This window comes from Eubalaena glacialis, chromosome 12 (assembly GCF_028564815.1).
Source record: "Eubalaena glacialis isolate mEubGla1 chromosome 12, mEubGla1.1.hap2.+ XY, whole genome shotgun sequence".
In the NCBI taxonomy this organism is placed as follows: Eukaryota; Metazoa; Chordata; class Mammalia; order Artiodactyla; family Balaenidae; genus Eubalaena; species Eubalaena glacialis.
Genome location: NC_083727.1, coordinates 29,209,151 through 29,281,239, shown reverse-complemented (window position 1 = coordinate 29,281,239; position 72,089 = coordinate 29,209,151). Strand labels below are relative to the sequence as shown.

The window sequence follows — 72,089 nt, the reverse complement described above, 5'->3', positions numbered from 1 at the left end:
CTTACAAAGCTCAGCTTGTGCACAAGTTGGGAAGAAGAAGGAGGCCGGGAGGATTATTCCCTTACCACCCCACTCAGTCCCTTCTCTATCTCCCCAAAGGTCCACCCATGCCATTCTATTTACATCAATAGCAAAGACACAAGAGTCATCTTCCACTCTTTCACTGCAAATGAAGAAGTGACCTCTGACACCCACAAGTGTGACTGGCACTTAAATACTGATATATTCTACAATATACCAGGCTCTCAAAGTCTAGTCCACATTCCAAATTACTGTTGATGGCTTGAATTGGGGTGGGGGGTGTCCTCCCCTGCTGGCCTTTCTTAGATGCTGTTCTTTGGCTTGAGTGTTCCCCCTTTCGAAATACGTGCAGTGGTTGCCACCTCTATTAAGATTCCTGCCGTTGTTGGCAAATTCCGGAAAGCGGCAAAGCATCAAAAATAAACCTTCATTAAAATTATTCCCTTCTTATATTAGATAGCTTATAATTAGACTAACCAGATTTCCAAAACAGGGATGGAGAGGAAGAGAGGGCCAGAAGGAGGAGGGAGAGAGGGTGTTAGAAGGAAAGGATATTGGTAAAAAACAATACAAACAAGGATTACACTCCCCTCCCCCAAAGAAGCTTTCTTGTCATCTTGGAAAGATTATATAAAACCTATAAGTTATAATCAAAATAAATAAATAACTTAATTTAGTTAATACGAACACGTGCAGCCTTCATGTGATTACTGAGTGTAATCGCCGGTCACTGCAGTAGGAACTGGAGATACAGAGAGAGAACTGATCTCCTTTAGTTGTAGGCTCACGGGGCAAAATGAAAGTACTCACTGTTTCTGCCCATGTTTGCAAAAAGGGGACAAGTTATGGTCCCCAAAGAAACTGAAACAATATAGAATTTTTCTTTTTTACGTGAGAATGCTATAACGAGCTGATCATCTTACTGGTTATTTCACTTAAACATATCTACCTCTTAAGGTTACAATTCTAAACTCAAAATCAGGAGGCTTGCTTACTACTGCCAACTTTGCCATTGATCTTGTAAGATCTTGTCATTTCTGTCCTTCATATTTTTGCTTTCTTATCAGGCCAAAAATCTGCTGTCTAATTTGTAATATAAAACTTAGAAATCTCTTTCAATCCTTCTGGAGGAAGTCTGTGCTGAATCATAAAATGCTCTTTTATTTTAGTGTGCCAATAGAGAATTAATAAAGGGTAGTGATTAATGCTCCCAAAATATTCAGGGAGTTGGTCTTGTCTATTTATTTCACCATGCCTGAGCAGGATCATGATTAAGAGCTGGCCAAGAGAAGAAAAAATAGAGAAGGAGCCTGGGTAGATGGGGTATAGAATCAAGTTAGCAGGGTCACAGAGGACACTGACACTGCAAAAGGCTGAAAGGCTCTGAAATTTCATGAAGGATTGTCTCAGGTTTGGCAGATATGAAATTGTTAAATGTTATCAGAGGAAAATGTGGAAAGGTAGACTAAGGCCTATCCAAATTACTCTGGACTTAACATGGCTCAAGATGTTTTGAAAATCACATTAAATCTATCAGTTTAAACCTATTTCATGTAATGCTTGATACTAAACTAAGTACATGAAATTATGGGCATTCAGAAGACTTTTAAAGAATTTACTGGTTTTATTCTGGAGCAGTAATGGTTCAGTGAGGCATTGTAGGACAAAGATTGGAAGAGGAGAGAAGCTAGAGAATATAGCCTGGTATTTGGAGGCCACTTTGCTCCTTGAAATGACTGCCAATTTCAATAACAGATAAGCCCTCATAGAGACTGAACCTCATCTTTGAATCATCCTAATCCATATTGGATTTATATTATTTTCAGTTAGCAAATACCTCAAGCCTAGCTACTTGCTAGATGCAAGAGTAAATGATCCTTAGAGAAAGATAATATTATTAAGAGCTTGAAATTACTTCTAAATTTCTTCATATATAATGTCCTGCACCCATTCAAAAATAACCAAGCCTAAAAGGAGACCATATGACCCAAAACCAAAGTAAACAACAGTTCATAGAAATAGACCTAGATGGATCTGGACGATGAACCTATCAGACATTTATTTTTAAATGCTATACTTCATATGTTTAAGGAATTAAAAGGCAGGACTAAAAATTTTGGCAAAGAGCTGTAGAAGAGAACCAAAGGAAATTTTAGAACTGAAAACCACAATATCTGAAATTAAAACCAGTGGATACATACAAAAGATCTTTCCAGGTTTGACTGGGGAAAAACTTACAGACTGGTCCCAACATTTCAACATAATTATGGCTCCAACTGTGTTGAAAGCAATTCAGGAAAAATATACATAGAGATATATTTGGCTTTGGTTTTTCTATAGCTGAGTGAATAAATGATACACGCATTTAACTATATAATTCAACAAAAAAATTTAGGTATTTCAAGGTAGATACAGAAGTCACCTACTGTGACATGTACCTCTCACTAATGCATCATTCCAAGTCAATGAATAATTCACATTATTTTTATCCTACTTAACTCTGGCTTAATATAACTTTCCTTTCCCTGAGCCCAAAGCTTTGGAATCCTCAAAACTTGGATTTATTTCTTTCCTATCGGGCCAAATGCACCAAAGAAAATATTTGATTAGGATTTAGAAACCTGGGCTTTATGCTTATCTTTGCCACTATCTCTGACTGACATTTCCTTTTTCGGCTCTCATCTCTTCCTTTGTAACTTGAAAGATGGCACAGTCTCTTTCAGGTATAAAAGTCAAGATGATGATGGTAATAATAATAATACTAAAGGAATGGAAGGTGTATGTTTTCAAAAAAAAATAAAAAAGAAAGAAAGAGAGAGGAAGAAGGAAAGAAAAGCAAAGGGATTTCAGGAATAAAGGGTAAAATATAACCTTACCATGGAAGGAAGTTACAGCTCACTCAGATTAACTGTGGGGAAATAAAACCCAGATACTGACCAATTTTTAATGTTTTCTAGAAGGAGAGAATACCATATTTTCACACTATGAGCTTCTTAAAAGTTGACCCTGGAAATTTCTGTGTGTAAAGACCTATATATAATAATAATTGTTTCACCTTACATCTGTGTGGTGCTTTGAGCTCACAAATTCTCGGTACATTTCATCTTTTTTCATCTTCATAACAAACCTATTAGGTACAAATTGAACCCTACAAATGTATGAGGCTGACGAAAACCTTCTGCCCTTTTGTTCAGGACCTCAAGATTGTGTTTCACTTTGAGGATGGATTTCTGTTGAACTTATACTCTCTCACTTATCTCTCTAGTGATCAAAATATTTAAGAATTTGTTATTGTCGGGAATGCATAATGGGGACAATATTTACCTTATTAGAGACAACTGGATTACATTATAAACCAGCTGGATTATTCCATCTTGGATTAAATATTAGATCATAGCTCAAAATATTTCTTAGCATAGTGCTGATGTTCAAAAAAGTATAAGGTTATTTTATATTCCCTGTTAATGCTTGTTGTTGTATCTGCAATGCCTTGCTCAGGACCTTGCATATAGTAGGTGCTCAATAAATATTCATTGAAATAGACTCTTTTTTTTAAACTTATATATTTTTTTAATTTTTATTTATTTTTTGGCTGCATGGCATTCGGGATCTTAGTTCCCTGACCAGGGATGGAACCCACACCCCCTGCAGTGGCAGCATGGAGTCTTAATCACTGGACAACCAGGGAAGTCCCAAAATAGACTCGAATTAAACTGGCATGCTGTGGACATTAAAATAAACCTCTTACTAGGTAAGTTGAAGACAAACCTTCAAAGAATCTGTAATTTAATCTATAGATATCCCTAAATAAAGAAATTTGGACTCATTCGTATTAAGTTTTGCTTAAAAGTTTTTGTATAGATAAGGTCACTTCATAATTGTCTTCTGCTTCTAAACCTATTCGCTTGGTTTTGCTAAATGTAGTTTAAGCAGAATTTCTCTGAATTTTCTTTGGCTTTTGGCTTGTTGCAGTGAACTACAGGGATTGATAACAGAAGAAAAGCAATCGAACTTACAGCAGGTGTTTCTGATTCTATGTAGCACTTATCAAATACATGTAATGGGAAAGAATTCCATTTCTTTTTTTTTTCCCCTGAGAATGATAGCATTTAGGAGGAAGATAGGGAGAATGCTTTTTTTCTTTTACAAATTTATTTATTTATTTATTTATTTATTTATTTATTTATTTATGGCTGCATTTTGGGTCTTCGTTGCTGCACGCGGGCTTTCTCTAGTTGCGGCGAGCGGGGGCTACTCTTCATTGCGGTGCATGGGCTTCTCATTACAGTGGCTTCTCTTGTTGCAGAGCATGGGCTCTAGGCACATGGGCTTCAGTAGTTTTGGCACGTTGTCTCAGTAGTTGTGGCGCACGGGCGGCATGTGGGATCTTCCTGGATCAGGGCTCGAACCCGTGTCCCCTGCCTTGGCAGGCAGATTCTTAACCACTGCGCCACCAGGGAAGTCTGGATAATTTTTTTTTTTTAATTGGTGAAAGGAATTTCTATTTGAGAGAGAGAATAGGTGAGAATGGAAATGTAAGAGAAAAAAAAAAAACAAGGCTATTTTTGATAGAAATATTTACGATATCTGAGCTTCATGGTGAAAGTCCATATTTGTTATTCTTTTTCTTGCACTTATTTTCATTGTTCATTAATTACATGGGAAAATAATACTTCTATGAAAATTGTATTTTTAATGAATAAGAATAATAATGTTATATCTGCACTATTTTGTATGGCTTAGGTCTAAACAATGTAAACTTTTTGGTATATGGACCCTTCCTTATTGGTCAGTCCAATTCCAATGGTACCTGCTCTGCATAACTGTGTGTAGTCTCTATCTGTATAAACTGCTTAATACAATAAATCTCTTTTAATAGAGAGCCTTCATTTAAAAAAATAACATAAATTACCTGGTGGCCAGGGACCAATGAGGTGCAGTCACCCCTGCACTGGTCCAGGGAACTGTCTTGCCTTCTCTAGTGAGACTCCTAGCAGAAGTGGTTTATATTAGGAAAAAGAAAAAAACATTACAATGAAAATAAAACCTGTGCTGCAAGAACCTAGCTGAATGTCTTGAACACAGAAGGCACCCAGTCAATACTGAAGCCTTGAATTAAAAATTCAAGTTTTGCCATTTGCAGTAACATGGATGGACCTAGAGATTATCATACTAAATGAAGTAAGTCAGAAAGAGGAAGGTAAATACCATATTATATCACTTATATGTTGAATCTAAAATATGACAAATGAACTAACCTACAAAACAGAAGGAGACATAGAGAACAGACTTGTAGCTGCCAAGGGGGAAGAGGGTGGAAGAGAGATGGAGTGGGACTTTGGGATTAGCTGATGCAAACTATTATATATAGAATGGACAAACAACAAGGTCCTACTGTATAGCACAGGGAACTATATTCAATATCCTGTGATAAACCATAATGGAAAAGAATACAAAAAAGAAAGTATATGTATGTATAACTGAATCAATTTGCTGTACAGCAGAAATTAACATAACGTTGTAAATCAACTATACTTCAAAAAATAAATTAAAAAAATTAATCCAGTTTTTGGTTCTATTTCGACTAAATGAAAGCATCCATCTATATACTTGTCCACTTTTGGGTTAGTCAGTTCATTTTTGTTTGCTTGTTTGTTTTCAGTCTCTAAATGTTTTAGCTCTTTTATAAGCTGATACTTTCCCCATGATCTTCTGCTTTTCTCGGAATTAGCTTTCCTAAGGCATTTTCATTGTTAACACATAATCAATACATTTTACCAGTTACATCGGAGGTTGACTTGCCTAAAAAACAATAGAGTTATTTCGGGAGTTCCCTGGTGGCCTAGTGGTTAGGATTCTGGGCTTTCACTGCCATGGCCTGGGTTCAATCCCTGAATCCCTGGGTGGGGAACTGAGATCCCACAAGGTGCGTGGCATGGCCAAAACAAAACAGAATAAAAAAACCAACAGTGTTATTTCTTCTCCTGCCCTTAGCCAGGTACCAGCTCCTGGCAGCCTGGCAGGAACCACAGCTGCTGTCCTGGCCTGTGGCCTCAGCTCCTCCGGGTCAGACAAGAGCTGGAGGAGAGAAAGGTTGGAGCTGGCTCCCGCTAGGTCATGAGAGCTGGTTGTGTGCATCTTTATCCAACTCCATGTTCAGAAACATCAGGTGGGCATTGTCAATGAAAATAATCAATAAACAATCAATAATAAGAATAGAAAAGAGTTTTATCTGAGCCAAACTGAGGACTAGCCCAGAAGCCAGATTTTTTTTTTTTATGTTTCTTCTACATGTCTTTTTTTATTCTTTTTTTTAAATTAATTAATTAATTTATTTATTTTTGGCTGTGTTGGGTCTTCGTTTCTGTGCAAGGGCTTTCTCTAGTTGCGGTGAGCGGGGGCCGCTCTTCATCGCGGTGCGCGGGCCTCTCACTGTCGCGGCTTCTCCCATTGCGGAGCACAGGCTCCAGACGCGCAGGCTCAGTAGTTGTGGCTCACGGGCCTAGTTGCTCTGTGGCATGTGGGATCTTCCCGGACCGGGGCACGAACCTGTGTCCCCTGCATTGGCAGGCGGATTCCTAACCACTGTACCACCAGGGAAGCCCCAGAAGCCAGATTACTCTGAGAAACTGCTCCAGAGAAACAGGGTTTTCAGCACAGTTTTATATCTTGTCAGAACAAAGAACATTAAACAAGTCAGGGACACATTTCTTCAAGGTAAAACACACACACACACACACACACACACACACACAGATCAGCTTGTACACAGCAAGTCAGCACGGCCTTGGCACCTGGGAAGGGAGTCTTATCATCAAAGGAGTACAAGCATTGGCGTCCCAGGAAGAGAGGCATTTAATCTTTATTTTTAACATGGACATTCTTTACTTCTGGTCAATGTGCCCTTTTCTCTGATAATTAAAGCAGATGTACAATGTATGTTTGATAGGCCACAAACATGCCATTTTAGTTAGCATAAAATTCAAGTTAACTCAGGTATAAACCAGAATGACTCCCCTACATCTCAATATGTGAAAATTTCGCTCATCAGTATCTTCCAAGTGGCCATGCTAGGATTCTATGCCATGGAAATTAGTAAATGTTGCAAATCAGGGCTTCCCTCTCTCCTCTCTCTATCCAGAGAGCCAGTAGTTAAACATTTACCAGCATGCCACTGGCCGGATATGAGGTGGAAATAGAAGTTGAAGATAGGTGAAGAATGGGATCACAAGCTACTTAAAGCTTCCATAACAAGGGAGTGAACCAAAGTGGCTTCATGTTCTCCAGCCCTCACCAACAGCAGCCGGTCTCACGGAGGGATCGCTCTTTTCTGGAATCGGTGGAATAGCGGAGAGGAGTGCTGGCCTGGGGCCTAAAGGAGCTGCGTTCTGGCCCTCGTGCTGCCACTCCATGCCTGTGCGACCGGGACAACTCATTTCACCTCGCTCAGTCTCGGCTGTCACGCCTAGGGTGCAAAAGATGGGCTGTGGCTTGCATCCTCTTCACTCACAGTGTGGTTCTCGGACCATCAGCAGGGGCATCTCCTGGGAGCTTGTTAGAGAAGCAGAATCTCAGGCCACCTGGAGATCTACTGAAACAGAAACTGTATTTTAACCCAATCCCTAGCTGTGTGGTGTGCACATTTGGAGAAGCACTCAACTAGATTAGTGCTTCCCAAGCCTGGCTGAGTATTTGGAGACTTGTTTTGTTTTTTTAAGGTATTTCTGGCCTTCATTCCTGATCCATTGGATCAGGATTTCTGGGGATGAATCTCAGAAATTTTATTTTTAAAAAGATGATTTTGAAGATCAACCAGTGATGGGATCCATTAGTCCTTATGGTCCCTTCCAGTTTTTATAGTCCGTGGAAAGTTGATGCTTTCAAGATAACGCTATCCTTTATCCCTGCCCGATCACTGCTGACAGTTACTAAAATTGGTGAAAAAGTAACTCTTGAAGGGTTTAGAGACTATGCATTCTTTTAAAATTTTATTTATTTATTTATTTATTTTTGGCTGTGTTGGGTCTTCGTTTCTGTGCGAGGGCTTTCTCTAGTTGCGGCGAGCGGGGGCCACTCTTCATCGCGGTGCGCAGACCTCTCACTATCACAGCCTCTCTTGTTGGGGAGCATAGGCTCCAGACGCGCAGGCTCAGTAGTTGTGGCTCACGGGCCTAGTTGCTCCGCGGCATGTGGGATCTTCCCAGACCACGGCTCGAACCCGTGTCCCCTGCATTGGCAGGCAGATTCTCAACCACTGTGCCACCAGGGAAGCCCCGAGACTATGCATTCTTAAGCCACTTTTATTTCATGAAATATGAGAAGGCCCTGTAAAAAGATTAGATTTTGGAGTGGATACAACAATCTTCTAAATATGAAAAAAAAAAATGCCAGCATACACATTACTTTGTGGACTTGGAAGAGAAACTAAAGGAAAATAAATGACACTGTAAAAGGACCTGTCCCTTGAAATCCCAGCTGATATTAAATTCATGGCCACACAGAGGGGTTTAGATGTGCTCATCTGAGTTAGTGAGGCTTAATGGATTAAATGTGGCTAAAAGCTCAGGAAATCTGCTTTTAGCTACAATTATGAAATGGTTATATAGAGAGAATTATTTAAGTGTTATTCTTCAAGTGAAAAAACTTGTAAGCTCTAAAACCATCACTTTCTTATGAAATAAACCTATGATCATGTGCATTTTAATTTTAAAATTAGTTTTACCCAATACAACTAAAATCTGGGTAATGTCTTCCTGACCAAAAAACCACCTAAGAATATCTATTAGGAATATGCTAGGCTACAAATAATAGAAAATGTGACATATCCAAGAGGGGTTATTTTTTCCACGATATAGAGCAGCCAGAGGTGTGGAGTCCAGCCTCTCGTGTTTCTCTGGCTTTTTCTTCACGTTGGAGAAGGACTGCAGCTTCACACATCACACCTGTTGTATCTTTCCAGGCAGGAACGAGAGGGAAGAAGGTTGGAGCTGGCTGTGTCTGCCTCTTTGCATCGAGATAAGCAAGTGCTTCTCACTCAGGTACCTAGCAGATTTCGGTTAACTTTCTGGCCAGAACTAGGTCACGTGGCCACCTTTAAGTAGAAGGGACTTGTGGAATAGATGAGGTTTACATTTCAAGCTACATTGCTAGGACTTTTGGCTTTCTATTCTTTTACAGTCACTCTTCCTCCACAGCTCAGAAGGCGTTCTCTCTCTACTTTGCCAAACTCAAAATCTTATCATTCCTACAATGGTCGGCTGAATAATTAACTCTGTAATGAAGTCTGCTCAGATTATTTCCACCGAATGAATTCCTCGTTTTCTAAGCATTTGTATACACATTTTATACCACCACAGCACATACTTGTGATTCTATTGTTCTATCACAGGCTTATTTTTTTTCTTAGTTGCTTTCCTGTGCTTTTCGAGAACGAGCGATTTTTGCAAGCCCCTCTGTGCCTAGGACGGGGCTGTACCTAGTAATGCTGTCTAAGCTGAACTGAGGGAAATACAGGCTGTGCAACTCTTTTTCTCCACTACACAGGGTAACACGCGCAGTGCTCTTCAGGCAGCAAAAATCCTCAATGTTTTTGGTGCTTTGTGTATGCAGTGAACTCTTTCTGACACTCTGGAAGCTTAGGGTTAATACAAATCACAAGGACCACAAATACAAATCGTAATGGTAGACCTGTAAATTTCAGTTATCCCTAGTGAAAGATTAGATTTGAGTGGTTTGTACAGCATCCAAGAGATTTTCCCAAGGAACCTTATGATTAGAATGAGGCTACAACATTCCTTCTCTTAGAAGAGTTGCCAGGAAAGGAACAGGCTGGATGCATGAATTACCACTGACAAGCATGAACCCGAGAGTTAGTGGCCTGGAACTTCACTGGTGGATGCTAAAAATGCAGGCACTAGACAAACCCATAGCAGGCAGTGACATGTGGGTTAGTTTATGAGGGGAAAAAAATCAACAAACTACTTATTATGTACATTTCCTCTCCTTCCCACTCCTCAGCCTTCTGTTTCAAGTTATTTTTGTACTCATCTCACACTTTCTGTATTTTTTCAGACATGCATTAACAAATTAGAGAGACAATTTTTACTGGCACTTGTAATTTTCTCCTGATGGATATATCCCTGGAATGTATGAGTGAAACACATTAGTTTGAAAACAATCGCAAGTGGCGGAATGGTGATTCAGGAATTATGGGGTCAGAAATGAAGAAAACAAGAAAGGAACAGGGAGAGAACATTGAAAAACCTATAGGGAAAAAGCCATGATGACACACATGGAAAGTAAGAAATGCAAATTGTAACTGTCTACTTGAAAAGTCAAAAATACAGCCTGCCTCTTTTTTCATGGCATAATTCATCAGTGTAGCACATTTCTGAGCACACATTCTGTTCTTCAAATTGTGGCTATGTCTACAAACAAAATAAATTTGAGGGGGGAAAACTACCAAAAATAACACTGGGTTATCATTTTTAAATGACCTGATGCTAAATAGCCCATGTGACTAAATTTTTCATTTTCAACTAGTTGGGGTATAGTCAAGTCAGCTGTCTACAAGGATAAAAAAATATGATGCATATCTTATTAACCAATATTATGGTTTGTATATTTCCCCATTCTTGATCCTTATTCAGAAGGGGTGAAGGATCCTTTCGGGAAAAAAGCATTCACCCACACTTGCTACCTTGCTATGCTCATCTTCCAAGATTTTGGTCTTCATGGCCCTATGGTTCTAAGAGGAGAGTCATAAAGAGCCAAAGCAGAGCACGTTACCATGTTTCTGCTTTGAATCTTTTAGATGTTACTAGGTTTTGGTACGTTTAATTTATTTTTTATTTTTTAATTTTTATGTATTTATTTTTTGGCTGTGTTGGGTCTTCGTTTCTGTGCGAGGGCTTTCTCTAGTTGCGGTGAGCGGGGGCCACTCCTCATCGCGGTGCGTGGGCCTGTCACTATCGTGACCTCTCTCGTTGGGAGCACAGGCTCCAGACGCGCAGGCTCAGTAGTTGTGGCTCACGGGCTTAGTTGCTCCGCGGCATGTGGGATCTTCCCAGACCAGGGCTCGAACCTGTGTCCCCTGCATTGGCAGGCAGATTCTCAACCACTGCACCACCAGGGAAGCCCTTTGGTACATTTTAGAAGGAAGGATTCTTAAGTACACATTTTATTTTAGAGAAGTCCTTCATAGTGAGCAAGCTGGGCGAAGCACCACAGTTAATTTGATATGCTGGTTATATGACTTTGTGCGTGTACTAAAAACTCCTGAATTTTACACTTTAAAATGGTGAATTTTATGGCATGTGAATTATATCGCCATAAAAAATAATAAAAGATATACTTTTGACATCAAATGTCTTTTAACCTGCAAGTCACATTACCACATAGCTGACTTTGAGATGTATCTCCCAAATGCTGCACAAGAAGAATAGGCCCACACAAGTTCTAGAAGCAGGCTGGGACATTTAGAAAGGAAGTTTCGGGGTTCGAGGTATCCAAAGCACGGACTAGAAAAAAGTATATTGGCTCCATGTGGGCATGTCCCCCTGGCTTCAGGGCCTGCTTTCCTCTTAAATGAAAGCATGGGCCTCACGCTTGGGCCTTGTCTGCCTGGGTCTAAGGGTGGAAGTGCTTGGAGATCCCATCCCTCCCAATCTTCTGGACTTACCCAGCCACATAGATACATGCATCTACCTCTGTCAGGAAGCTGAGCTTAGTCGTCAACCACTTCTTACCTACACCCTTTTCTCCATAACACAGGACATACAAGCATGCAAATAAGTAAGAAGATCCTGGCTCATTCTTTTGCTAGAGTAAGCGAAGAAGTCCATGTGACTTGAAGTAAACTAGGCCAAGGTCTAGGTCTTAAAAAGACCTCCTTAAACAAGCACACTCCTTCTTCTGCATGTAATGACTAAGTTCTTGTTCTCTCTCATCGGGACACTCAGCAGGACTTAGGAGTTTAATGGAATTCTCTCACTTTATTGAGCAGCTAAAGTGGTTTTGAACTCTGTGGGGTAACTTAGAAATTGTTGTGAAATGTAATTGATTTTTATAAATATGCACATATTTTGCACTAATAAGCATTTGCATTGCAATTTGTTTGTGCAGGTGTGACCTTAACTTTCCAGAATGCTAACAAACTAACTGTGATCGCATGCTTTCAAAAAAGCACAATTTTTACTTTTTAAAAATGAACTTCTGAAAAGGAGGACAATAGAAAGTTGCTGGAAAGATCATTTCTAGGAAGAAAGGTGAACTCAATTCATTTTTATGATTGTGGTTTTTTCCTCCCGACATTGTTTAGCAAAAGCCTAAGAACTTGTCTGTTAGACTCCCAATACTTTCTCTAATTAGTCCTGGATATATGTTTTTAGAGAGAGAGAGAGAGGTTGAGAGAGAGAAAGAGTATTTAGAATGATTGTTTGTACGGCATGTAATTAAGCAAGGCTGATTCTGGTCTACAATCACTAGAGACTCCCTTCAGAGAAAATACTCTTCTTATTTAACCGTGATTTGTTCTACAGTGTGATGCTTTCAAGGGAAACTCCCTTCCTGGGTAGATTAGCTTTCTCAGACAGATGAGAAATACTCATCAAGGGAGGATCTTCTTTCAGTGAGTCCTCCCCTTTTATTTATTAGTATGTGTCCCTTGGTTCCTCCCATCCCTATAAGTTCTCATCAGGACCAACTCCCTAATTTCCAAGGTCCAGGACAAAACCCCCACAGGGTTTCTTGTTCAAAAAGCCTGAAAAAAAGCTTTCCTTCCTTTTCCTGTCTCTTTCTTGACCTGTCATAGTGTTTTCTCTTTGCTGTGTAACATTGTGCCCCCTGGAGCATGGGGATACTTACAGGGTGAGTGCAGACCCTCCCAGGTGTCCTGAGCCCTGCCCTGCAACATGGTACGTGAGGCACGCACAGCCGACTTCGGATCTCCCTGCACCTTCATCCAGGCACCTGTCTGCCTCATTGGCTGTGGTCCCTGGATGGGGTTGGAGGAGCAGGAGGCCGATAACCTGTGAGGGTGAGCAGGCAATAGGGGGTGATGAACAAGTTCGTCCCCACCCCCTATGCTCCATTGTCGCTTTGGACTTCACTTTGGAAAACATTAATTCAAAGATCAAATTTTTAAGAATTTCACGAGGTGACCACAGAGCATTCAGTTCCAAGCGTGTGGCCCCTTCTGAGCCTGGGGCTGCACTGGTAGTCCTCACTTTTTACCTCCTTAATATTTTCTCTGGGGCCCAGCTTGGTGGTGGGCCTGGGATAGACAGTTAATACACACTTGCTGAAAGTAGTTCTTTTCTTTTTTTTTTTTAACTTTTGGGTTTTTAAATTAATTAATTTATTTATTTATGGCTGTGTTGGGTCTTCGTTTCTGTGCGAGGGCTTTCTCTAGTTGGAGCAAGTGGGGGCCACTCTTCATCGCGGTGCGCGGGCCTCTCACTATCGCGGCCTCTCTTGTTGCGGAGCACAGGCTCCAGACGCACAGGCTCAGCAATTGTGGCTCACGGGCCTAGTTGCTCCGCAGCATGTGGGATCCTCCCAGACCAGGGCTCGAACCCGTGTCCCCTGCATTGGCAGGCAGATTCTCAACCACTGCGCCACCAGGGAAGCCCTGAAAGTAGTTCTTTAACTGCCAGTTGCTCTGATCAGTTGGGGGTAGAGGAGCATTTTCCATGAGACTGTCTTCTGCAGGCACTCCTATCACTTATCTGCCAGTGCCCGCCATAGGGGACATCAGGGGTCTGGCAAAGACATTCAGCTGTAATTTACGCCTTTGCTCTGACTTCAGAAAGTATCACACCTACGTCACCCCTGAAAGATGGGCTACCCTCCTATTATAAAAAAAACTCCATGAAGGCTCCACAAATTCTGTGCCACGTTAGCATCCTTTGGTTTCCTTTCTTTCTGTCCTTAGTCATCATCAAGGCCACACAGAGTCAGCAGTATGCCCAGCCACCTGCATTGCCTAGTGGATGGCAGACTGCAGCTTACCCGCTGGGCATAGCCGGGGGACGGGAGAAGAGCAGGGGATGGTTTCCAACCTAATTCTGAATTTATCTTGGCTCCCACTCCTCAATCAGACTTAAATGCCTTCCCTTTTGAGACACAAGTATATTTGCTTTGTTCCTCCATGTCTAGATTTTATTACTTTTTTCTCTATTTCTTGTTCATATGTATCTACATCAGAGTTTTCGATCCTCGGGTATAAATATGAAGTCCTCACTACATAGATCAATCACACACACTAATATGTGGTTTTTGAAATAACATCCCTTTTCTCATTGAAATTACACACATTACCGAAAATGTAGAAAATTTAGAACAAGAAGAAAATAACCAGCACCAGAATTGCCATCTTACCGTCCAGAGATAATTACTTAGCATTTTATCACTTGTATTTTTGGTCATCTTTATACATACACGGTGCCTATGTTATTGAGTTACTGTAAATATTTGCATTGTAATATGTTTTTATCCACATAATAATATACCACGAATACTTGCCATGTTATTAATTATTAATCTGAAACACGATGTTCAAATTTCTGTGTGCATAAGAACCACCTGGGAGCACGTGGAAAAGAAAGATTCTAAGGTCCCTCGCTCACAGATTCTAACTCATAAATATGAGATAAAGACTAGAGATCTGCATTTTGAAAAGCCTCCCAGGTGAGTCTGGTGTAGATAAGTCTCAACGCTTGCTCTGACAAACACAATATATGACATGATTTTTAATTGCTACACTGTGTTCCATTGCATAGATGTGCCATAATTTATTAAACCCATATCATATTGTTTATTTAAGTCTAGTTTCCAAATTTTTACTTACATGATCAATTCCTCGATGAATAACCTACTACATAAAATCTTTTTGAACATCTCTGATTATTTCCTGAGGAAATTCTGCAAAGTGGAATTATTGGGTCAAAAGAAATGCAAACCTGAGCAAAGTAGATGGTATTTCGGGCAGAAAAGCAACTCTGTAAAGTACTTGACTAATATGAAGTATATAACAGTTGCCATTTTGGGAGAGACTTTCATATGCCAGGATAATGGTTCTCAAAATTTATTGTGCTAATCAGAATTACCTGGAGGGCTTGTTAAAAACCTGTTGCTGCTCTCTCCTTTCTGCTTCTTTCTGATTCATTAGGTCTAGGGTGGGGCTTGGAATCTGCATTTCTAACAAGTTCCCAGGTGATACTGATGCTGGTCTGGGGACCACACTTTGAGAACCACTGCACCAAACACAATCCTGGGTGTTTTACATAAGTCATATAAATTTCACAGCATTTCTTTACTGTTGAAGACTGAGACTCAGAGAGAATCTGAGGTCATGAGGCTAATGATGGCAGAACTGGAGTTTGATTTCAAGTTTGATTATTCAAAGGCTGATGCTTTTCCCACAGGCAGCCTGTTTTCTAACTTCATTTAATTGCCCACAAATAAAATATTTAGAATGTCTACATAACAAGCCCCAAATTCTCCATGTAAACTACTCCCCTTCCAGTCTATTAGGGGTACCCTAAGGAGGAGAGAAGTTAGGAAGTGTTTGGCTGAGAATTTTTTCAGGGGAAACTAGTTCAATGAGTTATGTTCCACCATTCACGTTAATCTGCAGGGTTGCTTCCCCACTCTCCAGTGGCTTCACTGACATGTGGACATCAAGAGAATCGTTTCTCATCAGTTACTGTAACTGTGTAATAGTCCTTCCTTGGAAGAGAGCTCTATCCTCTCCAAAACCCACTTTCAGGCTTCTCCATCAAAATAGCCTAAATTACAACCCATTTATTCAGGCAACTCAGTAAATAAATCGTATCAGTGCAAAAAACAAAGAACTCTTGTCAAACTGGTTGGCTAATGATACTCAGTAGAGCAAATACCCAGTAGATTGGCAAAACATGAAGTCAGGTTGGCTTCTACCGGATAGTTTAAGAGAGGTGAACATTTCCTAACCCACACCCAGAATCACGAGGTGAATCATCCACATTTCACAACTAAAGACATTCTTAAGACCTAATTATGCAATTTTTTACCTGTTTGTTATCTTGGGCTCTTGTTACCCTGCTGCCTTTTAGTCTGTTAATGATTGTGTGTGTAGCTCATTATTATTATTTTTGCTTGTCGTTCCGTCATCATTCATTCATCCTGTGAGCTGAGGACTTTGCTAGACAGTCTGCAAGGAGAAATGGAATATTGTCTGTTTAAAACACATTTTGTGTGGCTTCTAGCATAGCTTCATTGAATGTCGATACCTGAGAACAATTAGATATAAATACCTGTACTGTTCAAATACATAACGCAAATGAATTACTTCCATCCATGTTAAAAATAAATACAGTCCGGGATGCTCTATCATGAAAGACAAGTCAATACATTCCAATAAACATTTTGTCCAGAGGTTATAAGGAGCCCGTACAGACTCTGGCTTTATCATTTTCAATAAATCCCTAACTGGATAAGGAAAGGTCTTGGGCAAAGAACACTTGGGAAGTCTGTGGAAGAGTATGCTCATAATCTGAGTTTCTCTAGGTGTCAGAACTAGTATCGATAGTTGACTGTTTCGGTGGCAGCAGGATTATAGCAATTAGAATTGTCTGACAAAGGAAGGAATGTCCAATGATGCAGAGGCCCCAGTAACTAAGAGAATTAGCATTCAGACTGGCTCGTAGTCCGTCAGGAATGCTGCTGAAGGCATGTCTACGCTAGGTTAGAAATGTGATTAGCTGACTCTTAAGGATCTTGTAACACACACACACACACACACTCACTCTAGTGAGTGTACTTCAAGAAAAAACATAAGGGGGTGCATGAGGGGCAAGAGAGACCAGAATCACACCTGCCTGTCTTTTCCAAAGGAGTATCTGGGTGAGAGATGAGAGAGGGGATTAGGGTGTGGCAGGAATGTGTATTTGGTAAAAGCACAGCGTCTTCTTTTTTTTTTTTTTAAACAAACAATACATTCAGTATTTGTCCTGCATTTAGTGTCTTTCACTGTAGAGCATTCTCCAAATCCAGTAATTCAAGAATTATGTGTTTGTGGAACTATTTGAGACATTAGTGTGTAGCCAAACCTTATTAACTGAAATCCACTTAGCCAGAATCACTTTGAAAATTCTATTCTTAGAAAACATGAGGAAATGACCTAAAACAAACCCCTATTGATGATTTACTATAAAAAAAAGATATTTTCAGGATGGAGCACAGTTTCAACATAAATTCAGCTGAACATATTTTTAGACAACGATCACTGATATGTGTAATAACTGCACAAGAAATTCTTTCATCAAAAGAAGATTCCATTATGAGTCTACTAAGAAGAGAAGGTATACTAACATATTTCAGAAATATTTTCTGTAATAAAGATGAAAACAAAAGACATTTTCTGTTCATCACTGATGTAGCCAGAAAGTTTAACTAGCCAGTGTATTCCAGTTACTTATTGTATATGGAAAACATCACCTGTAAATTAGTAACTAGGCCATGAATACCAAGTACTGATGTCAAAATTCATTTTATATAAATCAGAAAATATAGCCCTAAAATTTCCAGATACTAGTGTTAAATAATTTTTTTTTAATATTTTTAAGCTTCACATTGCACTATATATGTACAAGAAGTGAGTCACATTTCTTTGGGAATGTCACAGTTATATTTCCAAGAGTCAAACTCATTTGAATTAGGGAGGCTGTGAAGAGTAATGTATCAACACAGGGCTTCCTGTGTCTGGAATTAGAACTTCTGGGCTCCCTCTACATTCACCGCTTGCCAGCTGCAGGCCCTGGGGCAAATCATTTCGTTCAGTGTTCTCTGTAAAATGGGCCGGAAAAGCAGCAAGGTTGTAGAAGTCTGAAGATGCAGGGAGATAAACGTGCAGCGCGCATTTCACAGAGCCTGGCACCGGGCAGGCACCAAAGAAATGTTAGCTAAGATGATTACATTTCCAGTCAATACTTGATATTATGGAGTTCTGGGTTTTTTTAAAAATTGTGGTGAAATATATGTGACATAAAATTTACCATTTTAACCATCTCGAGGTGTTCAATTCTGCGTTCTTTTTATTTAGAGGGAAACTATGATAATTTATAGCAAATGTCTGCATATTAACACTGTGCAATTTGCTTTAGCCATAAATATTGAAAAAAGAATCAAGACAAATAAAAGCATTTGGTATGAAGAGCAAAACAATACAAAGTTCTCTACAGCTTTATAATTTTAAAATGAAGTGTAGGAAGACATAAAATAGCTTCTTCAAAAGGCTCAACAATATTTCAAACACAGAATTTATTGAAGACGCTCACTTTCAGTAACTGTAAAAGTAGAAAATTGAAACGATAAACATATAAAATGAATGGTAAAAGTCTCCCTCACCCTTTACAGATTCCTTTCCCCTCCTCCCAGGTTTGGACATCCTCCTAGAAGTGTTTTATGTATCTACAAGCATATAAATCTGTGTATATATTTTTTTCAAATAGAATCATACTATAGCCACTATTTTCCATCTAGATATTTTAAACTTTAAAGTGTATCTTAAAGATCTTTTAAATAATTTACTTGCGAATTCTATTATGTAGATATGACGAAACTTATTGATAGGGTTTCTAACTGACAACATTAGATTTCTAGTTTTTTTCCCTCTTATGGAAAAAAAAAACTGGAATAAGTGCCTTTGCACATAGATACATATTTTTGTAAACAAAGAAGGCTAAATTCCTAGCAACGAAGAACTAGCATATCATTTTAAAGATACTTGAAAAGCAAAGTTAAGATAAACATTTAATGAGATTATTTGGGGCAGATTGTTATACTGTGGATCTCCAGGGCCCTTACTTGACATCTTATCTTCTTAGAGATTAAATTGCAGCATACAGTTTCATAGCAATGAGTTTAAGGCATTGGAATTCCATCACTTACTAGTTAGACAAGGTACTTAAGTTCCCTGCGCCTAGTCTTGCCTAAATGGGGCTATTATGAAAGTCAAATGAGATGCTGAAAGCAAGCATTTTGCACAGTAGTATTTAGCATTAGTAACCTCTCAATAAATAAAATGAATAGTTAATAATTATCTGGTGATAATGACTACTCTTAAGGAGCGCCAGACCAGGGTTTCCCAAATTTCCAATTTTTAAACATCGATGTAAGGAATTTTAATTATCCATTCATCATTTACATGGTGTATATTCCCTCTTATGCCTGAAGACTATTATTAATTCTTCTCTGGAAATGTTTTGTTCCCAAGTTTCAAGCATCTTGTTTTTTCGTTTTTTTTTTTTTTTTTTTCTCACGGAACTATTTCTCAAACAGTGATGTAGTTTTCACCACCCTGCTTCAGGCCTTTTATCCGGTCTGGAACAAGGCTGGCCGCACATTCCACAAGAAACCTGGTCTGGAACTGGAAATCGAGAAAAAAAACATCATGTCCCTTTTAAGAATATGTTCACGGAGCATTTAGTAATGAGCACAGAAATGATTGCAAGAATATCTTGGGGTTTGCTGGTGGTCAAGCCCTGGTGACTCGCTTTACAGGGGCGGGGGTAGAGCTCGTGCCCTCCAATCCCCCAGCTAGAAACCAGCGCCTGCAGCCAGGCTCCTCTGCGGTCTGGGACCCGGCTCTGCCCATCAGGTGGTCCGTATCTGAAGAGGGAAGTGAGAAGCAGGAAGGTATGGAATAGTGTATTTATTTGTATTTTTTTCTGGTGAGTGACAGCTGGGGCTTCTGGCAGCAGAGGCGGAGCTTCCGGTACCCGGTGTCAACGTGGACTTGGGTCTTCTGGGCCCTGGAACTTGTCTGGAGCAGCGTGCGGGACCGCCAGGCCTGGCACTCGGGCTCTCCTGCAGCCGCTCTGAATGCTGCTCAGTTCCTTTGCTTCTTAAACAGGCCGCATGAGTTTTGTTATTTATAACTGGGTGCCTAAAATCCCCCTGTCCCCAAGCCCCAAATCCCTCCCATTTCCTCACCTCACCGTGTGGCAACTCGGTCTTGCCAGTCGCTCAGGCCCCAAATCTTGGCATCCACCTTGACTTCGCCCTTTCTCTTCGTTTCAGCAGCCATATAATTGGTCTTTCTACATAGGCTCTGTGCCCCCGTGGCTTACTGGTAACACACACAGCTACTAGAAAGATCTTTCAAAAAGTAAGTCAAATGATGCCACTCTCCTTAGAATCTTCTCACGGTCCTCACCTCACTGAGTAAAGTCAATTCTGTGGTGGCCTACGAGGGATGGCCCGCTCCCTTGGTATCCTTCCGACCTTATCAAGTAGACTTTCCATTCTTCACTCACTGCTCTCTGCACACACTGACCCCAGGACTACACTGTCCCAAATGACCCACCACCTGCTAAGCGGATCCCACCACACTGCCCCCTTGCTGGTCTCAGAACACACCTGCACAGGTCTAACTCAGGGCTTTCTCATTGGTTCTTCTTCAGCCTGGAGCCTCTCCTCCTGCCAAGATACAACCCTGAAACTACCCTCCCCCGCATTTCCACATTGCACAACCTCTTATTTCTTCAGATTCTCTTCTCTTCTCCCCTAATCTCCCTTGGTGTAACTGTCCCCTCCATCCCTTTTTACTCAGCTCCTGATCTCTTTTACCCTCTATTTTTTCCTACAGCATTTCTTACCCTCCAAAATATACTTGCTGATTTGTCTATCACCCATCTCTCTTCCCATTAGAAAATAAGCTCCATGAAGGCAGGGACTTTGGCTCCTGTTATATCCTCAGGGAATATTGCTTCGCTCATAGTAAGTACTCCAAAAATATTTGTTGCATAATTGAATGAATGAATGAATCAATGAATGTGGATGTGTTTGGCATTCTCTACTCTGAGAGTTTATAAGAAGGTTATTACCAGTCACTTAAGGAACTATTGTAAGGGCAGCAACCTTAATGGAAATCAGTCAGAAGCCTTGAAAGAAATGACTGATTTTATCTACATTTTTCATTTTAATGACAGTGAAAAGTGTCCTATAAGATGCACTAAGGTCTCTCTGAAGGCTTTTGTAAGCTTAGTCAGAGACACCTATGGTATGATTTAAGGGGCATATCATGGCATCACCTGCCCAAATCAATTATTTTCTCTTGTCTATCAGAGTGCCTAAAATTCTCAATATTTCATTATTTTATTTATTCTGTAAATATGCCAGAAGTTAGGATACAGCAGTCCACAAGTCAAAGTCCCACACTTGTGGAGTCCACAGTTTATTTGGGGACAGACTATAAAGACAGAAATACAGACACAGCCAGTGTCAGGTGCTAATAAGTGCCAAGAGGAAAATTAGAACAGGTGAGGGAGAGAGAGTGGGGTGGAGGAGTGCGTGTGGCTTTTTAGATAAGGCCACTGGGGAAGTCAGTGTTAGGAGGGGACACTTAAGTAGAGGCCTGAATGAGGTATGGGAGGAAGCATGCAGTGTGCAAATCCCTCTTAGAGACATCTCAGTGAGACGAGAGTGACAGTGACTCCTGGCTGTCTGGGAGAGGTAGCCTAGGCATCTGCCATAGTCTTGTGTTTTAGCTTAAATTCCCTGCACAATGTTTTATTCTACAACACAATGTATATACTTTATTTTTAAAAATAATTTGTTATAGCCTTGAATAAGTGGTGCTAGCCTTAAGTTCTTTCTACACATATCTCAACATTGTGAGGATACATTCTTTGGTGCTAGTCATTGGTCAACGTGACAGTCGTCTATGGGAAGAAGCAGGAGCTTGTACCAGAGTCAATAACTAGAGGCTCCATATATTTAAAATTGTCATTATTAGACAGAAAATGAAAATGAAATGTGGAAGTGAGGGAGTATGTAGCTAGAATTTTTATTTCTGCTTGCCTCCCAATTTTTCAAGTACTAGATTTTTGGTTATAGCATTCTAGTTTGATGGAAAGAACCCTGGTTTTAGCTATGTTTCCTCAAAGTTACATTTGAGTCATTCTTCAGGATGTTTGGATTGTTCTCCTGCCAACATTTGGCTGATTGGGTGAATTTTATACTTTCTCTCCAGCTGCTTTGTGCAAAAAATTATGTAGAAGGTACAATTGTCAAATACCTTGTTGGGATTTTTTTATCCATTTAACCATGTGACTTTTAACAAGCCCTGTAGTCACTCTGTACTTCACACATGCCACCTGGAAATAAAGATAATATCTGATGTGTATCTTCTCCTAGAAATAATCTGAAAGCATCGTTTATGCTCTCAGAGGGAAAATGACTCATTGCATCTAAAACCTTATTAATAAATCCTGTCATCTGAACATAATTTGTATGTCTCTATATGCTTTAGTGGATAGCCTAAGATTATGGGGAAATGGGAAATGTGTTCAACTTCTGGCAAAGGATTCTTGTGAGAGGAAGTGCACCCTTCATTTGGTCTTCTTCTTATCTGCTGAATGTAGTCAGTGTGGGTGGGGCCATATGGTACCATGGGGTGATGTACTAAGGAAGAGATCAGCATGACTGAAGGACCCTGGGTGCCAGACGTTGGGCATCTTGCCATGCCTTCCCCGGACCGCCTCCCTCAGGTCATCTTTCACATAAGAGAGAAATCGATTTTCTTCTCATGTAAGCCACAACTGGGACTTCCCTGTTGGCCCAGTGGTTAAGACCCCATGCTCCCAATGCAGGGGGCAAGGGTTCGATCCCTGGTCGGGGAACTAAGATCCCGCATGCCATACAGCTCAGCCTAAAAAGCCACAGTGACTTTTCCGGTGTATAGTCAGGCCTAACCCTGAGTAGTGCACACCTGTGATTTGAAAACTTTTTTAGTGCTTACAAAAATACTGTGTATGTGTTATTTCATTTCACTTCAACAATCCTATGAAGTACAAGGAACAAGAATTGTCATTTCCGTTTTGTCAGAAACCTACCTTTTTGGAAGTTAAGTGACCTGCACAGAGTCATATGACTAGTAAACAGAGAATCTGGATAAAGGAAGTTCGATATCTCTGTACAACAAATCACATACGTGCAGATGTGCGGACAGAAATAGAGCACACAGTCTTGGAGGAAGACAGACCTGGCTTCAGATTTTCTGTCTATCTCTCATCGCCTTAGGCAAAGTATCTACCTTTTTCTGACCCTCTTTTCATTACCTGCAAGGTGTGCAAACAATACCTCCAGGGATTGAAAATTCCAAATGCGATGAGGTTTGTGAAGCTCCTGGTCCAGGGTGTGATATACAGTAAATGCTTAGTAAATAGAGCTCTTATTATAGGCAGATGTTTATCAGCCTGAAGATATTCAGATATGGGAACAAAGGAATGGAGTGGAGAGGCCAGAGAGTCTGCTTCATCTTGAAATCCCAGGATTCTGTAAAGAATTTGAAATATTTTGATTTCTTTCTGGTTCAAAAGACCAGATTAGTTAGTGGGGCTGGGGATGACCACATTCTTGTGTCCTCTGAATATCTTAAAGGTGTTTCCCCATCTCTCTATTTGGAGGGAAATGTCACAGGAAAAGTGTCTTTTGCTTTCAAGCTCCTTACAAGGCTCAAGAACAGGAAAAATACCCATTCTCAGCAATTAAAAAATTTCCCTTAAAGAAGTAGGAGTGGGAATTCCTAGAGTAGCATGTTGGATTTTGTTTCTCAAGCACTATTTGAATGCACCCTTTAAGTATTTGCTGTTGGGTGGGTGTTGTGTTGTGTAATGGGATTCGAAGGAGATTTATGAGCTTCTAGAGGGGGCTAAGACTTGTGAATTTCTTAAGTGAGCATTTTAGTTGGGATGGATGAAGCATTGGCAGCTGATGCCCCAGTAAGTTAAGTGAGCATGCCAGGTATTATCTGATGCAGATTCTGGTTTAAGTTAGGTCCAATCCAGACTACAATCAGTGGTACGTCAGGATAATAATGTGAATTGGAATTTGTTGTGAGATGCATGACATTTGTGAATCTGTCAGCTATGATAAGCTTTCTTTTGTTTTCTCTTTTTCAGACTCAACTAGATGAGAAAAATCTTTCAAGCCCCTCAGACCTTTATGCAAAGTTATTCTGATGTACACAGAGACAGGTACTTGTAGTACGTTGATGTTTACTCCATTCCTATTCTGAACAGTTGGCTCGGGTCATCACGCCAGTTATGTACGCCAGACTTAGGCAGTGTTTGTCTGATGGAAAGGACTCTGGTAACTCAACTTCACGTCAGAGCGCTCCTCACACTATGACACAGCAAAAGAGCCCACAGCAGCAGCTGTTGGAACAACTGCTCTCTTTTCCTCCCAAGTCTGACATTTCCAAGGTAGGATTTGATTACAACTGGCAATACAGAATTATGGGCAAAGAAATGAGGTGCAGAGACCAGAAAATATTAAGAGTGAAAATAACAAGGCAGTGAGGCAGTCTGTGTTACATTCCCTTATCAGGCTGTGAGAAGTAGGCAAAGCATCCTGCTGAGAAATGCCTCCTTGCTTCCAGGATAGAAAAGACTCTCTCAGACCCGGTCCAGTCAGGATACCTCACAGCACAGGTGCCAACCTGTGTGGTTCCTCTGAAGCGGCCAACATCTCGGGCAGATTCGAATTCAACTACAAGAACTTTTCTGAGAAAATAAAGGAGAAATTCTAAGCTTATGTATACTTATTTATTTATGTACCATTTGGGGATGTTTTGGAGAGAAGTCATATATCTCCTCCCACAATTCAATTTCAGTTACATTTGAGCACTTGCTCGAAGTTCAGCATACTCTAATTTGTTTCTTACTCTAAAAAAGTATTATTTCTTTTTGCATGTATTCCTTCCTCCATTTTTTTCCTTTTATGATTTATCACCAAATTTGCTGTTGGTGGCTCTTTTTTCCTTAGATACACTGAGTAAGCTTCAAGAGTTTCCCTTTTGAAGGCTTAAAGCCTAGGAAAAGGCAAGCAATAGCAGTAGTTTTAATACTACTACTACTACTACTAATACATGCATATATGCATATAGTCATATATGCATATAATAATATATGCATGGATATGTATACTATTGCATAACTTACAAAAAGCACTTTTCACACACATTATCTCATTTAATCTTAAGTACAACAATAACCTCCAACCCTCCTCTTCCTCCTGGTTACCATGAGCTGGGCAATGTGCTAAGAACTCTCCATGCAACATCTCTAGAGAAAGAAGAGTCAGGGAAGAAAAGCAATGAGAAAGTATATTTTGATATATGTAAGGGACCATGAAGAGTAATTAAACACTAAACTAGGCACGAGCAGTCCCAAGAGGGATGGCTTCTCTGTTGTTAATTCTACTTAGCATTGGGCAAGTGAGAACCTCTTTGGTCCTGGGTTTGCTCATATGCAAAATTAGATTAACACATACCTGCCCTGACTCCCTCACAGAGTTACTCTGAGAATCAAATTAGGTAATATGGGAGAAAATATTCTGTGGTTTGCCAAATGAAGATGGAATATTTCTATTGATTTATTTTTCCTGCACTTGACTTCTGCCAACATTTGTAGCATCAACCTAAACAAAAGCCTCAGTCTATTGAAGAATAGAAACGATAAACATTTTTGAACGGGATAAGATGTTCTAATAGGCTCTCAGCCATTTTACTTTTCTTATAATCAAAATTTATAGGTATTTGTCTGGCAGCCAAATGCCTAAATTACAATCTAATGAGAGATGAGCTCAAAGGGAACCAAGATTTTATAGGATCTTCTACCAATCAGGGCGTTTTTTTATTTTTTATTTTTCTCAAAGTAATGTCTGCAGACAACTTTCATATAAATCACCTGGTGTGATTATAAACATTTCTGATTTCTGCACCCTGCTTTTACCTACTGAATCAGAAGTTTCAGGATGGGGCCTAGAAATCTGCCTTTTTTAGAAAGCACACCAGTTGAGACAGGCCCATTAGTCCAAGAACATATTGGCTAAAGTTTGCAAGTTGTAAGAGGACATTTGTTCCTCATTTCTTTCCAGAAGTAACAAGATTTCTCTATCAACATTTTATTAAAAACAGATACGTGTGCTTATGTGAAATAAAAGCAGCATTGCATCGGTGTGCAAAATTTGACGTCACTTTCTTGAAAGCACTTTGAAGTAATGTTTTCTCAGCTTTCTTTAGTTGGATGGTACATTCATAAGAGAACTTTGGAAAGAGTTTTCTCTTCCAGTGTTATTTCTGGCCTCCGCTCAAGAAATAAACAATCTCATAAGCAATTAAATTGATAACCAATAAGTAACTCTCCACGTGAAGAGGAGGCCTCAACTCATTTGAAGCAAGAATATTAAAAGTCTCCAGATGTTAGCAGTTTGTACTGTATGTTGACATAAAAAAGTGGGGCTTTGCCTTTGGTGTTCAGTGAGTATGAAATAAAGTAATGTTATTTCAGAAGCTATAGGCATATCATCAGTCAGCGTCATGGAACATAAAGTTGATAGAGATTAATCAGTATTTGGTCCACATACATTTATTGAGCAAGAACTATGTGCCTGGCACTAGTGCAGATCTAAGGCTAGAGGAATAAATAAAGCAAACAGGTTCCTTAGCATTTACCTTCCAGCAGGGGAGGCAGAAAAATAAAGAAAAAACTAATATTTAACAGTTCTAACATCACAGGGCACATTCGAAGATGATAAGAGCAGTGGAAAATGGTTTATTCTGAGTCTACTAGGCTGAATTTTAACATTCTGAAAACTAGAAAACTAGAAAATGATCCACTTCATCACACACACTGATGGTCCCTTTACAGTACAGTCGATACCTATAGTTCTGATTGATCTCTTTTATCCCTGAGGCATAACCTTTCTGCTTGTCATTCCTGACCTTCTTTCACAACTGTGCCCTGTGTAAGGATGCTCAGAAAAGCAGCCAGTCAGGAGATTTGTTTTCTGTTCCCTTTTAGCACTTCTAACTCAGACAACAAAACCAGTTTGAACCAGTTAGAGCATCAGAGCCATTCCCTGGACTCAACTCAGAGTCTATGGAGATTCAGTTAGCTTCAAGACTGCAAACTAATACCCACGTGTACCAGCCAAAACATCCTTTTTTTTCCTCTTTGCTGTGTTATCCATACTTAAAGTAGTAATATGACCACATTTGAAAACCTTCTTGCAGAAATTTCTTGGAAAAGAACATGCAGTTGATCTGTGCCTATGAAGTCTCTGTTATTTTAGGGGAGAAAACCCCACCAAACCAAAAAACCCACCAATGGCTCCTTATCTTCTTTTTTTGTACAACCTGACATTTCAGACCAAAGTGGGGAGCCATGTTTTTCAGAGATACATGAGCACAGAGAGGACGTTGCTATTCTGATCAGAAGAGTTTGATAGGTGTGTTTTGGTTTGATTTAATTTTTCATTTTTGTCTTTCTGCTAATAGAAAAATGTTCTCTGGGGAAAATACATATTAAGGTTAAATCTCACATGGATTAATGAATTACCTACAAATTGCAGCCTTCAGCAATTTTTAATAAAAGAGCACCATCCGCCTCATGCTAAACTGTAAAAACGGATTCCATTTTCATAATATTACTGTTATTCTACGGAACAGTGCTGTTAGAAGAAATCCCAGAAGCAAACACAGTACAAACCACAGAGCAGCTATGTAGAGGTGGCTTCTAATCATAATTGAACATAAACAAGAACAAATAAATCAAGGAAGAAACTCCTTCACTTCTGCTGACCTAGAGATGTCAATTTTAAAGCCAGATAAATATCAAGCAACCTGCAAGAGAAGTTACACAGCAGCCAAGAGAGTGACAGTCAAGCCCATCGTGGCTGGGGACACTCGGATGTAGCAGAAGCACAGGAACTTGATTTTGAAATCAGATTACATATTTGAAACTGCTGGTGTTCCCGACTTAAACTCCTTGGTGGAGATGCTAGCTTAGTGTGCACATCGCCTAGACTGACGGTGGCAAATAGCCTCTGTGCAAGCAACTCACCTCCCAGCTGCAGGCACAGAGCTGTGCTGAGGGCATATCACAGGGACAGAGCCAGGGCAGGCAGGCATGACTCTGGGAGAGAGAAAGGGCTGAAGTTTTGGGGGTTTGTCATCTCGCGTGTGTTTTTAAATATAAAAGTGAATTTTGGAAAGCTGATGGGAGTTGGATTTTCAGCTGAGACCTCATTATGAGGAAATGCCGCGCTGGCAATAAATGTCATCCTGAGCTAGTGACCCTCAAAATGCTGAACTGGAGTCAAAATCATAATTTGGCAAAGGTCACGTGTGCTGCTCTTCTCTTGTGCCCATCCTTTGTCTGAGGCTGTTTTGCCAAAGATTTCACCTTCCAGCACTGAACATATTCACCTTGAAGAGGGAATAGCTAGCTGATGGAAAGGGCCAGCTCAGAAGGCAGCTGGGGTCCTTCAAGCTGCTTTGGAGCTGTGCCCAGGGCCTAAATGTGCCCCCCTGCATCATTTAGGTGTAGAGCAGAGGAGACAGCTTTAAACATAAACACTGTTTTCTTGTTGCAACATTACCTGAGTCCCCAAAAAAATCACTGTTTTCATCAGCACTGAGTTCCAAGGAGTCACTTGAGTGATAAGACAGTGCCCCTGTGGCAATTTCAAGTACGTGATTTGGTTTAACTCACACGCAGAAGGCCCAAGAATTGCGGAATCAGAACAGTTGGCCTGCTTCTCCACAATATATCTTCCGGACGTGAGTATACTAGTCTTCTATTAAACAAGGAGTCTTACCCCCTCTGAAATGCTAAGCATGTGTCACCCTGAAAGAAAACATTTACAGTCATATTTTCCTGAGTCTGATTTCCAAGAAAATGTCTTCCATTGTTTTAAGAGAGAAACTAGGAAGTAGAAAATTATTTCTCACCAAGCCATGGCTTTTCTTTTTCAAATGTACCTTTGCATCTCAGTTTGGGGAGGGATGCAAGTGTCTTTGCTTCACTGCTCATCGCCCTGGGCTTGTGCCTTGGATGTTTTTATCCCATCATTCAGATAGTTCAAATCAGGAGTGAGGTGCATTCGAGCTGGGCTTCTACTCTGAAAAGAAGATAATCCCTTAATGACTGGTCAGCATTCTCATCCCAGCGAATGTGGCCTTTTAGAAGCAGAGGTTGCTCTGAATTTGCACAAAATAACTTTGGGGACAAGTAAAAGCCAAGTTTGGGGTGTCCTCATGGAACCCCCTCCTTGCCTGCTGTTCCTAGCTTTTGTTTCCTCATGTGGACATGGCACAACAGTGACTCTTCATAGAGGTATTTAGTTCCGAAAACATTTGGAGTTAGAGCAACATTTGCATAATTCTATTAAAAGGCTTATATCTCAGCTTTGAAAATATTTGAGAAAACGTGATTTTGGGGAGAGAAAGTCTTATCTTTTGGCCCAGAAGGTGCTTCGTGGAACTAAGCTCGTTAATGTTAGGAGTGCATATTAAGCACCAAAAACTAAAAAATAGAGAGCCTGGAAGGGTTTCTTTGGTCCCTCTTCAAGTCCCCAGTGGTCTGAAGCTTAAGCGAGAGATGGATTTTCTGTTTCTTTCATAGAATTGCGAACTTAGAAGCCGGAGTCATGTTACAGTGATGGGGAACACAGGTGTGTTTCTATAGATTTTAAAGTAAAATTTATTGGTTCCTTTCAACTGAGGACAATTCATTTTGGTGTCATTACAGACTTGAGAAGATCTTCCATAGATCAAATTCGTCATCATGCCTATTTTGATCATATGATGCGGCCCATCCTTCACAGGTTGACAGCCAGTTGGCAGACAGTTTTCATATTCAGCTTCTAAGAAAGGAACCAAACACCTTCAACAGTGTAAATATTACAACACCAATTGCAATTAGAATCCCTCCTAATGTAGCATACGTCTCCATTAAACCAGCTGCTGGTCCAGGAGCTGTAGGCCGCATGTCCAGATGGTGGCATGCTGTTGAGAAAGGTGCCTGAAGACTAAACCTGAGAGAGCACACACCCTCAGAAGCCACCATTCTAGAACTTTCTAGAGGCTTACGCCTACCCTCCTCTGTCAGGACTCATGTCTCATGCAGAATATACTAAAGTCTGGGGACCTGCCCTGATATATGTCTTCATTTTTTTTCCATATTCACCTGAATTGTTGCCAGAACCAGAATAAGACTTTTAGACCTCCTAAGCTATTAAGCACATAAACAAAAATACAATTTTATTTTTTGAAATAACATAAAATGTATAAGTCTAGCAGAACAACTTGTCTTTTCTGGGTGATTTCTTGATTATAAAATTCTCAGTGTATTCATTAAAGTGGAAAATTTTCTGATGTTTGTTTATTTATGACTATAGGGTCATCCAGCAGTGACTGTTGGATAGAATGTACTTGTTGGCCATGGTCCCCCACGATCTTTTCTGCCCATCAGCATAGCACAATGACTCATATTTGCTTTTCGGTATTGAAGATTTTGCTGGGTCCTAATTATATTTCATATCTAACGTAAAGCCTTTTCCAGATGGTTTTGTGATTCTCCTTCTCTAACCGACCCTAGGTTTCACTCCCCTATCCTGACAAATGACTTCCCTTACCATGTTCCACCCATCTTGCTATCTGACTCCAAATTACATTAGATCAATGTTTAATTTCTTGAGATAAAAAACATTTAGGAATGTTTTAAAATAATTTTTAAAAAGCAACTTATATGTAACTGGTAATGGCTCTGGGAAATTATACACATTTGGCTATCCCTACATAAATGCATGTGTAGTGCTTTGTTACATATGTAACAAAATTCACACGTTGAAGGCTGTTTGGACAGAAGTGGAACTCTGTTAACTAGAGTTGCGTTTTTAGGATTGAGGCCTGAGAATTGTGTTCTTATTATGTAATACACAGGCAAAGTTATGTCTCTGTACCTGACATGGGGCAAAAATTTGCAATGTTCAGCCAAAATTGCCACCTGAGGACACAGAGAACAAAGAAACAAAAAGCCCTAATCAGATTAGAGTTTAATGAACCAGTCTCAGGCCGGTTGTGAACTCACGATTGCCAAGCCATTCCAATGAATAAACAGTGGAACAAAACTTGGAGAACAAAAATTCTTCTTAATTATTTGCATTCTTTTGGTAGCTGTAATTATAATTACAGGCAATTTTTCATTGCCTGTTACAACTTGTGCCCATGATGGTATATTTTTAAGTTGTTGTTGCAAGATAGTTATGATAATCATTAAGATGGGTGTAATTTCTTTCTGAAATATGTAAAGGATAATAGAGATGTACGTTTCAACTTAACTAGAATTTGTAAATGAATGGCAGTTCCAGGTTAGTTTTTATATAACTTAGTAAACTATCGCTAGACTTATAATACACCACACACACTATATTGTATTATAAAGTACATAGAATTAAAATACTAGAAGTTCTCATAGCTAATATACTTATATATTTACCCTTTATTCCTAAATATGGATTTTTAAGATAACATTTTTTTTTCCTGATGATTAAAATGTTTAGTTTAGAAGAGACGGAAAATACACAAAAATAAAAGGAAGTCAGTAAGAATTACCCATAATCCTACAACCCAGAGATATCCATTCTGTTGGGTTGGAGTGAATATTAACTCTGCTAACTAGGTACAGGTACCCTTTAGTCTTTTTTTTCTACACATTTGATTCCACAATATTGGTATCATACTATAACTGTTTTGTAGTTTTATTTTTTTATTGAAGTATAGTTGATGTATAATATTATATAAGTTATAGGTGTACAATATAGTGATTCATTTTTTTCACTGTTAGGCACAGCTGTTTCATCCCATGTAACTAACATGACTTGTCCTCTGTGGTTTCCAGTGGGTGCTTCCAATGTGCTATTAGGAAGGGAAAGAGGACAAGAAATTAAAAACATGGGTTGTGATGGCTTGGGCTTAGTTCTCTTGGGAGCACCTTACCCAGAAGTCGTTGTTTCTGTTTAGTCCTGGACAGGGTCAACTATGTTGTGGTAACAAATTAACCCTGAAATCTCTGTGGCTCAGCAAAAAAAAAGTTTATTTACTGCTCCCATAGAGACTGATGGAGACTGGCAGGGAATCCCCTTCATCCACGACTCAGCCATGCAGGTGGCCTCCATCTTGTGCGGATGCCATCTCAGTATGTGACTTTCAAGGTTGCTGCTATGGAGGAGGAGAAGGATATAAATTCACACCAGCCTTTAACGGCCTCATCCTAGAAATTATATGTGTCTCTACTGCTCCCAATCCCTTGGATAGAACTAGTAACATGATGGGGGGGCAGGGAGTGGGGAGCTGGGAAATGTCTGGAGTGCATGGATATTTGATGAGTGTAGTCTGTGCCACCTCATCTTGTATCAAACCACAGAAACTAAATTAAGATCTTCTCAGTGAATGAGAACAGGAAATCAAAAGGGTTATTGGGATCAGAGAATCTGGAGTAACCAGTAAGACCATTAAGACCTGAGAATCAGAACCTGAGAATGAAGAAGTGTTCAGAGTGGGAACAAACTGGCCAACACAGCTACTGGATGTTGTAACCAGATACAGTGAGACCAGAGAGAAGATACGGCCCACAAAGCCATGACCTTACTGCCTCTGACTTGGATTCTTTGGAAGTGTGGTTTCCAAACCTGGTCACTCAGGTTTAGAAAGCTTTAGAAGGGACTTTAGAAAATGTGGAATTCTGGCTCCACCTGAGTCTACCGAAAGAGAATCTCCTAAAGAATATCTTACATATATTATATTTTTAAAGTTCTTTCTGATTATTCTGATGTGCCCAAGCTTTGAAAACTCATTGCTTGGAAAAGAAGGAGGTAGAAGACGTCCTTAGGAGGAAGTTCCCAATGAGTGAGCCTTAGAAAGGCAGTGGCAAGAGCCACGCCAGAAGGAAGCCCAGTTTATGGTCCTGTCGTTGGGTGATGGTTAGCATCACAAAGGGAAGTAAATTCAGCTCTGAGTCATGGTACCTTGAGTAGAACCACCTCAACCAACTACCTGGTCAGATACTTAGTACCTAGATGGCGATCACACTTCACAGACCCACCAGGCTGGAATGGTCTGACTTGGCTAGCCACTGCTTCTTGGTCAAGAAATTACTAGGTAGCACAGCACTGTGCTAGATATGCAGAGGTGTCTGAAAAATCCAATGCAGATAAATCTCCAGTTCTACACAGAGCACAAGAAGAAAATCTGACTTTTGCCTAATGGCTGGAGTTTTAACATACAGTGCCTGGTTTTACATATGGCTTTCTCTAGATATATCAGGATACAGCAAGACCAAAACCTGAGGTAAGTATCAAAGAAGTAGTAGGTAAATATTGTTTCCAAAATGAAAAGTGGAGGGCAGAGCTCGGGGTGATGTCAAAGTCAGTTAATGGATATCCAAATATAGGATCACACAGATGAGCAACAAATGCACCAAATCAGAGTTATGAAATGGAAATCAAAACCAGGGCCAGGCAGAGACATATGAACTAGCCGGTGTCATGAACTCAAGGAAGAAATGTGAACAGTCCATCTTAATTCCAGCAGAAGTCCAGCTGGTTTGTAGTTGTTTTTATATCACCAGAACATGCCTTCTCACTCCATATTTTTAAAGCTGCTGGAAGCACAACTGACTTTAGAATCTGCCCTCTTAGCCTTATGGTTATTTCTAAAAGATTATTTCCATGCTTTATACAACTGCTCTGTTAGTTATAGTCACTGTCACGATCCATTAAGACCACAGCAGTGGATTTTGAAAGTGATTCCTCTGGTTTCCTTTTACTCCATCTCACCCTGTATTTGCTTAGAAGTCCTGCAGGTGGCTGGCTGGTCAAGCTGGGAGGGTAGGGTTTGGGTGATGTCTGCTTCTGAGTCATGTTCCGGGACATGTGGGTATTTTTAGGCTAAAGGAAAAAAATCCAATAGACATGCAGGGAGCCTTCCTCATCTACCTGAAGGAACAGACTTGCTCTATGTTGTTTTAAAAAGGCCAGTATTTTGAAATTCCAAAGAGACAGTTTCAAAATGAAACATCTTACACATTTAAGCCATCCATCAATGATATCAGCTTCCTGGGGTATTCTTGAGCTCCTTGTCCTCCACCAAATTCTAAATGTTTGAGCCCCTCAGATTTCAGTTTGGGGCTCTCTTTTCCTTCTACACAACTTTTTAAAGCACCTCATCCAGTTCCATTGTATTGAATGCCATATATGTGTGATAATGAACCCATGATTTTCTCCAGCCAAATATCATCTCTAGCCTCATATATTTAACCACCTCTATGACCTTTCACTTGAATGTTTCATGGGCATCTCAAACTTAATATGTGAAAAGTAGAATTCTTAGCTCCTCCTCCTCATCCCCTTATCCCAAAGTCTTATTGTCCTCCGTCTGCCCTAGCTCAATCTATGGCACCATCATCTACCTGTTACTTAGCCCCAAATTCCTGGCCTCTCTCTGCCTGTCACACTCAAAGCACTTCAAACCAATTGCCTGCACACTTGGACAGGAAACACAAGTGTATTATTCATTGGGTTTCCTTAAACCACTGGCACACAGTAATCATATTTGATGGATAAATAAAAGATGTAGAATATTCATCTGGAAGAAATACTAATAACCCCTGTAATTTATGGAGCATCTACTATGTGCTAGGTGCTTTAAATATTATAAATCTATTCCTAATAACAACTCTTCAAAGAAGGTAGACAAGAAAAAAGGCTCACAGAACTATAAGTTTTGAATGGTTTTGCTTTTATGAAATTTCACTGGACACTTATGACAAAATGCTTTATATGGCATCATGGCACACATAAGCATAGTTCTGAGTGTTTTCTATACATATATTATCTCATTTAAATCTTACTAATAACTCTAGGGTAGGTTTTACGTACCATTTTGTAGATGAGGAGACTAAGGCTAATAGAAATTAATCAACTTGACCTAGGTCAAATATTAGCCAGGAAATGATATGACTGGTACTTAAGCCCCAGTTCATTTGGCTCCTGAGACTACATATTTCTCTGCTTTATCATAGAATAATCTCCATCAAGGGTACCATTGAAGCAATGCCAACATTTTATGAAATGTTGCAGTAGATGACCTTTTGAGTTTCTTCTAATTAGAATTTTCATAATTATATTGTGTAAAAAATCCTTTTATTTCTTTAAATAGCACTTCATTACTCTACCACTTAAAAAAATAAAAATAACTTTGTAAATTTCATAGAAAATCTAGAAATGTTCTAAACCCACACAAAAATTCCACCTGATATGGTGGTAAAGATCTCCCTCTTTTTTTGTAAGTCTTGGCATATTTCAAAATAGGATTCCCATCTTGTTAATATCTGGACCAAATTAACCAGCCTGGCAATGATTCCTAGAGCCACGCTAGCAGATATACAATGCAGGACAACACCCCAGGGCTGACTCACCACACAGAACATCTAGTCACTCAAGGAGTATTGTTCTTAATGATCCAAATTTACTGAGAGCTATTCTGAATACCTCTGGACAAAAAAGACCTTATTACAACTAGCGTATCGTTAAAAAGAGAAATGTCGATGCTAAAATTCTCTATCTATCTGTATTTAGCTCATTTGAGTACTTAATTCTATTTGTTATAGTTATACAGTTATATGGAAATCATTCTATGCCAGCTCCTCCATTCCCCCATCATGTTCAAGAAGGAAATTAACAGCGATGCCCCACGTGACAAATATTTGCAATAAGAAAAGAATACTATGAGAGTCAAGTGAAATAACAGGGAAACTTGAAACACTGGGAAAGCGGTGTCGATTTTCTGAGCAACTCAAGATGCTCAGATGCAATAAGCCTATGTGTGAAGTCAGGAGACTGAGGCTGAGGAAGAAGCACCAAGAAATCTTGACTTCTTTTCTTGCCCAGCACGAAAGGTCTTAGAGCTCTTCAGCATAGATGTTACTTTTCCTTCCTGTAAATCTGTATCAGGCTCTCAGCTAATCAGGACAAGTTGCTCTTTACATTCACAGGGCCACAGCATTCTGAATAATTTCAGAAATTATTTGCCGCCACGTAATGATAGCAGGTACTTATCCAATGCTTACCAGTTGCTGTTCTAACTAGAGCCGGGGTTGGAATGCAGGGAGTCTAGCTCCACGCTGTGCTCTTATTCATCACACTGAACTGCCTCCTCCGTGACACACTATCTCAATAAGTCCCCTAGTTAGAGGACCCATCTGTTTGCAGCTCACTCTGGTGTGGAAATGGAGCCACATATCGAATCAGGAAGTTTCATCTCCACCACCGACAAAGTGTCCTTGAGTCACCCACATCACTCACAGGTCAGCTGAAATCCACAACTTCAGAACGAATGTCACAGACCTGGCTCGTTGCAAGGGTGTAGGGAGGATGGTGCGAGGCGTAAGTGAGGGGGGAATCCCCCACTGCGATGTCCCGGGAGGTGGATGGAATTATAGAGGAGGGATCTTGAGAGGGGTGTGGTTCAAGAAGGTGAGAGTTTGAACTTTCCCTCTCCTATTTTAGGAATGCTTCTAAAACTGTCCTTGATTTTTAAAATATAGATGTTTGCTTTACTTAAACATCTGGTGTTTCTGCTTTGGGCCAAGTGAGTGAATAGGATGGCAACGGAAGAGAGGTATATCACGTCCCATCACTTCAGTGGGTCCCACGCAAGAACATGCATCTGCTGGGTTCATTCAGACTCCAAGCCTGGGAGGTGTCTAAAGTACAGGAGAAGAGTGGCTAAAAGGGAGAGCTCAGGTGAGAGGGAGATACCATTCTGCTTATGTCTGCAGGTTAGAGGAGCACTTTTGAAGCTTTAGTGTGCATTTGAATCACCTGGAGATCTTGTGAAAAATGCAAATTCCCATTCAGCAGATCTGCAGTATGGCCCGAGACTCTGCATTTCTAACAAGCTCCCTAGTGATGCTGATGCTTCTGGCCTGTAAACCACATGTTCAGTAGCAAGGAGCTAGAGGACGTGTTAACTGTGTGGCAGAGGGACCTTATATGCCTGAGTTACACGTATATTTTTCATTGCCCTTCCCTCTTTATTCTCTTGGTCTCATAACCAGTTGCTTAGAGAAGAACTTCCATTCCTCTTGTCATATGTCCTGAGGGAACATCCATAAAAATAATACCCCTGACTTCTCTGTTGGTCACACTCAAATCACCTAAACTAATTACCTTCAGATTTGCACAAGGAACATAAGCATATTATTCATGGTTCCCCTCAAACCCCTGGCACATAGAGAGAAGGGGATCGGGGATGGTTGTCCTTTTTCTCTATGCTGTACAGTATAAGACCAGGTAGATGGCACTTTTATCTGGCCCTAGGTACATCTGCTTCCTCATCCTGGGACAGCTGTACATTTTGTCAACTCCAGTGATGTCCTCCACTGCTGTGAATGATAGAAGATATGGTCTATTAAAAGGCGATGCTGGGGCCAAAGCTGAAGGAAGACTCCAGAAGTAGTGATTGTTTAGTCCAAATGCCCAGAAAGATTCGTCTGCTTGAGCAAGCAGCATGGGCAATCCTCTGCTCTGCGTCTCTGAGTTTACCAAGGGAAAATCTTGAGAGCATCCAACTTAAGCTCTGGTTAGAGGAATCATTTAAGAATCTTTTCCTCCTTGAAACATCAGCAAAGAGGATGATTATTTGCATTGTCCAAACTATTTTCATAAGATATGCAATGGAATTAGGAAACCCAAATTTAGATTAGGTGCAATGAAACTGTCTTCCTGAGAGAGAAAAGGTAATTATAGAAAGGCCTTTCAAAGAAAAGTGATGGAAACACTTGCTAATGTTTCCCCGAGACCTTCACAGAGCCGGGTGACAGGGAGAGGAAGCTGGTCTGGATAACCTATTACTTCTTTCCCCAGGGCAGTTTCATGACCGGAGTTACCAGTGTAGAGAGCCAAGACAATGAGTGGAATCAGGCCATGCGTGGGACCAACATAAACTGGGCTAATGCTCTGACTGTAAGGAATGGCTTGGTGCCCGGACGCCACCTGTGAACACCGAGCCCCCTAGATCCTGCCCCGCCTTCCCGGAAGGCAAGATTCCCTCACTTGCTACCACCCCACCAAACCACATCTAGTAGGACAGAAACTCGAGTATGTTATTACAACATTCTTATAATATTTCCCTGGATCTCCTTGAGTTTATTTTCTCTTAAAAAAATTTTTTTGAACATGGCTCAAAAATTAAAACTATACAAGAATGTACACTGAGAAGTGCCACTTTCCTCTGTCCCCACCCACCACCTTCTCCCCATGCCCACTCTAAGTTATTACCAAATTTCTGTTTATCTTTATATTATTGTTTATGCATATCCAAGTAAATATTCTTATACCTCTGTTTCTTGTACAAAAGATTGAGTTTACCCTTCTATGCTTTGCTTTTTTTTCATTTAAAAATATAGAGATTTCCCCATAGCAGTACGTAGAAATCCTCCTCTTTCTTTTTGACGGTCGCATAGTATTCCAATATATAAATGTTTTAGTTTTCATTCAACCAGTCTCCTAGTTGCTGTACTCTTGCATAGTTTCCAGTCTCTTTTATTACAAACAATGCTGCAAGAGGCAAACTTTTGCATATGCTATTTTGTTTGGGTACAGGTGTAACTAAAAGCTAGATTCTGGGATCCAGTTTCCCTGACTTAAAGGGTAAATGCATTTGTAATGTTGATATTTCTAGTCTCCCTTCCTTAAGAATTGTAATTTTCTTTTCTCCCTCCAAATGTGTGAGAATGCCTGTTTCTCTACATCCTTACCAAGAGAATGTGTGTCAAACTTCTGGATTTGGCTAATGCAATAGAGGACAAATGTTGTCTTAGAGTAGTTTTAACATTTGATCTCTTATCATGAGTGTGACAACATATTGTCATAACTTTCAGAGACATTTTAATTTATTTTTCTGTGAACTTTTTGTTCATGTCCTTTGCCCATTACTATTTTTGGTGGGTTTTTAATCTTGATTTCTAGGAGCTATTATATATTAAGGAGATTAGCCTTTATTTACGGGGAACAAATTAGGAGGACTTACATTACTCAATTTCATAATTTATTATAAAGCTACAGTGTTCAAGACAGTATGGCAATGGTATAAAGATAGACAATTAGATCAATGGAATAGAATCCAGAAATAGAACCACACTTACATGATCAATGGATTTTCAACAAAGATGCCAAGGTAATTTAATATGGGAAGGACAGTCTTTTAAACAAATGTGTTGAAATAATTGTATATCTCTATGAATTAAAAAAATTAACCTTGGCCCTTATGACATTTTATAAGCAAAAGTGAACTAAAATGGATCATAGACCCCAATACAAGAGCAATAAAACTCATAGATAAATGCATAGGAGAAAATCTTTGTGATATTGAATTAATCAAAGATTTATTAAACAGGGGACAGAAAACACTGATTATAAAAGACAACATTGCTAAAATCGACATTAGCAAAATTAAAAACTTATGCTCTAGAAAGGCACACTGACTGAAGGAAATAAAAGGCAAGCTGTAGATTGAGAGAAAATACTTGCAAAGCATATGTCTGTCAAAGGGCTTGTTTCAGAATCTATAAAGAATTCTTACAATCCCATAGTAAGCAGACAAACACAATGAAAAATTTGGCAAAAGATTTGAACAAATTCTTCACAAAGGGAGATATACAGATGGCAAATAAGCATATGAAAGTATATTCAACATCTCTAGTCATCAGGGGAATGTAAATTAAAACTACAATGAGATCCCACTACATGCTCACTAAAATGGCTAAAATTAAAAGGACTGGCAATACCAAGTGCCAATGAGAAATGTGGAGCAACTCTAACTCCCACACAGTGGACATGCAAAATGTTACAGTAATTTTGGAGAACAGTATGGCAGTGTCAAGTTTTTTTAAACATACATTTATCATCCAACTCAGCAATCCCACTCCTATGTATTGAAGTAAGAAATTAAATATATGTTCACCTAGAGACTTTTATATGAATCTTATAGCAACATTATTCATAAACGATAAAACTAGAAACAACTGAATGTCCATGAATTGATGAATTCATACTGTGAAATACTACTAGAACTATCATGGAACATAATATTAATATATTGATACATAACATAAATGAACCTAAAAACATTATTCTCAATGAAATAAGCCAAACCAAAAGACTATTATAGTATTTCTCTTCTTATGTTAAATTCTAAAAATGGCAAAACCCTAGTGTCAGAAAGAACAGTGATTTCTAGGATCAGAGGAAACATTAACATTAAGGAAACATTAAGGATGTAAAGAAACAGGCATTAACATTTCTAGGATCAGAGGAAAACATTAACTACAAAGAAGCATGAGGGATTTTGCAGGGAGGTAATGGAAATAATATATATTTTGATTCTGATGGTGATTATGTGATTATATGGAATTGCCAAAACTCATCAAACTGTACAATTAAAATGAGTGAATTTTATTTTATGTAAATTGTATCTCAATAAAGCTGGTCATATAGTTCAAGTGGAATGATAATAAAAATGTAACCTATCAAAATTTGTTGATTGAAATTAAAGGAGTACTTTGAGAAGAATTTAAAGTTTTGAAGGCTGATAATAAAAAAAGGAATCTTTTAAATCAATAATCCAAATTTTTGTTTTAAAATACTAGAAAAAGAGAAAATAAAACCTAAAGTAAGTAGAAGAAAGGAAATATTAAAAAAAAAAGGGAATAAATAAATAAAGAAGAAAGCAATACAGAACATTTTAAAAGCCAAAAGTTGGTTTTTGAAAAGGTATTTAAAAATTTATAATGCCCTAGCAAGCTGATAAAGATCAATACAACTAACCAACACTGTGAATGAAAAAGGGAGATCCAATAGTTTTTAAAAGTATCATAAGAGAATATTGTAAAAACCTTTATGTCAATATATTTAACATCGTAGGTAAAATGGATGAATTTCTTGAAAAGTATTTTTACCAAAACTGACCCAAGAAGAAATAGAAAATCTGAAGTGTCCAAAATTGGTTTGAAAATTGAATTTGTAATAGAAACCTGAACAGAACGAAAATGCCAGACTAGATGATTGCACTGGTTTAGAGAACTTTTTTTAGAAAACAGAAAATAAAGGAATAATTTTCAACTTATTTTATGATGGTAACATAATCTTGATACCAAAATCTTTCAAGGACATTACAAGAAAAGAAAATAGTAGACCAGTATTCCTCATGACCATAAGTGCAAAAATTTTTACTAAAATATTACCAAATCGAATTCAACAATATGTAAAAAGGATAATACTTTATGACCAAGTAGTGTTTATCTCAGGAATGCAGGGTTAGTTCAATATTCAAAAGTCTAATATAATTTAGCACACTAATAGAATAATTCTCTCAGTTAATAGAGAAAAAATTTGAAAAAATACAAACCCTTTCATGGTAAAATTTCACAGCAAATTAGAAAGAAAAATCTCCTCGGTCTAATAATGGGGTCAATGAGAAACTTATGGTTAATAGCACACTCAATGGTAAAATAATCCTATTCATATAGAAATTGAATTCATAATTTTAAAATTCCTCATGATGACATCCCTAGACTCAAAGGACTTTCCTAGTAACTCAATTAAACATTTAAGGAAGAAATTACAGTCATAAGGATTAGAAAGGAAGAAGTAAATCTATCTTTATTTACAGATAACATGTAGAAAATACTAAGGAATTCCACAAAAAAAGACTGCTAGAACTAAAGTAAACTTAGTAAGTTCACTTAGTGAGAATACAAGTTCAATATTCAAAAATCAATGCTATCTACTAATAGAAAATTTTAAAGTAAAATTTAAAAAAACAATTCCATTTATAATAATATCAAAGAACATAAAATACTAAGAACTGAATTTTCCAAAATAAAGTATAAGACCTTTGTACTAAAAGTTATGAAACATTACTGAGAGAAATAAAAGCAGACTGAAATGAATGGAGAGATGGAAAAATACACCATATTTATGAGCTGGAATAATGGATATCATTAAGATTTCAATTCTCCTCAAATTGATCTAGAGAATCAATATAATGCCAATCAAAGTCCCAGCAGGCTTCCCCCACCCCGAAATTGACAAACTGATTCCAACATTTATATGCAAATGCAAAGTACCTAGAATAGCCAAAACAAATTTAAAAAGAAGAAGCAAAGTTGGTGGATATACATCATATTTCATGCCTTGCTATAAAACTATAGAAATCAAAACTGTGAGGTACTTGTAAGACTAGACAAGTAGAATAGAGTCGATAATATTTCCACACATAATGTAGGGTTAATGGATTTTCAACAAAAATACCAATGTAATTCATGGAGATGAATCTTCCTTTTAACAAATGATGCTGGATCAACCGGATAAAAATACAGGAAAAAGAAATTGAACCTCAACCTTTATCTCACACCATTACATAAAAGTAAGATTGATCATAGATCTCACTGTCAAGACTAAAACTATACAATCTCTAGTACAATTCATAGGAGACTACCTTTGTAACCTTGAGGAAGGCAAAGTTTATCAAAATTTAAAGCTTTTGCTCATCAAAAAATTCTAAAAAATATGGAAAGACATGTCACTAACTCTACTTAATATATATGTCAAAGGACTTGTATCCATGGTATATAAACATCTCCTACAAGAAGCTTTTTTTTTCTTTTCCTTTTTTAAAAGGAGGGGGTAACAATAGCTTTGAACACTTTACAAAAGAAAATATACAAATGTCTAATGAGCACATGAAAATTTGCTTAACATCCTTAGTCAACAATAAATACAAACTAAAACCATACTGGGATATCACTTCACTCCTACAAGAAGAGCAAAAATTTAAAAGTTGACAAACCCAAATATTCGTGAGGATTTATGGGGCAGCTGCATTTCTCATCATTGCTGATGGGAGTATGTAATGATACAACAACTTTGGAAAACTGTTTTTTGTTTTCTTATCAGATTAAACATGCAGCTACACCATGACCTAGTAATCCTACTTCCATATATTTAAGAGAAATAAACATATATGTATACAAAAAGATTGATATGAGAGTATTTACAGCACCTGTATTTGTAATAACCCCAAACTGATAAACAAAAATTCAAATGTCCAGCAACAGGAGAAGGGATAAACAAATTGTGACATATTCATATAAATTGAAGAACCATTCATATACACAGTAATATGAATGAAGCTCACAGACTAATACTATGTGAAGAGGAAATGTTATTTCATTATATAAAGTTCAACAGCAGATAGAATTAATTTATATATGTTTTCTCTGGAGGGATTGAGTGGAAGAGAGGACAAGAAAAATGTTGAAGCTTTTGAAATATTCTCTGTCATGATTGTGGTGTTGGTTATATGAGCATATAAATTTGTCAAAATTAATCAAATTGTACACATAAGATTTGTATGTAAACTTTATCTCTATAAAATATAATAAACCAAGGTATTGCAGGAAGAAAAGGAGAGGGAAGATTTAAAGAATAGTGGAAACTAATGTGAATTAGATTTTTCCCTTCATTTTTGAACTTAATCCTTCGGCAATTTCCTTCTTTCTTGCACCTCTCCTGTACAAGAAGTTTTTTGTTTTGTTTTTCTTTTTTTTTTAATACAGCAGGTTCTTATTAGTCATCAATTTTATACACATCAGTGTATACATGTCAATCCCAATCTCCCAATTCATCACACCACCACCCCCACCCCCTCACAGCTTTCCCCCCTTGGTGTCCATACGTTTGTTCTCTACATCTGTGTCTCTATTTCTGCCCTGCAAACTGGTTCATCTGTACCATTTTTCTAAGTTCCACATATATGCGTTAATATATGATATTTGTTTATCTCTGTCTGACTTACTTCACTCTCTACGACAGTCTCTAGATCCAGCCACGTCTCAACAAATGACCCAATTTCATTCCTTTTTATGGCTGAGTAATATTCCATTGTATATATGTACCACAACTTCTTTATCCATTAGTCTGTCGATGGGCATTTAGGTTGCTTCCATGACCTGGCTATTGTAAATAGTGCTGCAATGAACATTGGGGTGCATGTGTCTTTTTGAATTATGGTTTTCTCTGGGTATATGCCCAGTAGTGGGATTGCAGGATCATATGGTAATTCTATTTTTAGTTTTTTAAGGAACCTCCATACTGTTCTCCATAGTGGCTGTATCAATTTACATTCCCACCAACAGTGCAAGAGGGTTCCCTTTTCTCCACACCCTCTCCAGCATTTGTTGTTTGTAGATTTTCTGATGATGCCCATGCTAACCGGTGTAAGGTGATACTTCATTGTAGTTTTGATTTGCATTTCTCTAATAATTAGTGATGTTGAGCAGGTTTTCATGTGCTTCTTGGCCATCTGTATGTCTTCTTTGGAGAAATGTCTATTTAGGTCTTCTGCCCATTTTTGGATTGGGTTGTTTGTTTTTTTAATGTTGAGCTGCATGAACTGTTTATATATATTTGGAGATTAATCCTTTGTCCGTGGATTCATTTGCAAATATTTTCTCCCATTCTTAGGGTTGTCTTTTCATCTTGTTTATGGTTTCCTTTGCTGTGCAAAAGCTTTGAAGTTTCATTAGGTCCCATTTGTTTATTTTTGTTTTTATTTCCATTACTCTAGGAGGTGGGTCAAAAAAGATCTTGCTGTGATTTATGTCAAAGAGTGTTCTTCCTATATTTTCCTCTAAGAGTTTTATAGTGTCCGGTCTTACATTTAGGTCTCGAATCCATTTTGAGATTATTTTTGTATATGGTGTTAGGGAGTATTCTAATTTCATTCTTTTACATGTAGCTGTCCAGTTTTCCCAGCACCACTTACTGAAGAGACTGTCTTTTCTCCATTGTATATCTTTGCCTCCTTTGTCATAGATTAGTTGACCATAGGTGCGTGGGTTTATCTCTGGGCTTTTGATCCTGTTCTAATGATCTATATTTCTGTTTTTGTGCCAGTACCATATTGTCTTGATTACTGTAGCTTTGTAGTATAGTCTGAAGCCAGGGAGCCTGATTCCTCCAGCTCCGTTTTTCTTTCTCATGATTGCTTTGGCTATTCAGGGTCTTTTGTGTTTCCATACAAATTGTGAAATTTTTTGTTCTAGTGCCATAAAAAATGCCATTGGTGATTTGATAGGGATTGCTTGAATCTGTACATTGCTTTGGGTAGTATAGTCATTTTCATAATATTGATTCTTCCAATCCAAGAACATGGTATATCTCTCCATCTGTTTGTATCATCTTTAATTTCTTTCATCAGTGTCTTATAGTTTTCTGCATACAGGTCTTTTATCTCCCTAGGCAGGTTTATTCCTAGGTATTTTATTCTTTTTGTTTCAATGGTAAATAGGAATGTTTCCTTAATTTCTCTTTCAGAGTTTTCATCATTAGTGTATAGGAATGCAAGAGATTTCTGTGCATTAATTTTGTATCCTGCAACTTTACTAAATTTATTGATTAGCTCTAGTAGTTTTCTGGTGGCATCTTTAGGATTCTCTATGTATAGTATCCTGTCATCTGCAAACAGTGACAGTTTTACTTCTTCTTTTCCAATTTGTATTCCTTTTATTTCTTTTTCTTCTCTGATTACATGGCTAGGACTTCCAAAACTATGTTGAATAATAGCGGTGAGAGTGGACATCCTTGTCTTGTTCCTGATCTAAGAGGAAATGCTTTCAGTTTTTCACCATTGAGAATGATGTTTGCTGTGGGTTTGTCATATATGGCCTTTATTATGTTGAGGTAGGTTCCCTCTATGCCCACTTTCTGGAGAGTTTTTATCAGAAATGGGTGTTGAATTTTGTTGAAAACTTTTTCTGCATCTATTGAGATGACCATATGGTTTTTATGCTTCAATTTGTTAATATGGTGTATCACATTGATTGATTTGCGTATATTGAAGAATCCTTGCATCCCTGGGATAAATCCCACTTGATCATGGTGTATGATCCTTTTAATGTGTTGTTGGATTCTGTTTGCTAGTATTTTGTTGAGGATTTTTGCCTCTATAGTCCTCAGTGATATTGGTCTGTAATTTTCTTTTTTTGTAGTATCTTTGTCTTGTTTTGGTATCAGAGTGATGGTGGCCTCATATAATGAGTTTGGAAGTGTTCCTCCCTCTGCAATTTTTTGGAAGAGTTTTAGAAGGATCGTTGTTAGCTCTTCTCTAAATGTTTGATAGAATTCACCTGTGAAGCCATCTGGTCCTGGACTTTTGTTTGTTGGAAGATTTTTAATCACAGTTTCAATTTCATTACTTGTGATTGGTCTGTTCATATTTTCTATTTCTTCCTGGTTCAGTCTTGGAAGGTTATACCTTTCTAAGAATGTGTCCATTTCTTCCAGGTTGTCCATTTTATTGGCATAGAGTTGCTTGTAGTAGTCTCTTAGGATGGTTTGTATTTCTGCGGTGTCTGTTGTAACTTCTTTTTCATTTCTAATTTTATTGATTTGAGTCCTCTCCCTCTTTTTCTTGATGAGTCTGGTTAATGGTTTATCAATTTTGTTTATCTTCTCAAAGAACCAGCTTTTAGTTTTATTGATCTTTGCTATTGTTTTCTTTGTTTCTATTTCATTTATTTCTGCTCTGATCTTTATGATTTCTTTCCTTCTGCTAACTTTGAGTTTTGTTTGTTCTTCTTTCTCTAGTTCCTTTAGGTATAAGGTTAGATTGTTTATTTGAGATTTTTCTTGTTTCTTGAGGTAAACTTGTATTGCTATAAACTTCCCTCTTAGAACTGCTTTTGCTGCATCCCATAGGTTTTGGATCATCGTGTTTTTATTGTCATTTGTCTGTAGGTATTTTTTGATTTCCTCTTTGTTTTCTTCAGCGATCTCTTGGTTATTTAGTAATGTATTGTTTAGCCTCCATGTGTTTGTGTTTTTTACGTATTTTTCCCTGTAATTCATTTCTAATCTCATAGTGTTGTGGTCAGAAAAGATGCTTGATATGTTTTCAATTTTCTTAAATTTACTGAGGTTCGATTTGTGACCCAAGATATGATCTCACCTGGAGAATGTTCCATGCACACTTGAGAAGAAAGTGTAATCTGCTGTTTTTGGATGGAATGTCCTATAAGTATCAATTAAATCTATCTGGTCTATTGTGTCATTTAAAGCTTCTGTTTCCTTATTTATTTTCATTTTGGATGATCTGTCCATTGGTGTAAGTGAGGTGTTAAAATCCCCCACTATTATTGTGTTACTGTCGATTTCCTCTTTTTTTTTTGTCAATAGTTTCTTTATTTTTTTAATCTTTTTCTATTGAAGTATAGATGATGTACAATATTATATAAGTTACAAGTGTATGGTATAGTGATTCACAATTTTTAAAGGTTATACTCTATTTATAGTTACTATAAAACATTGGCTATATTCCCTGTGTTGTACAATATATCCTTGTAGCTTATTTTATACATAGTAGTTTGTACCTCTTAATCCCCTACCCCGATTTCCTCTCTTATAGCTATTAGCAGTTGCCTTATGTATTGAGGTGCTCCTATGTCAGATGCATATATATCTATAATTGTTATATCTTCTTCTTGAATTGATCCCTTGATCATTATGTAGTGTCCTTCCTTGTCTTTGTAGAATTCTTTATTTTAAAGTCTATTTTATCTGATATGAGTATTGCTACTCCAGCTTTCTTTTGATTTCCATTTGCATGGAATATCTTTTTCCATCCCCTCACTTTCAGTCTGTATGTGTCCCTAGGTCTGAAGTCGGTCTCTTGTAGACAGCATATATATGGGTCTTGTTTTTGTATCCATTCAGGAAACCTGTGTCTTTTGGTTGGAACATTTAATCCATTCACGTTTAAGGTAATTATTGATACGTATGTTCCTATTACCATTTTCTTAATTGTTTTGGGTTTGTTTTTGTACATCCTTTTCTTCTCTTGTGTTTCTCACTTAGAGAAGTTCCTTTAGCATTTGTTGTAGAGCTGGTTTGGTGGTGCTGAATTCTCTTAGCTTCTGCTTGTCTGTAAAGCTTTTGATTTCTCCATCGAATCTGAATGAGATCCTTGCTGGGTATAGTAATCTTGGTTGTAGGTTCTTCCCTTTCATTACTTTAAGTATATCATGCCACTCCCTTCTGGCTTGTAGAGTTTCTGCTGAGAAATCAGCTGTTAACCCTATGGGATTTCCCTTGTATGTTATTTGTCGTTTGTCCCTTGTTGCTTTTAATACTTTGTCTTTAATTTTTGTCAGTTTGATTACTATGTGTCTTGGTGTGTTTCTCCTTGGGTTTATCCTGTCTGGGACTCACTGCACTTCCTGGACTTGGGTGGCTATTTCCTTTCCCATGTTAGGGAAGTTTTCGACTATAATCTCTTCAAATATTTTCTTGGGTCCTTTCTCTCTCTCTTCTCCTTCTGGGACCCCTATAATGCGAATGTTGTTGCATTTAATGTTGTCCCAGAGGTCTCTTAGGCTGTCTTCATTTCTTTTCATTCTTTTTTCTTTATTCTGTTCCGTGGCAGTAAATTCCACCATTCTGTCTTCCAGCTCACTTATCCGTTCTTCTGCCTCAGTTATTCTGCTATTGATTCCTTCTAGTGTAGTTTTCATTTCAGTTATTGTATTGTTCACCTCTGTTTGTCTGTTCTTTAATTCTTCTAGGTCTTTCTTAAACATTTCTTGCATCTTTTCGATCTTTGCCTCCATTCTTTTTCCAAGGTCCTGGATCATCTTCACTATCATTATTCTGAATTCTTTTTCTGGAAGGTTGCCTATCTCCACTTCATTTAGTTGTTTTTCTGAGGTTTTATCTTGTTCCTTCATCTGGTACATAGTCCTCTGCCTTTTCGTCTTGTCTATCTTTCTGCGAATGTGGTTTTTGCTCCACAGGCTGCAGGATTGTAGTTCTTCTTGCTTCTGCTCTCTGCCCTCTCCTGTACAAGAAGTTTTTGTTTGCTTAATTGATAATTCGCCATCTTAAATTGCTAATCTAAAGCTCTTTGGTTGTTGATTTGAACAGGTTGACTTCAGTAGGATCAGAGAAAGAATTTCAAGGGACTGTAGTTATTATTTATTAGATTCTTAATTATTAGATTTTTAATTATTAGATTGTTAGTATGTTCTAGCAAATGTTGTAAACATGGTATTGTGATATTTTATTTATCCTCACACACACATACCAAAAAACATATGAGGGTCATATTATACATAGAAAAGTTAGCTGAGGTTTAGAGACCAGCCCGAAGGTGCACTGTTAGGGTCAAAGTTAGACTAGAACCCAGTCCAGTTCTGGACTCTTGCCATTTTATCCAGTTTAGGTAACACTGCAGAGAAACAACTCTACCACCACTACCACCCATCCCAAACTTCATATCCTTGTCTCCTCTTCATTTCTTTTGGTTACCATGCGGTTTGTTAGTTCATTAATTCTTTAAGTCATTAAACAAGGATTTAATGAACTGAGCATCTATCTGTGCCAGGAATGTGTTAGGTGCCTGTTAGGAAGGAGTTAAAAATCTAGTGTGGACACAGAAAAGCGAACAAATTCTGATAGCTGCCATGATAAGGGAAAGTAGAGCGTGAGATGGGAGTGAGCCTCCGGAGGGATACCTAAAACAGATTCTGACACCAGGAGGCAGGCTGGGGCAGGGAGACTTGTCGAAAGAGATGAGGTCAGCAGCAAGCCAGCCAGGTGAAATAGCAGGGGAGAGGACCCTTCCAAAGGAGCAGCTAGTGCATAGACAGGGCATCATGACACAGTGTGGCCTTTTCTGGAACCACATGGAAGTTTGTTCAATGGGCAGTTTGAGGGACGAAAGAATGTGAAGTGGAGACTTGACAATTAAATAAGGGTTGACTCATAAAAGGCCCTGCATTCTTGGTGAAGGCCTTTGAATTTTATCCTGAGGCAAGGGCAGGGCATTCAAGGATTTTAAGTTCTTTTAGCGAAAGGACTTTAGTTGTGTTTTGGAAAGAGCATGGTAGCTGGATTAGGGAGAAAGGAAGAGTCAAGCTACTGTTGGAATTATACTGGCACAACAAAATGGGTGCTTAAAGTAAGACAGCTGCAGTGAAGGAAGATGAGAGAGATGAAGAGGACTGGTTAGCATACCCGCCCACCTTCCAATTAATCAGGAGATTTCTTTCTCTTAGATCCCTTTCCTGGTGTTTTTCTTTTGAGAAGAAAGTATAAAGCATTGATGGGCCCCAGGCTTGGACCGAAGTAGCTGGTGGTGATGCTTACTGAGATGAGAATGCCATGGCCATGGCAGGGCCATGTAATGTTCCTTCCTTACCTCAGGTGGAAACCTCAGGCAATAGCTCCTAACAACTACATGGTACTGGACCATTATCCAAATTGTTCTTTCACATGTGATTTTGTTGTTCTTCAACAGGAATATGTATATACCCTTGTCTAGTTCTTTGGTCATAGCATTGTTTACCCATTAATAACCTCTGATAGGAATTTGCAAATTAAGGCCACTGGCCAGATGAAATTTTTTGTTCTCTAACCAAAACCATCTTCAGTGGCCAAATGAATCATATTAGCTAAGCCATTATTATTTTTTTGAGTAGGAAAACATGCATGCACAAAAAGCCCTGACCCCCCTTTTTTCTTTTCTTTTTCTTTCCTTTCCTTTTTTTTTCTCTTCATCTTTTTCTTTGCTTCTCTTTCCTTCCTCCATTCCTCCGTTTCTTCTCTCTCCCTCCATTTCTCTCTCTCTCACTCTCTCTCTCTGCCTTTCTTTGTTAATCTGGGAGAAATATTTCTCCGAACTTGAAATGATTCCACTGATGGGTTGTAGCACAAACATTTTGAACTCTGAAATCTGGAGTCAGATAGAAATATGACATGGAGTTTGACATTTCTATGGAGAGTTTCATCAAATATCCCCTTCTTACCACCTCCTGCTTTTCACATAACCTATGGTTTAACTTCTGCAAGATGGATTACATTGTCTTCCCCCAGCTGGTATGCAGATACCACCTCATGGAAAGAAGTTTAAAAATAATTGTAAGCTCATTAGATGTGGCAGCATCTGGGTGAGAGGGAGGATACTGGATGAGGGGAGAGCAGACACAGGAGATGAGGGAGGGCATATGTTTCCACTTATAAGTGAGAGCTTTAAAACTGTGCCAAGCAAAGTGCTGGTGGACCAGTGCAGAGTAAGCACAAGAGTACAAATCACCACATTTGACTATGACAAAATACTTTGGCTGAAACAATAAAACAATTTTAAGGTAACCTTTATGGGGACTTTCAATCATTACTCCATTGCAATCAACACATGATATACAAGGCTGATGAAAAGAACAATGTACTGGGAAGCCAGCCATGAACTCAAAATATGGGTTTTCCATTGACTTGTTATAGGAATTAAAAAGACTTTTAATTCATTTGGATTTCAATATCCTGACCCATCAAAAAATAAAACAGTAATTGTTACCTTGCAAGACTTTATGAGAATATACTGAGACAACCTTTGTGGAAAATCTTCCAATATACATTTATTTTATTATTACCAATTATTATGGAGAAACAATTTTCAGTCAGAAGGTATTTAATTTAAAAAAAGCAAGGCACAAGAAAAATTAATTTGTGGCCAAAAGTGTTTTTGTGTAAAATACTGATCTCTCCCCAAAACTATAGGTAAAATAGTGAACATTTTAATCCTTAGTGGAGACCATTACTACAATAACAACAATGTCTTCTTCACGGATCATTTTTGCTTTGGCTCTTGTGGAATAAGCATCACATGGAATATCAGTTAATGGAATAAAAGCTGGAACTATAAAAATAGATTTTAGTTTCTTAAAAATATCACAAAAAAATTTTTTGCAGTAAAATGATCTTCATGGCAGATATAATGGTATTGGACATTTGCTCTGATGAAATTATAACAAACATTTTAATTAATTTTTGCTTTTTTTGGAATTTGATTTTATTTTTATAGCATGTATTCAACTGCTGAAAGCAATATTACCTAAGTTCTTCGTTTCAGCTTCTGTAACTCATAAGCAAAGAGCATGATGTGTATGCAAATTTAAGTAAATAGAGACACAGAGGTCATTGGGAATCAAGACCTTTTTATACTTTCATTACCAAATTGGAGCTCTAGCTACATTTTGGTAGTGAATTTGGACAACTTTCAAGTTTCAGGTTTTGCTAACAAGGGCTATTAAAATAAACAAACCAAAAACCTCTGAATAAATGCAGTACATCTTAGAACATTGCCTCCGGCTAGACAAATCTGGTTCATTGGGGGTAATGACTTGATCAGTGACAAGTGAACCATTACACACAATCCATATAACTAGAGTAAGAATGTAGCTGTATTCAAATATTAATGGAGTAAATATTAAAACGTTCCTTTCCAGCAACGATGACTTGATCTCAAAAACATATTAGTAATAAATAGCCAGGGTTTAATTTCTTTAAAATCCATATGAAGAGATGTAGATTATTTTTTCCATAAGACATAACAACCTACTTAATGTTCAACTCACTAGAGAGATTAGTGTCTAACTTGGCAATTAAGACACAGACACACAAGGACACACACAAAGCAAGTACTGCAGCTGTTGTCCTTTATCATTTAGTCAGCTAGTTGGAGCAGAAGACAGTTAACTACAGAACACTTTGTTGGATTTAATCAGGCTTTCTGTATGAGATTCCACACAGTATGCTCTTTACTTTGAAGAGCTCAGAGTCAGGGAAACCAATTTTCCATCTACTTCATATTGCCATCTATCAACCAGCAGTTCTTATTTAATAAAGGCAGGATAATTATTATGTTAGGGACAAAGATAGTCAATTTTACTACATTTCTTTTTATGAGTAAACAGTTTCACCATCTTAAAAAGAGACACAACAGTATATGAACAAAGCCTGGAAAAAAGGACTTGGGAAAAGGAGAAACAGCTGGATTGGAGTAATGGGACTGGGAGTGAATTTCATTTTCCTATCTTTTATTGTTGTTTTTAATGTTATTTGTGTCTTTAAACTCCTGATAGAGCAGCAAACATTTATTAACCTAGAATACACTCATGGAGAATTTTTAGTTATCTGAGCATAAACTAGTCTTGTTTCATTTCATGCCAGCTGTGAAAGAGATGTTCACACAAATTCAAGATAAAAAGTTTTGTTTGGGGAGTAGGTGGTTTGCTTAATCTGAGAACAAATTATTTTTGAGCAATACCTTCATCCCTTTCTATAAAATCTTCATGATAGGAACACACAATCTAAATTCTTGGCTTCAGCAGATTTGTCAGGACCGAAGGTGGCAGTTCTGTTTTCATCATGAGATCACGTTACTCTAAGTACTTGAAAATGATATAATGGACTTTCTTTAAGAATTTTCTATAATTGAAGGCTACTTTAATGACCCAGTAACTTGTCTTGTCAGCTCTGGGTTCTCACTCTCTTCCTCTGCTCCCACTGCCTCCCAATCTAGCTTTATTGGATCAGTCTTCCTAAAACTTTGCTTTGCTCATGACTACTCTCCTGCTAAACACCTCAGTGGCTCCACAGTGCCTACTGAACACTTTTGATTGTTTTTTTCCCAAGGTTTTCTATAATTTGTCCCTACACAAACAATACAACCTTTTCTTCTAAATCCCCAACAAGAAAACTTCAGTTTCTCCTACTTAAAAATCCTTCTCACTCCTTTCAAAGGATCTAAATCCTACCTTTTGTCTCCCAGTTTAATTTCTGTACCATCCAACATGTCTTCCTTGAGAATCACAGCCCAATTTGATGGTTCTTCTTTCTGAATTCCCATGAAAACTTCTATTTATTTATTACATATACTTCTATTACCACACAAGCATAAATAACCTTGAATTACTTTAAAATACTTAAGATATATTTACTTTTTTTTTTAACCAGATCAATGTCCCTTAAAATGGCTCTTTTTGTTATATTTATTTTCAATCTTTCTAACACCTATTATATACCCAAGAATTGGTAAATTGTAATAACATGGCCTTGAGTAGATACTCAATGGATGCTTGTTGAAAGAACGAAGGTGGAGAATACCATACCCAACCAGGAAGCAAGACTCTCATTCCAACTTTGCTCTATTTTAATTAGAGTGATATTGGTCAAGTCAATTTATATTTTTGGTCCTCCATTTTCTTATCTATGAAAGGAGCCAAGTAAAAGAGATGAGCTTTCGATTCAGGCTTGTTCTACTTCCAGTGAATATCTATCTCATTCTATCACCCAAGCCTCACCTTCCCTTAAGAATACTTGTCAATGGTGATGTAAGAACTGCCTTTCAGTAATTCCTCATCCAGCATTCATAGCGGAAATTTACTGGGACAACGTGCTCCCTATTAACTCTCTTTCCCTTAGTTTCCACTTTTGTCCTATATTTGGAGATTCCTTGGAATCTGGAAGCACAGAAATAGCTTCAGCAAACTTGGGGAATAGGCATGAAGAGACTTTAGGGACTATGCCAGCCTGGCTCTGTGGCTCAGGTAACAGGCCAGCCAAAGCAGAGCTAGAGCTCAGAGCTGGAGGGTAAGTTCATAAAACAAGTGTAGGAACATTAAGCCTGAGGAGGAGACAAGGTTGAATTATAGGACACAGGCCAAAGCTCAGACCTCAAGCTGGCTGGCTGCTCTGAGAGCGCCAAAGGTCAAGATCCAGCAGGGGCAAAGGTGGAGGTGTGGTCAGGCGGTACGGGTGGGAGTGGTGCAGGAGGAGGTGCTTTAAGATCCAGAGATCCCAGGTGCCCTGACTCATGCATACTTGGAGGGATAAAGTCTGAGAACCTGGACATGTCAGGACTTGGGTCCAAGCTGGCCTGAGGGGTCAGGGAAAGAACGGAGCTTAGAACGGAAGTTCAGGAGCAGCAGTGAGGCACCCAGGAGAGCAGCTCCAGCAGACTGTATTCTCAACTCTGGGAAGGCTGCTGCCCACAGCCATGGGGGTCTGAACACCACACTTTGAGTTTGCAGATAAGGACGGTAGGGTGTAGGGCAGGATTCTCCTGGTGCTGGGAAGGCAGTGCCCTCTGTGTCCTCAGAGACCTTTACCAGTTTTTCCAGAGACCTGGAGGGCACGATCTCCTCCAAAGTCCTTACAGAACTGTTTGCTGGCAAGAGTTAGTGTACAAAGAGGTGTGTGCGTGATGTGCCAGGGGCGTGCTGGGTGCAGCCCTAATGACCCCAAGGCTTCTTGAGTTAAGTTCTGGATCAGCATTTCTTAACAGGCGAGATGTCTCCGGTTATGGTGGGCTCACCATCTAGACCCACGGGCAGCACACAGATTAATGTAGATCAAGTCCTCAGACAACCAAGGGTGCTCCACAGCGTCCCTCTTCTGGTGCCTCTTTCTTGCTTCCTGTGGAGAACTCCGGAATGAAGGAAACCGAGACTGTGAGGGGCTGGAGAACGCGGCAGGGATCCTAACTTTCTTGCTTAAGGAAGCTCTTAGCAAGTACCCATCTATCTGCCTTCAGGGAAGAAAACATTATTCTCTTTAGTCTTTCAAGTTCAGAATTGAGGACCAAATGCTCTCATCAGCAGTCTGTGTCCCAGTGCATATTCTTGTGGACTTAGTTTCAAATATTCTTTCCTAAATAATCCATCGAAGATGGCATAGAACCCAGACACTTACCCACCACATTTTATTTCCTTAGTGAGTAATTATGACATTTGTTCAGCTATCTAAATGTGTTCTCTGAGTCAGGTAAAGGAGAACATAATAGTTAATCAAACAACTAATTCTTGGGTACTTAAAAATATTCTAAGCACTTAATCATACTTAAAATGGATTATTAATGAAGCTTATAAACCTTTTTGCAGCTCTGAAAGTGAATTTCTCTGCAGGCTTAGAGAGTATTAATCCATTTAGATTTTTACTAAACAAATATTATTCATGCTTTAATTCCTGGGAAAAGAGCTTTAGAAAGCGAAGTTCATGTTCTGTTATCCTTCACCGGGTCTAGTAATTACTTATTCCGCGTGGGAAGCCCTGAGCTCGGGTGAAACATTTTTCAAGTTACTCCCAAACTTAGGGAACGTTAGTGACCTACTTTTTTATTACTAAAGAAAAGAATGAGAGGACAAATTGAAGACTATAAGGAATAGTTTTGCTTTAATACTGTATTTAAGGTAAATAGGTCACATTTTCGTTTTCTCAAGATTACTGTCCCACAGGAAAAAAAAATTTTAAGCAGACTATTTCATTTTAGTGTTTTTTTTAAAATAGGAGGATTAATATAAATTGCTTTCTCACCTGTTTTTAAAATAAAGGACTGAATGATAGTATTTATTTAACAAATATATATAGCAATATATTAAAAGCCTTTAATTTGATAACAGGCGAGGCAAAGGTAAAGGATGAAAGAGGATCAAGAAGAAAGAGGACAGAATATGAATACTATCAACCCCTCCCCCAAGACAAGACTGATGTTACTTTTAAAAAATAGGCAGTTCTTTGGAGTAGGGGTTGGAAACTTTTTCTGTAAAGGGTCAGAGAGTAACTCTTTTGTATTTTGCAGACCACATAACTTCTCTGTTTATTATTTGGCTTATTTTTTCCTTTTTATTTTATTTTTTTAAAGACAATACTCTTAAAATGTTTAAAACATTCTTAGCTCACACTTGTGCAAAAACAGACAGTGAGCTGAATTACACTCACAGTTGGTACAGTTTGCTGACTTCTGCTTTAGATTTTAGAATGGGGCAAATGTTGCCAAAATATGCTCACTAGTAATTTTATATAAAATTTGCAAGTAAAAGTGTTCTTGACATGGAAACTTCCTATTTTTAATGGTAAGTGGAAATCAATGTGTAAATTTTAGCTTTCCCGAGAAAAAGAAAGGCTCTTCTTTTTTTTCTTTTTTTTTTAAACTTTGGGTTTATTTATTTATGGCTGTGTTGGGTCTTCGTTTCCGTGCGAGGGCTTTCTCCAGTTGCGGCAAGTGGGGACCACTCTTCATCGCGGTGCGCGGGCCTCGCATTACCGCGGCCTCTCTTGTTGCGGAGCACAGGCTCCAGACGCGCAGGCTCCAGACGCGCAGGCTCAGTAATTGTGGCTCAAGGGCCTAGTCGCTCCGTGGCATGTGGGATCTTCCCAGACCAGGGCTCGAACCGTTGTCCCCTGCATTGGCAGGCAGATTCTCAACCACTGCGCCACCAGGGAAGCCCCAGGCTCTTCTTTTGAGGAGTAGCTTCTCTACCTTGTGGCCCTTCAATTAGGATAGCGCTGAAAGCTTTGACAAGCTTGTATATTTCCAATTTCAGGAATAAAATCATCCCTGACTATCTCCTCTGCAGGCAGGCTATTTCCTACAGCTCCAGCCAAGGCTTTCTACTCTGAAGCATGGTTTCTTCAACTGGACTCTGAGGTCACACAGTTGAGGTCACTCAAGTTCTCTACAGAATTTTTAAGGTTTGCATTTTCATTTCTAAAGGTAATAAAATAATTGATGTGATCAAATGCGGGATCATCTGGGTGATCACTGTCAAAATTGGTACCATTAGGGGAATTCAGTGCCCGATGAATTCAAGAGTTCTGGCTAATAGGAATACGAGTGAAGAACAATGATATCATAGCATCCTGTACCTAGGAAGGTTTTGCTGCAGTTTGGTTAAAACAAAGAGCTGTGAGTGAATACAGCCATCTTACCGTTTAATAACACTGTAGTATCTTCATGTCAAACCAAAATAATTCTGCTAGAGTAGTGCCAGGGGCTTGCTGCCAGCAATGGTTTAACTTCTGGAAAGCCACATCTTTGATTCAACTATCATAGTTAACTTAGATTTTATTGAATTTGGTTAATGTAGCTACTTTGTAAATTTTTTTTCAGTTTTTCACTTGTATAAGAAGTATAACTACAATAATAAAAACAGCAAGATAGCACCGTAGGTCTGTATCTGTATTCTTTAAAATACACCTATTTCTTACTTAGCGAAAAACATTAATCAATATTGCACCAAAACTCAAAAAAGCTACAGATCAGATATTTATTATAATGAGTATATATACAAAAATCTTAATAACGAAGGTATTTTAAGTCAGAGATAATAACCTATTTAAGCTAATATTTGACAAAACACATTCTGGAAGCTCAACAATTGAGACTGTCATTGTTGAAATTTATTGTAATTGACAGAATTTGACTGAAACTTAAACTACCACCGTCGCCAAAATATAATCTTTCTTGTACTATCAAAGCCTCTGAAGAAATGGGGAGCAGTTGCTTGTGCATGACTTTAAAAGTTTTGGCTTTGTTTTTGTTATCTGAATATTGTATGTGAATAAGGCAATGCAAATAAGATCTTTGTTTAATACCCAATTTTTAGTAACTAAATCTGGTGGCATTAAAGAATACATATATTTTGAAAATATGAAAGTCTCTCACTTGATTCAAAATAGATGACTTTTTTTGCACTGTCAATGATTAAACCTGTTTGTGCAATTATTGTCTTAGTTTAAATGTAACCTAGTAGCTGACTTTGCATTCATACGCTATGCTGGATTCCTAGCTAACGAGCTATCAGTATGCCAAGAAAGTATTTTGGTTGTGTGGGTCTTTGTCTATTTTACTTTTCATATATTTAACTTGGGACTTTGGTCTCAAAAACAGAAATTCCCTTTGGACATTTCTGAATTTCTTGTATCTGATTTTTTTTCTTTTGCAATGAAACCATAAACGTAGTCCTCTTTAGAGTTACCTACCTTTTTCAAGAAGGAACGGGAATAAAAGCAGTAGCTTCTACTTTTTGGTCTTAAGCTTCCTTCTAAAAATTGTTGAGGAACCCGAAGTGGTTTTGTTTATGTGGATTATATCAATCGTTATTTACCATATCAGAAATTAAAACTGAGAAGTTTTAAAAATATTTTAAATGCATTTAAAATAATAATAATCAACTCATTACCTGTTAACATAAATAACATTTTCTGAAAAATAACCGTATATTCAGAAATGGAAATAATTAGGGAGAAGCATAAATTTATTGTACATTTTTGTAGATCTCTTTAGCGTCTGGCTTAAAAGAAAATGCTGGATTTTCATATCTGCTTCTGCATTCAATATGTTGCATTATATTGTTTTGGTTAAAGTATGTGAAGAAAATCTGGCCCCACACAGATGTGTATTTGGAAAAAGGAGGAGTATTTTAATAGCCTTTCCAGATGATTATGGATATTCTTCTTTGATAGAATACCAAAACTCAGCAAGTGGTGGTTTCTTAAAGACTAGTTGCAACATGAAGTTTGAAATCATATCAATGAAATTTGCTTACTCGGTTACATTAAAATTCACTATTCTAAAAAAAAAAAATCATGTATCTACCTTGCACTTTAAATGAATATTTCACTCGTGGGTTTTGTAATATTAAGTATTGGTCATCTGGAAAATTTAGTTCAATGAGATATGCAGATCTTGTAAACGTTGACACATCATTACACGGTATCCAAGAAATCACATTCGCTAATATCACCTATCTCATCAGCATTTAAAAAAAAAGTGTTTAAGTTTTGGAAAGCTGTCAAGCTCAAGATGGCAGCTACACGTTTTGCAAAACTTTATTTTTCACTTCAAATTTTAAATTTTATCATTCACAACACATACTGCCAGGTCTTTTTTTGAAATGAGAGACACACTTTGTTCATTTTCAAGAAAATGTCTGCCAAATACCGAAGTCTGAAGAACCACAGTTGGTCTGTCAATTGCTCTTTTAAGTAAAAATAAGTAGGTTGTGCAAGCAATCACCATTATTCATAGAGGTCAAACCACCTTGGAGGCTGTTGGTCTGACGAGATTACTGCCTTTGGGTTAGGCATGCATGCTGCTCCAACTGTCTGTGGGAAGCAGGCTGATGTGGAGCAAATATGGACACTTATGCCTGGGGAGCTCCCTAGAGCTACTTCCTCAGCAGGTGTTGTGGCCACAGCAGTTCCCCTCTGAGGAGGACTGTAGGAATGGCAGCCATGCTAAGGTCTGTTGTGTCCTATAGATGGATCATTTTAACAACCATAGACTTCAGGGAACCTTCGGCAAAAGGATGAGGAAGTCTTCTACCTCCTCTTTGGGGGAATTATTTTTCTTTTAATGCTTTCTTTCTTATCATTCTTTATCCATTCCACCCCACCCTCCTCTTGGTGTTCAGTGTCCTCAACAGAGTTCCAGATGCCAGTCATCTTATTCTCACCATCCTAACTTCGCCTGCCTGTCCTGTGCTCTGCTGCTTTGTCTGATTTATTTGCCCAGAATCCTGCTGTCTGTGATGGTAACTAATGTATGACTAACCTATCTGTGTTATCAACAAGAGCTAGTGGGAGCATGAAGTTCCCTTCCCCTCTACAGAGTGGATATTTCTAAAAATGGTGGCAGGCCATTGCAGGAGCTGAGGACAAGGAAATCTTGGATGAAAGCGTGGTACTAGTCAGTGAGAAGGGGAGCTTTAAATAATACCACGCAAACATCCCCTTTGTCCACCTAGGTGTAGAGTAGGCCCAGATTGGGCCCAGTGGAACAAAAGAAATAGTTAGCAAAAAACTATAAAGTTATTTGTGTCATTATATCGGAAGCAACTAGAAAGCTAACAACTTTTCATGGTCCATTATAGCTCTTAGATCAATTATTTACTTTTTCTCATATATTACTACATATGCAAAACAACCCAGTGAGCATCTCACTTTTAGATCCATTATCTTCTCCTCTCACCTATTGTAAATTATCTACAAATAAGGTAAGATTTGCTTCATTGATCTAGCATTTAATAGAAATTTTCAGTGAAATGTTAAAACTCTAATGGAAAGAAGGCCAACTCTTTTAAAACAGATGATTATTTTTCAGATGCATATATCATACTTGTGCCACAGATAACCCAATTGGTCTGTTAAAAATTACTATGATGGTTATTGTGAATACAGATATCTAATCTACACACTTGACTTCAAGGTTTGAAGTTACTGTAAGAGAATAAGAGTTCATCCCACGGGTCGTTTGCAGAGTTTGAGAGTGATAGAGAGGGAATAATTATGTATGCGACAAAGGAGGCTGTAGTATCACACAGCATTTAGCAAGTTTTCCTCTGATTCCCATTGCCTCTGCAGTATTCAGAGAAACTCAGAAAGAACATATTTCAGAGTATCAATGGAGCCCTCAGTGCTACCTGGTGCTTTTTGTAAGGAGATTATAGATTCACCCATTAAGAACTGTAAACTTCAATGCATTTTTTAATTTAAAAAAAAGGTAGGTAAGAGTATGGGGATATCTTAACTGTATTATACAAATTTGGGTTTGAATTCCATATTTACCAGCCATGGAGTAGTTATTACAAGCTCTTTGGCTTCGGTTTCTTTCTGTGTCAGATTGGATTAACACTTGTCTTGTATGGTTGTTAGGGGATTAGAGATAATAGTGTAAGTCAAGTGCCTCGCACATGGCAAGCACCCCTGGTATTGTTATTTGGAGAAGTGCTATGGGTAAACTGTTTACATTTAAAAGACATTCACATTCTCTGAGTTTGATGTTGCTTGAAAGCCTTCTTTCCTGTCTGGTGGCTGACTTTCCCTTTTCTTATTGTTCTAAGAATACTTCTCCATTTGGCCCATTGTAAATAGTAACAATTGTTCAGTTGTTCCATCAGAAGAGAGAAGCCTTCCTGGTGCCTGGCTGACAGAGCTCCCTGTCTGAACTGTCTAACAGCTTTGGAGCTGGAGACAAAGCACTGGGCTGTCACTTCCTCCTCTGGGAAGAGAATAGGGTCCCCAACCAAAATAGATCCTCATCGTCTCACAAACACCACCCAAAATAAATACTACGGAAATGAGGGCAAAAATCCACTGTGGTGGATATTCAGACAGAATTCTTCCCAAAATAAAAATGTTTTCAAAGTTCGTAGGAAGCAGTAATGGATATTACATACAGCACGTGAATCATTGTTGTGCAAGTTTCAGTTATAAATTAGTAATATACTACATACAGGGCGGTTCTATTTGGATGGCTTGAACGTAGATAGATCTAGAGAAATATGCCTATGGAGCTACATTTACAAACAGGAATAGCCTAGGCAAAAGTCACAAGAACCAACTCACCCACGGACTTTGATGGAAAATTAGTTAAGATCTTGGCATTAAAAACCCCATAAACTTTAGCTCTCTCACATCCATAATGAAGCTTGGAATAAAAAGCTTTTAAAATTAAAGCTGGGTGCAAATTAGTGACAAAGATTGGGGGCAGGGGAAGGGACACCAAAAATAAACATTGAATTACAAGAGTAATAAGTATTTAACTTTTCAGTTAAATTATTGCTAAATTCAATTGTTTCTATTCAAACAAAATAATGATTTTTATCAGTCATAAATTTGCTAGCTTTTTCCCCTTATTGGCTTATTTCTCTATTGTCTGAACTTTAGATAACATCTAAAGCTGAGAGAAAATGCTAATTCTAATCCAAATTCAAGGTCAATTCATTGATAATATTATATAACAGAATTTGAAAAATGTCAGATCGTGTAACTTTTCAGACATAAGGAGCTTCATTTGCCTAAAAAAGTTGCATTTCTTCATTCATGAGAAAACCAGTTTATAAGAAGGTAGCATCCTGGTCTACTGAGATATTATTAAATATCTGGAGAAGAAAAGTATCTAATGAACTTTATAGTTCTGTTTCAGAAATGGGGGAGAGTTCTTCATTTAACAGATATCTAACTTTACTTTAAAGTTACTGGAATCAAAGTGGAATGATACTGATATTAAAAAAGATAATAGAAAAGAATAGGGTCCAGAAGTAGATCCAAGTATATCTGGGAGTGGAAGTCATTGGGGGAGGAAATATAATATTCATTATACATACAATTCAAAGTACATATGATAAACGAAACTGGGATAATTGGCTATCTATTAGCAAGAAAATAACATCAACTCCTATCTTACAATATTCAAAAGTAAATTCCAGCTATATTAAGGAACCAAATATAAAACACAAAAAACTGTAAAGATATTAGAAGAAAAATCAGGAAAACATTTGTATAGCTATGGAATGAGAAAAGCTTTCTTTAGCAAGATAAGAAACAGGGTAAATAATATTATATTTTTAAAAAACTATTCATACTATAGAGTACTATGTAACTAGTTTATGGAGGAAAAAATGAAAAGAGTCGATTAAATAAACATGTATAACTACTTTGTGGTATAAAGAAGGAAAAAATGAAAAGAGTCGATTAAATAAACATGTATAACTACTTTGTGGTATAAAGAAGAAAACAAATGATCTTGTATATTTACAGTACATATAAGACAGTGGGTTAATACCCCTAATACACAAAGAGCTCTTGCAAATTAATTAGAAAATGACAGATGTGAGCAGGCAATTTGCAGCAGAGGAAATATGAAGGACCAATAAACCTAAGAAAATCTACGTTTGACATCCACGTTAGTAATCACGGAAGTGAAAACTGAAACACCTGATCATCATTTGGGATGGAGGGATAGTGTTCCTGCCAGCATGAAATAACTTCAGACAAGGCCTGACACCCACTGTTGGTAAGTCTTGGGGGTAATCCTTACTCTTGAACACTTGGGATGGTTCTGTAAATTGCTCCAGTCCAAAAGTAATCTGCCAGCATTTGTCAAAATATAAAAATGCACAGAGACTTTACCTACAATCTCAGTTCTGCATAGTTACATGACAGAAATAAAAATAAACTATATAAACCTGTATACAGGTGTGCTTATTGAAGGAAAAACGCAGAACCGTGTGATGGTTAAGAGCACGGCCACTAGAGTTAGACTCAGTGAAATTCAAATCCATAACTTACCTTGTAAGTTATTCAATCCTTATGTGCCTCAATTTTCTTATCTGCAAAAAAAGAAGGCAAAATAATATCTATCACATGAAATTTTTATAGAGATTAAACGATAGAATGCATGTTAAGTGCTTAAAACATTGTCTACTATATTTTAATACCAAATAAATATTGGTTAATACTATCATTATTTGTAATAACAAAAACAACCTGGATATCCATCAGCAAGGAGAATAATTGAACAAACTGTACTATGTAGCCATTAAAAATAATGAGTCATATCTGTATGCATGTATTTGTCCAAGATACATTCAGCGAAAAAGTACAAGCTACAGTTTGATATATTGTATAATGCCAATTTTAGAATAAAAGCAAAACTAAATAATTCTTTTACAGATGTGCCTACTTTTGTAGTAGGATAAGATTTTGATATTAACCATGTTTTGTTTTTTTTTTTCTTCCAGTAGTTCACATTTTACCCCCTTCTACCATTACCCCCATTCAGGCCCCTAGACTGCTCCGGGCGTGTTGTTCCCTATGAGGTATGAACAGACAAAAGAATCGTCCTAGCAACCTGTTTCCAAAAAGTCAAACTTGCAAATATTTGAGGGTTGGAGAAGAGAGGGGTCTCCCCACTGCCTGACTGGAAAAAGGTATCTGACAGAAATGAAAATACAAGTGTACAAAACACGTGTACAAGGATGCTTATTAAAGGTTGGAGAGGAGATGCTCCCAGCTTGGGGAGAGGTGACAGTGTATTGGAAGGAAAGCAGTGAGTGTGGAGGTGAGCCTGGAAGAAAGGGGCCCAATGCCAAAAGCCTCAGATGGGGCCTGAGCAACTGGAAAACTACAGCTAGGCTGGTGGGATCTAAGACCAGAGGAAACTGTACTCGATATCCAGGTGGAGGCCAGGGAGGCTGGCAAGAGCCTACAGAGGAAATGGCTGTAGGGAGCCAGGCAGGTAAGGCCTCAGGCAGCCTGGCACAGATTGCTGTGGCTCAGACAGGGCACAGAAACCACCACACCTGAGAAGGTCTGACAACAGGGGCCAATGCATTTGTGGGAACCACAACCATTTGTGGCCAAGGCCCAGATGAAGGAAGTATCAATATCACTATGATTACCAAGAATCAGATGCTGTTCATGCTCTCCCTCCCACTCAATTTCTTGGTACTACGTAACCCCCTCCCTGAAATGCAGGCCCAGTTATAGGAGAAAAGGAGGTTATTCCAAATTAACTGAGACTGAGTGGCCACCTAACTGATGGGATGGAACCTCAAGCCAGAAATTAATTTGAGTTAAAGAAAAATTAAGTTATATTTCTTCCTCATCAAAGTTGTGGACTCATGCCAGTTACAGGCATTTTAATATATTTATATGTCGATGATGAAAATACAAATTGTTAAAATGGACCACCTAGAAGCAGGGGAGAGGCCATAGAGCTGGAAGGGGAAGGAGAAATTATTAGTTTTAATTTAGATATTTCTGTAAATTTAAATAGGTGAAGCAAATAGGCATTCCTTGTGTCAGTTAATTGACTGGAATAGTATTAAATGTAAAGACAAGTGCAGATGCAACAACTATAAAAATCATTTTATAGTACATGATAAAAGTCATGATTCAAATGCCTATTTTGGGCGAATTACTAATATTCTTATGCCTCAGTTTACTTATTTATAAAATGAAGGGGTTGGATTAACTGATTTATATAATCCATTCCTGTTCTTTAAAAGGTACAACCAAATATGGTAGAAAAGAGTCATATTTGTGAAGGATCTTGGATAAGTAAAGACCTTCTAAGTTAATGTTCTAAAGATAACGGCTATAGGAACTACAGTGGAAAAACAACACTGTTCCATGGAACAGGGGTTTGGTTGCCAGTCTCAGCTCTGCCAATTATTTTCTGTGTAACCTTGGGCACGACAGCTTAAACACTTTGGGTTTCAACTCTCTAAACATCTCTGAAGTAGAAGTGCCCAAACCTGTCTGTACACTAGAATCAATCAGAGGTTTCAAAAAATACACATGCCATACAGCCAATAAGAATATGTACACATGCTACCAAAAACATGTACAAGAATGTTCACAGCAGCACTATTTGTATTAACTCAAAACTAGAAACAATCCAAATGCCCATCGAAAGTAAAATGGATAAAGAAATGTTGGTATACTCGCGATTGGATACTATAGAGCAGGGGTCAGCAAACTTTTTTCTGTCAAGTGCCAGATAGTAAATATTTTCAGCTTTGGCAGCCAAACAGTCTCTGTGGCAACTAAACTCTGGCATTGTTGTGTGAAAGCAGCTGTAGACAATACAGAAACAAATTAGCCTGAAGGCTTCATGATCCATGCAGGAGGCAGACAGGAGACCTGCCCTGGGTGCTGCCAGCCCTCTCACTATAGCTCACTTCTAATCTTGGCCTAGCCACACTGGCCTTCTTTATTTCCCTCAAAAGCACCAAATTCATTCCTGCCTTAAGATTTCTGCACTTATTATTCCCAATGCTTCTACGGTCTGCCCCAAACTCTTTGCCCATCTGGCCCCTTTTTATCATTCCTAACTCTCAGGTACCTCCTCAGTAATGCCTTCACTGGCCACCCAATCTAATTGCATCCCCATCACTCTATCCCATCATCTTTATCACATCACTTATTTTCATCATAGCACTCCCTTATCTATTATCCATTTTTATTTATTGCCTGGTTTCCCTGTATAGAACATAACCTTCATAAGAGAAAAGTTGTGTGCTTCTCTCCGTTGGAAAAAATTATCCAAGACTCAGAAACAAGCAAAAGAAATTACTGCGTGTACACTTAGTTTTAGTACTGGGCACTGTCTAGAGCAGAGATAAGCAAACGTTTTCTGTAAAGGACCATGCAGTAGATATTTAGGCTTTGTGGGCCAGAAAAATCAAAACTGAGAAAACAGAGAAACAGTTTTCACAATTTTAAAATTGATACCATTCAAAACAAAATAATAATTGAATACAGTTTCTGATAACATAGGTCTATTAATATGAAGAATGAAATTCTTTTGGGGAGTATACATTTTGCTTCATTGAAGTTCAGAGTATGATCAAAATCAATTGCAAATGTTCATCTAATGCTGTTCTGTACTGAGATTTCATATATCTCATCTTCACACAGATAGGTATTGCCAAACCCTGATAGAATGTGATTCAATTGAGAATATTCATTTATAAAATTCTATTACATTCTCCTCCTGACATTTGCTCAAAAAATCATAATAATAGTTTACCACTGCTAAGCCATCAGAAGAAGAAGAAAGAGGAGGAGGAGAAGGAGGGGGAGGGGGAGGGGGAGGGGGGGAGGGGGAGGGGGAGGGGGAGGGGGAGGGGGAGGGGGAGGGGGAGGGGGAGGGGGAGGGGGAGGGGGGAGGGGGAGGGGGGAGGGGAGGGGGGAGGGGGAGGGGGAGGGGGAGGGGGGAGGGGGAGGGGGAGGGAAAACAAATAATTAGCCGGGCAGTGCTTCAATAAAACTTTATTCACAAAACAGGAGGTTGGGGGCTTCCCTGGTGGCGCAGTGGTTGAGAATCTGCCTGCCAATGCAGGGCACATGGGTTCGAGCCCTGGTCTGGGAAGATCCCACATGCCGCGGAGCAACTAGGCCCGTGAGCCACAATTACTGAGCCTGCGCGTCTGGAGCCTGTGCTCCGCAACAAGAGAGGCCGCGACAGTGAGAGGCCCGCGCACCGTGATGAAAAGTGGCCCCCGCTCGCCGCAACTAGAGGAAGCCCTCGCACAGAAACGAAGACTCAACACAGCCAAAAATAAATAAATTAATTAATTAATTTAAAAAAAAACAAAAAACAAAAAACCAGGAGGTTGACCCCCTGCTATATAGCAATGAGAACAAACTGTAACTACATGCAATAACATGGATGAATTTCACAAACATTCTGTTGAATAAGAGAAGCCAAATACAAAAGAACATACACTGTGTGGCTCCATTTATATAAATATCAAAAATAGGCAAAAGTAAGCTATGATGTTAGAAGTCAGAATATATAGTGGTCATCTTGGGAGAGAGTGACTAATAGGGGGCCTAAAGGGGTGTCTTCTGGTCTGGATTGATCTATTACTTGATTTGAGACTGTATTCACTTTGTGAAAATTAGTGGAACTGTACACTTACAGGCTTTGTACTTTTTTTTTTTTTCCTGATGTAAGCTTGACTTCAGTGAAAAGTTTACATAAAAATTAGATATTTCAGGGTCTCATTCTGTAAGAATCTGTGTTAGTTGGTTGGAGGTGTGGCCTGAGCGTCTGTCCTAAACCAGCCTTGAAGACTTAAGTGACCTCCCCAAGGTCACAGTATTGGCAGAGCTGACACAGAGCAAGTTCTTACAGAGCAAGGTCTTACAGACCAAGTGCTCAGAGTTCTGGGCATGGAGTAAGTCAGCTGTGCAGAAAGAGAGCACACCCAGCACCTGCCCTTGAGAATGGACTGGTAATTAGCTGAAGGAAGCCAAGTTTACATTCCAGACTTTAACCTAGAGTGATATTTGCACTATCACCTGAATATTCTCATTGGCCTCTGCCACTTGGGCAGCACCCAGTTCAGAGCTTCATAGATTTCTAGAGTTACTGGGAAGCTGCCAGGAGGCTTTCAGAGCTCAGCATAAGCCCAGTAGCCGGCTCTCCAAGCGGATGATCCCAGCATTCTTTCTCGTTCCCTGAGCCTCTTAACCTTTCTGTAAGGCATTGTGGTATAGCAGACACAACCTGAAGTTTGGGTTGAAACAGATAAAACTTCACATTCTGGTTTTGCAATTTGTTGGCAAATTACTGAATTTTACCCAACTCTAATTTGTAAAAATAGGCATAAAATCTCCTCCCACTTACTTCATCCCCCACACCCCTATGACATGCCAAGTTTCTTTTCCTCTTTTTGTATTCAATATTCATTGAGCCAACATTTATGTGTCAAACACTATTAAGGCTTAAGGATTATCTCACTTAATCCTTGTCAGTAAAGAAGGTTCATTCATGAACCACATTTTATACATGAAGAAACTGGGAATCAGAGAACTTAAGCGACCTGTCTAAGGTCACACAGGTAATAAGAGATGGAACCAATTTCCTGCTGAAGAAATCTAACTAGGAGCCTAGCCCTTAACCTCTGCTTGGGAAGAAGACAGTGCCTGGCAGCCGTCACTGTGTCCGGCCCATGGATGATATTCAATAGATGTTAATTCTGCATTCCCTTTTTCCTCAGAGAGCTATGAATCAGAGTTGAGTCTTGACAGTCAGAAAATCTAGCTTCTAGTGGCTTGGTAAGTCACTTTTATTTCCTTACCAATATAATAACAACACTGGATTGGATAAACCTGAAATGCTTCTCCTTAAGCTAAATGAATTTGTACTCTCTATGAATGTTTGCTCCAAACAGAAAATAGGACAGAACATTTTTGTCCTAAAATTTTATGAAAATTTTGCATTTGCCTCCATAATCTGAATTTCTTTTAAAAATAGATATTAAATTGTGTACTAGCCAAACCTCTACCACACACATACTGACCCACACTCACCTCAACCCATCCTGCAGCTCCTGTTTGACCCTTTACTCCAGGGACACCTCACTCATGGTTGCACATTCCCAAGGGTATCCTAAAATCAACTCTCAACTTGGTTTGAAAAGCAGAGTTTTTTGTTGATTTCTTCAAGCCTCTGTACCTGTACCATCCTACTAATTTGTGCGATGTGAAAGCATATGACACAGAAGCTCTCCCACACCTGACATGAGTCCCTAAAATTCATCTACAATGGAAGAAGTTATTCTCATTAAAACAATCTATGCACTTTTGACATCTTGCCAACTTGGCAGATAATGCTGAATTTTCTACAAATTGAAAAGTGGTGATGGTGATGTAGTTGGTGGTGATGGTACTGATAAAATATAACCCTGTTTCCATATGGGATGGTTTCTTTTATAAGAAAAAGGTGAAATATGGACCAGATTTGGAAACCATTAGACTAGCAAGAACATGTAGAGAGGAAGAATGGCAAATTCACAGACGAAACTAAGGATTGTTTTCCTATTACTCACTTTCCGGTCATTTGTCTACATCTAAAACCCAATGAATATTTAAGGGAGAATGAGTTTTGTTCAAGCCATTTGCAGAAGTAAAAACAAAGGTTGATTTGAGTACTAAACCAATATTTTGCAGAATTTTAGAGTAACATTTAAAATAAGTTGTTATAATTTATGGGATATACATAGAAGCATAACATTTTAAAAAACAAACCATTAAAAACCACTGTTAATTTTGGACGGCACAATAGCCAGTAGGGTTGAAAGATTTAGCATTCCAGTAATAAGAGTTTGGAATTCCAAAACATAGAAAAATTGTCATTTTTATTGTTTTGCTTAGTTTGGTTTTATTCCAGGAAATTAGGAGACACTGGGCCAGACAGTATAGATGACAAGTCATGACGTGAACGCTTCCTATGAGACAGGAAATGCTCTCAGACCCTGCACATGACCCCGACAAAGTCTGATCTTTGTTTTCAGTACATCCCTTTGCTTCTTTTTACTTAATTCTATGTATTGTGTCCAGATGAGACAGAGAGAAAACTGCAATTTTTCTTTAGCAGGATAATATGCCTGCTAAAGAAATTGCTCTTATGGCACCGAGGAATAAGTGAACGCACTTCCCACTGATTTATGAAGATATACTTGATATAAATGGAGTGACTGGCTATAGTAGCTTTTCTAAGGATTTCATCATAAACTTTTTCAGTTCCCAAATGCTAGTGGTTTCAAACACACACAAACACACATGTGTATTTGTGTGTGTGTGTGTGTGTGTGTGTGTGTATGTATATATATACACATATATGATTGGTTTTCAAGTGATTTCAGATTTTTAAAAAAGGAGTCACTAAACATCAGTTTTAACAATGAGTACATGTTGAATTTGTGTTTCTGAGCTATTACTATTTTGGTCATGCAGACTTTGGGAATTAATAACCCAGAATATTTCCTTTATCATTTTGAGACTGATTCATGCTGTCTTTGAATCTGCCCACCTGGAAGTGTCATGAAAATTTTTCCTTAAAAAACTGGAGTTGGCTTCAGTTCAACTCTGATTCCATCCATTGTCCCAAAGGCATGCTCTTATTGCTGCAAAAAAGAAAAAATATATATATAATGCATTTTAAAATTATTAAATAATGCTAGCTGAAACATGCAAATTTACAGTAACATTAATACAAAGTTATGGTAAAAATCTTTCCTCCTATAAGTACTTCTGATGAAATTATAGCAACATTATTTCAAGCTGAACCAGAAAACTGCAATAGAATATGTTTCAGCCCATTTGCTATACAACAAGTTTTTATTGCTAAAATCCCATTTTACTTTAGTATCATTTTTAAGGCATGTATTTGGTCATCATGTGAGGGGGTGGAATGAGAGCCGTCAGCATTTGAAAAGGGAATTGAGGTGTTGGAAGGGCCATGCTCTTTCCGGAGGCTTTAAAGAAGGACCTTTCCTCGCCTCTTCCAGCTTTTAGTAGCCCCAGGTATCCCTTGGCTTGTAGCAGCATAACTCCAATCTCTGCCTCTGTCTTTACATCACCATCTTCTCCATGTGTCTGTGTCTTCACATAGTGTTCTCTGTCTGTATGTCTTTCTCTTTTGTTAGAAGAGAGTCTTTTTGGACTAAGTGCCCACCCTACTACACATGACCTCATCCTAACTAATTACATCTGCAACAACTGTATTCCAAATAAGGTCATTCTGAGGTGTTGGGGGTTAGGATGTCAACACACATTTTGGGGGGCCTGGGGATGCAGTTCAACCCATAACATCCGCCTTAGCAGGTGTTCTAGATGCTAGGATTACAGCACGAATATCACAAAGTTCATGCTCTCCAAGTGCAAGGAGATTGACATTAAACAAAACCCAAGAATATCAGTTAGTTATAAGGGCTACATGGACAATTATATAATAGGGCACCTACTTAGACTGGGTGATCAGAAAGATCGTTGTAGGGTGACCTTTAAGCTGAGATCCCAAGGCAAGACAGAGGTAGCCATGCAAAGATGGAGAAAGAGGATTCCAGGCAAAGGAAACCAAGGGTTCCAGGGGAGACGAGCTAGTCATTCTCCCACTACTCACAGCAAAGTCTGTCAGCAGAAAGGATTTCCTTTCTTTCCATGAATTTATCTATTACTTCACAAATTATGTACTTGAGTTTGAGCTTCTAGTAGGTAATTTTCTGTGAAGTTATGGACAGGTGGAATAGCAACCCAAGAAACGGAAATCTTTGTGTTCTAAAATACAGGATTCATCTTTAGTCTGAAGACGGCATATTGTTTTATGGACTCGGAGGCTATTCTTATTGTTTGACAGCTACATCCCAGATATAACTGAAATATCATTGCAAAACCTGATAAGTCCTACTCATATCTCCTTACAA

The 72,089-nt window shown here is 38.5% G+C and overlaps 2 long non-coding RNA genes across 5 annotated transcripts; one reads left to right on the top strand and one right to left on the bottom strand.

Moving 5' to 3' along the window:
* Nucleotides 1-16,082: 16,082 nt before the first annotated feature.
* LOC133102469 (uncharacterized) lies at nt 16,083-70,786 on the bottom strand. The gene is made up of 3 exons (XR_009702961.1): nt 70,697-70,786; nt 63,658-63,698; nt 16,083-16,213 (listed from the first exon to the last, which is right to left on the bottom strand). It is a non-coding gene; the product is annotated as an uncharacterized LOC133102469 (long non-coding RNA).
* On the top strand, nt 19,548-24,580 carry LOC133102468 (uncharacterized). 4 transcript variants are annotated; one of them, XR_009702960.1, is made up of 4 exons: nt 19,548-19,698; nt 20,713-20,781; nt 23,967-24,041; nt 24,446-24,580. It is a non-coding gene; the product is annotated as an uncharacterized LOC133102468 (long non-coding RNA). The 4 variants fall into 4 exon arrangements; XR_009702958.1 differs by having other exon boundaries at nt 23,967-24,269; XR_009702959.1 differs by having other exon boundaries at nt 23,967-24,269; nt 24,394-24,580.
* Nucleotides 70,787-72,089: the final 1,303 nt, after the last annotated feature.